General features: G+C 47.0%; 2 protein-coding genes across 2 annotated transcripts; both read right to left on the reverse strand.

Annotated features, from left to right (window-relative positions):
- Positions 1–23,678: 23,678 nt before the first annotated feature.
- On the reverse strand, positions 23,679–25,953 carry LOC139538944 (oligodendrocyte transcription factor 2-like). Its single transcript, XM_071341531.1, has 2 exons — positions 25,823–25,953; positions 23,679–25,513 (listed from the first exon to the last, which is right to left on the reverse strand). The coding sequence occupies exon 2, from the start codon at positions 25,472–25,474 to the stop codon at positions 24,674–24,676; it is 801 nt and encodes a 266-aa protein (XP_071197632.1). The 5' UTR covers positions 25,475–25,513; positions 25,823–25,953; the 3' UTR covers positions 23,679–24,673.
- Positions 25,954–32,432: 6,479 nt separating this feature from the next.
- On the reverse strand, positions 32,433–34,593 carry LOC139538252 (uncharacterized). The gene is made up of 3 exons (XM_071340102.1): positions 34,585–34,593; positions 33,152–34,028; positions 32,433–32,554 (listed from the first exon to the last, which is right to left on the reverse strand). Exons 1-3 carry the CDS (start codon positions 34,591–34,593, stop codon positions 32,433–32,435), a joined length of 1,008 nt encoding a protein of 335 aa, XP_071196203.1.
- Between the last annotated feature and the right edge of the window lie 37,496 nt (positions 34,594–72,089).

Below are 72,089 nucleotides of genomic sequence, written 5' to 3' on the forward strand. Positions count from 1 at the left end.
CTGCACCTGGGAGCTAAATGGCCCTTCTGTATCAAACCCATTTCCTGGTTCAACGAGAGCGAGAGGAAGACGCCTTGGCCAAATGATCCTGGGTCAAGCCAGCCGTTCAGGATGAAGAATAAGTCACCCAGAGATGACTGTAAAAAAAAAAAAAAAAAAAGGAGGGGGGAAGGGGGTTTGTCATGGGTGAATTCTAAAGAGGGGGCTCATGGGTAATGTTCTGCTTCCTTTGAAGCAAGTCAGCACATTCAAACATTGCTTTGAGAGACACAAGATACCAAATTGAAACAAAGCGCTACCATTTCCTTTTCTTTTTGCATTTACATACTGCAAACCAGACAAAATGAATCCCATTTGGGTATTAATAATGTATACATGGGTATCATTGTACTGCCGCCATGTAGATTAGTGCTACAGGGTAGCCTAGTGGTTAGAGCGTTGGTCTAGTAACCGGAAGGTTGCAAGTTCGTAATCCCTGAGCTGACAAGGTAAAAAAAATCTGTCGTTCTGCCCACCGAACAAGGCAGTTAACCCACTGTTCCTAGGCTGTCATTGAAAATAAGAATTTGTTCTTAACTAAATAAAGGCAAAACAAACTTCAACATGATGTGGAGTGCTCCGTTCTCTCCCACTCAACAGGATTAGCTACAATCATCTCAGATACTCTTGGAGATTAGTCTGAGATTAGTATCGTTAGCTAGAGGAATATGGACCTCACCTTGTCATAAATACCGAATCAACCTCATATCTGCAGGCAACAGAGATTGTGGAGTGTGTTGTCAGATGATTCACTACCATTGAGGAAGTCGACTAAACCATTCCAACGTTTCTGCAACCACCTCCCCCTAATAAGCAACGTTTGAAATATGTTCTACCGTCTTGTGGCTTTGAGTCTTCTCACGGAGTAATAATCGGTCTGTGCACAGTTTCTCTGCCAGAGAAGTATGTCCAGAAACACTGTACATTAACTCAGTAGTAAGTATGATTATAGGATCGAAAACCTGTGCTGTAAACCCTGGTCCATCTGTAACCAGATACATGAGGTCAAAACCTGTGCTGTAAACCCCTGGTCCATCTGTAACAAGATACATGAGGTCAAAACCTGTGCTGTAAACCCCTGGTCCATCTGTAACAAGATACATGAGGTCAAAACCTGTGCTGTAAACCCCTGGTCCATCTGTAACCAGATACATGAGGTCAAAACCTGTGCTGTAAACCCCTGGTCCATCTGTAACAAGATACATGAGGTCAAAACCTGTGCTGTAAACCCCTGGTCCATCTGTAACAAGATACATGAGGTCAAAACCTGTGCTGTAAACCCTGGTCCATCTGTAACAAGATACATGAGGTCAAAACCTGTGCTGTAAACCCCTGGTCCATCTGTAACCAGATACATGAGGTCAAAACCAAAATGAAGTATTTTCATATTCATCAACAGATCCTGCTAAGTACATAATGTCTCACATATGATGGTGGTCATAACATTGGAGACACTGGACCTTGAGCAAACACCTTGAGGCAATACGCCCTACAGCCCTACAGCCCTACAGCCCTACAGCCCAACACAAAACAAAAACCCCTAAAGGCCTGAACTGTATTTTGACTGTTTCAAATGTGCATGGGAAATCGAATGAGAAATTAACAGATGCCAATGACTTTTCTTTTGCATGTCTCCGTGATGGCAAACAGGTGCAGAGACAACAATTACAAGTCTAACAAGCCAGTCTTTTCAGAGGGAATGGTTGAAACGCGTCAAAGCGGAGGGATTGGGGAACTCTGTTGTTTGTCCCTCTGACTCCTGGTCCAGGGGCCCAGCCAACGATATGAGAAGATTACAAGCTGGTAATAAGGTGGAACCAATCGGATGAAGGCCTGCCATTGTCTTTCCCAGCATGCTTTGAGGAAGATCGGCTGGGATAGTAAGCATTTGATCCATATCGGAGGGTGGTAGAGGCGGGAGGGCGAGAGGATCTTTTGTGAAAGAAATCCCAAAATGCCCTCAATAGCTGCACACGCTCAGTTGGTCACGGCTGTTTAGAGATGGGGGACGTTGGCCACACTCATATTTTCTGTTACTAACTGCTCTCTGGCATGTCTCTCATTTGGCCTGGCAGTGTGACGGACCACTCGCTCAACCACTAACTTTAAAATACTGCAGATGACAGAGAATGAAAACATTTTGGCAAAAGAGCTTTGAACAAATCCTTAAGAATGGAAATGCTGTAAAAGAAATGTACAACCGAAGGTTCTTTTTCAGACCTTACAAAGTCCTTTTGTCATCTTTTAAGTGTGCCTTTAGAGGCCATGCAATTCAGTACTCATCTATAAAACAAAAGCAATTTCGATCAAAAGAGTCCATATTAACAAAGGAAATTGAAGGACTAACAGTACAGTTAGATAACAATAAAAACGGTACCATAGAGGCACAGAATAAGTTAGAGGAAAAACAAAAAGAAATGGAGGAACTTATTCAAGAAAGATCCAGTGTAATATATTACAAAAATAAAGCTAACTGGATGGAATATGGGGAAAAATGCACCAAATTCTTTTTCAATCTTCAATATAGAAATGCTACCAAAAAAAACGTATTAAAACTTGTTACAAATGATGGAGTCACGCATGATTCACCAAATGATATTTTGAAAGAGGAAGTAAAGTACTTTAAGAATATATTTTCGTTTCAGGCTCCTCCATCTCCACTAACTGAAACTAATTGTATGGATTTTTTCCCTAATAATAATGTAAAATTAACATCTGTACAGAAAGACTCATGTGAAGGCCTAATTACAGAGGAGGAACTACTTGATGCAATTGGGGCCTTTAAGGATGGGAAAACTCCAGGACTGGATGGCATACCAGTGGAAGTATACAAACATTTTTTTATATACTCAAAGGACCACTATTAGCTTGTTTTAACCACTCCTATATAAATGATAGATTATCAGACACGCAACAAGAAGGTGTGATATCATTATTACTGAAACAGGACCCAAGTGGTATATATAAAGATCCAGTCCATTTAAAAAATTGGAGACCTCTTACACTTCAGTGTTGTGATGCAAAAATCCTAGCAAAATGCTTGGCGCATAGAATAAAAAAAGTTTTGTCAGATATTATTCATCCTAATCAGACAGGTTTTTTACATGGACGATACATTGGAGATAATATAAGGCAAGTACTGGAAACAATAGAACACTATGAAATATCGGGGACACCAGGCCTGGTTTTCATAGCTGATTTTGAAAAGGCTTTTGATAAAGTACGACTGGAGTTTATATATAAATGCCTAGAATATTTCAATTTTGGGGAATCTCTTATAAAATGGGTAAAAATTATGTATAGTAACCCTAGGTGTAAAATAGTAAATAATGGCTACATCTCAGAAAGTTTTAAACTATCTAGAGGAGTAAAACAAGGTTGTCCACTATCGGCATATCTATTTATTATTGCCATCGAAATGTTAGCTGTTAAAATTAGATCAAACATTAATATTAAGGGATTAGAAATCCAGGGCCTAAAAACTAAGGTGTCATTGTACGCTGATGATTCATGTTTTCTTTTAAAACCACAACTAGAATCTCTCCACGGCCTCTTAGAGGATCTAGATACATTTGCTATCCTCTCTGGATTAAAACCAAATTATGATAAATGTACCATATTACGTATTGGATCACTAAAAAATACACATTTTACATTGCCATGTAGTTTACCAATTAAATGGTCTGACGGTGATGTGGACATACTCGGTATACAAATCCCAAAAGAAAGAAATTATCTCACTCCAATAAATTTTTATAGAAAGTTAGCAAAAATAGATAAGATCTTGCTACCATGGAAAGGAAAATACCTGTCTATTTGTGGGAAAATCACCCTGATTAACTCTTTAATCATATCACAGTTGACCTATTTGCTTATGGTTTTGCCTACACCTAGTGACCTGCTTTTTAAATTATATGAACAAAAAATATTCAATTTTATTTGGAACGGCAAGCCAGATAAAATTAAAAGGGCCTATTTATATAACGAATATGAATTCGGAGGGCAGAAATTATTAAATATTAAAGCATTAGACCTCTCACTAAAGGCATCAGTCATACAAAAGTTATACTTAAATCCAAACTGGTTCTCTAGTAGATTGGTACGAATGTCTCATCCTATGTTCAAGAAGGGTCTTTTTCCCTTTATTCAGATTACACCTGCTCACTTTCGGTTGCTTGAAAAGGAAATAATCTCCAAAATATCTTTATTTTTTAAACAAGCCTTAGAAAGTTGGTTGCAATTTCAATTTAATCCACCTGAAAGGACGGAACAAATAGTACAACAAATCTTGTGGTTAAATTCAAATATAGTAATTGATAAAAAAAACTGTATTTATCGAAGAAATGTTTAAAAAAGGTATAATTTTTGTGAATGATATCATAAATAGGACTGGTGGAGTAATGTCACACATGCAGCTAACACAGACATATGGAAATGTCTGCTCTACCCAAAATTACAACCAATTAATTGCAGCATTACCACAAAAATGGAAGAGGCAGGTGGAAGGGGATAAAAGTAAGGAACTTGTATGTCGGCCTTATATTAAAGAACATAAATGGTTAAAGAAAAGTGTGATAAATAAAAACATATACCAATTTCATTTAAGGACCAAAAAACTTACAGCTGTGCCATATAAATTGCAAAATAGTTGGGAAGAGATTTTCGATGTACCCATTCCATGGCACATGGTTTATGAATTGATACGCAAAACAACGCCGGATTCAAAACTTCGAATTTTTCAATTTAAATTATTGTACAAAATTCTTGCAACTAATAGAATGTTATATATATGGGGGATACAATCTTCTCAGCTCTGTAGATTCTGCTGTGAGGAGGCAGAGTCATTAGACCATTTATTTTGGTATTGTCCGCATGTAGCTCGTTTTTGGTCACAGGTCCAGGAATGGTTGAAGAATTGCAACATTTGCGTAGAACTAACGCTACAGATAGCAATACTGGGGGATTTGAAAAGCCATAGTCAATCAATCAATAATATAATAATTATTTTAGCAAAAATGTTTATTTTTAATTTACAATCCGTGGAAGCTATGAGAATAGGAAGATTCAAATCTTTTGTGAAGCATCACAGCACAGCTGAAAAATATATGGCAAATAAAAATCCGAAATGGATGATGTTGGAAGATAGATGGGAAAGGTTGAGTGGAGCTGAAGGGTGGGACTAATAACAAGATAAACAATGTAGGGCATACGGGATCTGTGAAATGTGTATAGGTGCGGAGCTATTGTGAAATAGCACAGTTACAAGTGGAAATCAAACTGGATGGACAACAGAAATAGAGGAAGGACTAAGAACAAACAAGAGAGAACTATTATAAAGTAGACTGTGTCTGTAAATGTGTATAAGATGTATAAATTGAAGGTAAAAACAGAAATGTTTATCAGTTTACTCCAATTGGGGGATCGGTGGTAGGGTTTGCAGGGAATAATAATAAAGGTATACTCTTTAAAAAAAAGTATGTATGTCTATGTAGGTATGTGTATGTATATATGTGTATATGTATGCATACGTGAATGGATATATATATTTACCCAAAAAAATATGGGGGATTGGAAATGATGCAGACAATTACATTGGAAGCAACATTCTTTCCGCAATATTAAGCTGATCCACCCCCCCCAGAAAAAAAAATAATAATAATAAAAATAAAAAAATAATAATAATTAAAAAAAAAAAAGTCCTTTTGTCAGACAAGAAAACGTGTAGAGGGATTTTTAAAAGTTCACATTTCACCTTGTATTGTGAGAAAATCAGTCTAACGCAGAGCACGTTATTTAATATACGTCATCTGAGCCGATTGAATCAATTCAACTCTACCCCCGGACTGGTTTATCATTGCAGCAGGTGTTTTATTCTGAAATGGCATGTGTGGGGTGAGTGAAAGTCTGTCAATGGGGGGAGGGGTTATCCTATCAAGTCCCTCAAAGCTTCCCCCTTTCTCAAGAGGTGACAGTGAATGATTTACTGGTACTAAAACATCTTCCCAAAAAAAACGTATCCAACGTAAGAAATAAAAAGACAACTTCTCACAACACAGCACAGACCAAGGCCACCAATAAGACCTATTACAGTCTTACAGACCAATAGAAAAAGGCCGTGGGAGTGGATTTAATTGCCCTTTTTTTTTTTACTCGCATTGACAATCACAAGTCCAGGGGTGTCTTTTTAGAGATTTCCTCTTTCTATGTGGAGGGTGATGACGGGGTACGCAGGACTTCTATGGGATATGATGGATGACAAACACACACCCCTAAAATGGAAGGAACGGAGTCAGGTCTGAACAGAGTCAGGTCTGAACGAAGTCAGGTCTGAACGAAGTCAGGTCTGAACGGAGTCAGGTCTGAACGGAGTCAGGTCTGAACGGAGTCAGGTCTGAAAGGAGTCAGGTCTGAACGGAATCAGGTCTGAACGAAGTCAGGTCTGAACGGAGTCAGGTCTGAACGGAGTCAGGTCTGAACAAAGTCAGGTCTGAACGGAGTCAGGTCTGAACGAAGTCAGGTCTGAACGGAATCAGTTCTGAACGGAGTCAGGTCTGAACGCAGTCAGGTCTGAACGGAGTCAGTTCTGAACGGATTCAGGTCTGAACAGAATCAGTTCTGAACTGAGTCAGGTCTGAACGGAATCAGGTCTGAACGGAGTCAGGTCTGAACGGAGTCAGGTCTGAACGGAATCAGGTCTGAACGGAGTCAGGTCTGAACGCAGTCAGGTCTGAACGCAGTCAGGTCTGAACGGAGTCAGGTCTGAACGGAGTCAGGTCTGAACGGAGTCAGGTCTGAACGGAGTCAGGTCTGAACGGAATCAGGTCTGAACGGAGTCAGGTCTGAACGGAGTCAAGCTCTGATCGTAAGCAGAAGAGAAAGAAAGAGTGGTTGTCCTAGAAAGAAATCGGAAACGCACCAACGCCCACTGCCAAAGTGATGGGGCTGTTCAGGCAAATATAGTATTCACTTGAGCTGGGAAATTAATTGTGTCCCTTGACTTTTAGATATGTGTATTCTGGTCTATATTTCTAGGGGAGTAGTGATGGGGGTTGAATGGGGGTAAAGACTTAGGGCGGTCTACTTGTTAACAAGTCCTCACTATTCACCCTAGACATGTCTTGAACGCGGTGGCTGGTGTGATCTAAAGACTTTTTTTTTCTGGAACTTGTTTGCGACGTCTCCAATAGGTGAAGATAAATGGCAAAACAATGGTGAGAGGAGCAGCTCCAACATCATCAACCTCTCATCCATCTTCTCTGAGCCTCTCCTATATCTATCCTGACAGACACTCCTCTGTCTGCCTGTCACTCTTCTGTCTGCCTGTCACTCCTCTGTCTGCCTGTCACTCCTCCGTCTGCCTGTCACTCCTCTGTCTGCCTGTCACTCCTCCGTCTGCCTGTCACTCCTCTATCCTGACAGACACTCCTCTGTCTGTCACTCCTCTGTCTGCCTGTCACTCCTCCATCTGCCTGTCACTCCTCCGTCTGCCTGTCACTCCTCCGTCTGCCTGTCACTCCTCCGTCTGCCTGTCACTCCTCCGTCTGCCTGTCACTCCTCCGTCTGCCTGTCACTCCTCCGTCTGCCTGTCACTCCTCTGTCTGCCTGTCACTCCTCCGTCTGCCTGTCACTCCTCTGTCTGCCTGTCACTCCTCTGTCTGCCTGTCACTCCTCCGACTGCCTGTCACTCCTCTGTCTGCCTGTCACCCCTCTGTCTGCCTGTCATTCCTCTGTCTGCCTGTCACCTCGCCCAGTTTGTGGGTGCGCGTGCATGTATTTGCCTCTCAATGTATATTTAAATGCAGCTACAGATTGCAGAAACTGGGGGTCTGCTACGCTATTCAATAGAGATGTCAAAATTTAGCCAACCCCAGGACTACTCCTCAGTCTACCAGGACTACTCCCCAGGACTACTCCCCAGGACTACTCCCCAGGACTACTCCTCAGTCTACCAGGACTACTCCCTAGGACTACTCCCCAGTCTACCAGGACAACTCCACAGGAAAACTCCCCAGGGCTACTCCCCAGTCTACCAGGCCTACTTACCAGTCTACCGAGCTCTACCAAGCCCAGCTCTACCAAGCCCAGCCCAGCTCTACCAAGCCCAGCCCAGCCCAGCTCTACCCAGCCCAGCCCAGCCCAACCCAGCCCAGCCCAGCCCAGCTCTACCTAGCCCAGCTCTACCCAGCCCAGCTCTACCCAGCCCAGCTCTACCAAGCCCAGCCCAGCCCAGCTCTACCCAGCCCAGCCCAGCCCAGCCCAACCCAGCCCAGCCCAGCCCAGCCCAGCTCTACCCAGCCCAGCTCTACCCAGCCCAGCCCAGCTGTAATGAGAATTTTTTTAGCAATGTTCATAAACTTCAATTAATCTACTCAGTCTGCAACCCAGAGTTTGTAAGATTCTGGTTGAATGATACAGACAAGAGTCCCAGTTTACAATAGTCAAAATGTTTATTCACAGGAACGTTCCAACAGCAAAACTGCAAACCCAGTCTTTATAACACACACAAACAAGTTAAAATCTTAATCTACGCCTTGCTCAGACAGTCACTGTTATTCCACTATACAGATACATTGTTTAATCTGCAACATGTTTCATAATGTTCTGCCAGCCTAACAGTTTCTCCCCTCCACGGGTGGGGACAGAATGTCCTGTAAGGAACACAGTGGTACAGCTTGTCTGTCGATAGCTCCTCTTATGATTTGTTTCACACTTGCACCCTGCTTACGTACTAAACAGGAACAAAAGGTCCTTGTTCTAATTCTGACTAAATCCACACACATCATCAAAAATTTCATACAATTATATGGTTTCAGAGTGGACTTATTTAATCATTATCTTTAAACATATAAATTATTTTATCACCAGCCCTACCAAGCCCAGCTCTACCAAGCCCAGCCCAGCCCAGCTCTACCCAGCCCAGCCCAGCTCTACCAAGCCCAGCCCAGCCCAGCTCTACCCAGCCCAGCCCAGCTCTACCAAGCCCAGCCCAGCTTTACCCAGCTTAGCCCAGCAAAGCTCTACCAAGCCCAGCCCAGCCCAGCTCTACCCAGCCCAGCCCAGCCCAGCTCTACCCAGCCCAGCCCAGCCCAGCTCTACCAAGCCCAGCCCAGCCCAGCTCTACCAAGCCCAGCCCAGCTCTACCCAGCCCAGCCCAGCTCTACCAAGCCCAGCCCAGCCCAGCTCTACCAAGCCCAGCCCAGCTCTACCCAGCCCAGCCCAGCTCTACCCAGCCCAGCCCAGCTCTACCCAGCTCTACCCAGCCCAGCTCTACCCAGCCCAGCCCAGCTCTACCAAGCCCAGCCCAGCTCGTTGACCTCCCACTGCGTTCTCCCCTTCACCCAGCGGCCCTTTCTGGGGATAATCCCTACTAAGACCTGGGAGGCTGAAGCTGCAAGAGCCCCTTTCTTTAATTCCTCCTCCCATCCTGCAGCGGGTCTCTCATAGATGCTGTCCCCAACCCTCCCAACCAGCCCCCACTGGGAGCATTTCAGCCATCCAATACTGGAAGGGTTATCAATCAATCACATTTATTTTATAAAGCCCTTTTTTTCATCAGCATTTGTCACAAATGCTTATACAGATACCCAGTCTAAAACCCCAAACAGCAGAGGCAGAAGCACAACGGCTAGGACAAACTCCCTAGAAAGGCACCTTCATATCATGTGTTATTTAAAGAAAAGTCAGCAAAAACTGTTGTGTTGACAGCCGTACAACCCGACGGGAAGAAGAAGAACGGTTATTAACCTGTGATAAGATATTTTCTAGTCAGTGAACATTAATTCTAATAAGTGATCATAGCCATACGGAGTGACTGCGAATTTGATCATAGCCATATGGAGTGACTGCGAATTTGATCATAGCCATATGGAGTGACTGCTAATTTGATCCTAGCCATATGGAGTGACTGCTAATTTGATCCTAGCCATATGGAGTGACTGCGAATTTGATCATAGCCATATGGAGCGACTGCTAATTTGATCATAACAATATGGAGTGACCGCTAATTTGATCCTAGCCATATGGAGTGACTGCTAATTTGATCATAGCCATATGGACTGACTGCTAATTTGATCCTAGCCATATGGAGTGACTGCTAATTTGATCCTAGCCATATGGAGTGACTGCTAATTTGATCCTAGCCATATGGAGTGACTGCTAATTTGATCATAGCCATATGGAGTGACTGCGAATTTGATCATAGCCATATGGAGTGACTGCTAATTTGATCATAACAATATGGAGTGACCACTAATTTGATCCTAGCCATATGGAGTGACTGCTAATTTGATCATAGCCATATGGAGTGACTGCTAATTTGATCATAGCCATATGGACTGACTGCTAATTTGATCCTAGCCATATGGAGTGACTGCTAATTTGATCCTAGCCATATGGAGTGACTGCTAATTTGATCCTAGCCATATGGAGTGACTGCTAATTTGATCCTAGCCATATGGAGTGACTGCTAATTTGATCCTAGCCATATGGAGTGACTGCTAATTTGATCCTAGCCATATGGAGTGACTGCTAATTTGATCCTAGCCATATGGAGTGACTGCTAATTTGATCCTAGCCATATGGAGTGACTGCTAATTTGATCCTAGCCATATGGAGTGAATGCTAATTTGATCCTAGCCATATGGAGTGACTGCTAATTTGATCCTAGCCATACGGAGTGACTGCTAATTTGATCCTAGCCATATGGAGTGACTGCTAATTTGATCCTAGCCATATGGAGTGACTGCTAATTTGATCCTAGCCATATGGAGTGACTGCTAATTTGATCATAGCCATATGGAGTGACTGCTATTTTGATCATAGCCATATGGAGTGACTGATAATTTGATCCTAGCCATATGGAGTGACAGCTAATTTTGATCATAGCCATATGGAGTGACTGCTAATTTGATCCTAGCCATATGGAGTGACTGCTAATTTGATCATAGCCATATAGAGTGACTGCTAATATGATCATAGCCATATGGAGTGACAGCTAATGTTATCACATCCTTATGGAGTGACTGCTAATATGATCATAGCCATATGGAGTGACTGCTAATTTTATCACAGCCATATGGAGTGACTGCTAATATGATCATAGCCATATGGAGTGACAGCTAATGTTATCACAGCCTTATAGAGTGACTGCTAATATGATCATAGCCATATGGAGTGACTGCTAATTTTATCACAGCCATATGGAGTGACTGCTAATATGATCATAGCCATATGGAGTGACAGCTAATTTTATCACAGCCATATGGAGTGACTGCTAATATGATCATAGCCATATGGAGTGACAGCTAATTTTATCACAGCCATATGGAGTGACTGATAATATGATCATAGCCATATGGAGTGACAGCTAATTTTATCACAGCCATATGGAGTGAGTGCTAATTTGATTTAACAAGCAGTTTAGAGATGGGACATATGTTGGAAGGTTAATAGATCGCAGGGCAACTGCTTTTCGTCTAGAGTCTATCAACAAGATAGGTGGGAAGGAAAATGGCCTCGTAGCAGCCTCCACAAACAATATAAAATTGGCATGCTGTATAATGAAGTGTCATTTCATAACCAATCTTTCTCTGGTGGACATTTGGCTCTCCACCGTCTCGTTGTCCTGTGGCCCTTTTGTCCAAATCTCCCAGCTGCCAGAGAACATTGACACCTCAGAATTGGCAACGCCAGCGAGAGGTGACATACGTGCATATGACATAGTCACCCAACCATATGGGACATCATCCCACATGGTGTCTGATAGCTGCCTACTGAAAGTCCCCGGCCACACACACACACACACACACACACACACACACACACACACACACACACACACACACACACACACACACACACACACACACACACACACACACACACACACACAAACATACATGCAGGCACACGCACACACTCATGCGCATGGTCTCACACACACACACACACACACACACACACACACACACACACACACACACACACACACACACACACACACACACACACGCACACGCACACGCACACGCACACGCGCACACACGCGCACACACACACACACACACACACACACACACACACACAGGGGCAGAGACCACAGCCCAAATCACAGGGGTGTTTAAGGAGTCTACAGTCCAGCCCAGTCCACAGTGTATGTTCCCTCCCTGGTCCTCCTGCCTGTCACCATGGACACCCCCCCGTCCCCCCCGTCCCTGTCCGCCTGCATGTCACCATAGACACCCCAACACCCCACAGTCCGCCACCAAGGACACCAAATCAAATCAAAATCAAATAAAATGTATTTATATAGCCCTTCGTACAACAGCTGATATCTCAAAGTGCTGTACAGAAACCCAGCCTAAAACACCAAACAGCAAGCAATGCAGGTGTAGAAGCACAACACCCCCTGTCCCCCTGCCTGTCACCATGGACACCCCAACACCCCCTGTCCCCCTGCCTGTCACCATGGACACACCAACACCCCCTGTCCCCCTGCCTGTCACCATGGACACCCCAACACCCCCTGTCCCCCTGCCTGTCACCATGGACACCCCAACACCCCCTGTCCCCCTGCCTGTCACCATGGACACCCCAACACCCCCTGTCCCCCTGCCTGTCACCATGGACACCCCAACACCCCCTGTCCCCCTGCCTGTCACCATGGACACACCCAACAGCCCCCTGTCCGCCACCATTGACACCCCAAACCCCTTTGGCCCCAGTGCGCCCCTCTGAGAGGTCTGTTGCAGTTTGGCCAATTCATGTCCAGGCTCTGTGTCTCCCTCCCAGGAGTCACTTTGATGTTAAATCCCATCCTGGCTGTGTCGTCTTTCGTTAAGCCAGCCCCGCTCCACTCTGTTCTACTCAGCCAGTCATGAATATCCAAAGGTCCCCTTACTTGACAGGATTATCCTCCTTTCAAAGACATGGGGACAATTCTTCAGCCACGAGAAAACACTCAAAGGAGATCCTCCACACTCTTTCTGTTCCCTCTCTCTCTCCTCTGTCTTTGTTCCTCTGTTCCTTTTAGTAAACACATTGATCCACACGATCTGTGAGTTCATCTGCTTCTGTTCATAGACTTCTGGGTACACATACACTTTCACCTCACACACACACACATTCACATCACACACACACACACAAACACACTTCTTATGCAGAGCCATTCATTCTGTTTTAACATTGAAAATGTTGTTTATTTGACACTATAAAAACAGATGAACTCTGGGACAGTGTTAGGTTTGGGTCCACCAATGTTTTCTCCTTCACAAGTTCTGTGGCACATGCATGACATGTTCCAACTGAGGATATGGAATCCTTAACCGAATCCTCTGGACCGGTATTCTCCCTCTAGACCGGTATTCTCCCTCTGGACCGGTATTCTCCCTCTAGACCGGTATTCTCCCACTGGACCGGTATTCTCCCACTGGACCGGTATTCTCCCACTGGACCGGTATTCTCCCTCTAAACCGGTATTCTCCCTCTGGACCGGTATTCTCCCACTGGACCGGTATTCTCCCACTGGACCGGTATTCTCCCGCTAGACCGGTATTCTCCCTCTAGACTGGTATTCTCCCACTGGACCGGTATTCTCCCTCTAGACTGGTATTCTCCCTGTAGACCGGTTTTCTCCCACTGGACCGATATTCTCCCTCTAGACCGGTATTCTCCCTCTAGACCAGTATTCTCCCTCTGGACCGGTATTCTCCCTGTAGACCGGTATTCTCCCACTGGACCGGTATTCTCCCGCTAGACCGGTATTCTCCCTCTAGACCGGTATTCTCCCTCTAGACCGGTATTCTCCCTCTGGACCGGTATTCTCCCTCTAGACCGGTATTCTCCCTCTAGACTGGTATTCTCCCTGTAGACCGGATTTTCTCCTACTGGACCGATATTCTCCCTCTAGACCGGTATTCTCCCTCTAGACTGGTATTCTCCCTGTAGACCGGTTTTCTCCCACTGGACCGGTATTCTCCCTCTAGACCGGTATTCTCCCTCTGGACCGGTATTCTCCCATAAAGTAATGCAACTTGGAAGGATTCAGGATAACTCTAACCAACGTTATTGAGGAGAATAGCTCACATTCTCTACTCAGTGTGTGTGTGTGTGTGTGTGTGTGTGTGTGTGTGTGTGTGTGTGTGTGTGTGTGTGTGTGTGTGTGTGTGTGTGTGTGTGTGTGTGTGTGTGTGTGTGTGTGTGTGCGTGCGTGCGTGCGTGCGTGCGTGCGTGCGTGTGCGTGCGTGCGTGCGTGCGTGCGTGCGTGCGTGCGTGCGTGCGTGCGTGCGTGCGTGCGTGCGTGCGTGTGTGTGTGTAGTTAATAATACTGTAACTGCAATCCTTATGTGCTGTTCTGCATTCCCTCTCTGTGTCTTCCATGTAGCCTAGTCTCTATGTATCAGTCCAGAGAGGTGTTCTGTGCTCCGTAAGGATGAACAGATGAACTGAAATAAACATTGGTCCCCAGGGAAGGAGTGGTCTCAGATGGTTCCCCTAACGACCTCCTTACACAGCTAAGGCCTGACTCATTGTGTGACTACTGATACACTTCTCTTCTCAATCTAGTTGTTTACTCTCTCTCTCTCTCTCTCTCTCTCCTCTCTCTCTCTACTCTGGCCCTCTGCTTCTGTTTCTCTTTCTGTTCCCCCAGCAGCAGCTTTGATGCGTCTCTTCAACCCGTTCAGTATAATCCTTTGGGCTAACAAAACACGATGTGCTCGTTTGAAAGGCTGTACATCTGTGCAGTGTTCTGGGAGGTTTAAGTCCAGTGTAAGGTGGATGTAAGACCGTCACACCCTCCTAACCCTCGCTGCAACAACTTATGAATATTCAAACTGTCAATCTGGGAATTTAGAATCAGGGGACCTGTCGTCGTGGTGCCAGCTATGTATAAGGAGCTATTCAATCAAATGCGTTAAGAAGCTTTCAGGGGTAAATCACTCTGGCTTAAACAAGCATCTTTATAACTTTAAATGGTCCATAGTTATTTAATGATGGTGCAACTCTTTATTGGTACTTAGCAATTTGAATTTGTATAAAAATAAATATAATATTTCCCTAAAAAATAAGATTGTAGAAATACATGCAAAGCACATAATTTGATGATTTCAACAGCCTACGCGTTAGTATGTAGGTATGGGGAGGCAGGGTAGGTTAGTGGTTAGAGCGTTGGACTAGTAACCGAAAGGTTGCAAGCTTGAATCCCCGAGCTGACAAGGTACAAATCTGTCGTTCTGCCCCTGAACACGGCACACTGTTCCTAGGCTGTCATTGAAAATAATAATTTTTTCTTGACTTGCCTAGTTAAATAAAGAATAAATCAATGTATGGCTGATTCCTTCCCTGCAAGTCCTTTCAATGATTTGCTAATTTCATTTTACCAAAAACATTTAAGTGATTTAAGTGATTTAACTTACCCCATTTGAATAATATTTCTCTCTACTTAATAATTTTAAATTCATGCAACAACTTGCCACATGGCTCTGTTTTTAGAGGATTGTGGGTAATTCAATTTGTTTTTGACTGTATTATTCTTTTACATATTGGTGTATGCATGTTTGAAGAAAGAAGAGCCCATTTCTATGTTTAGTGTTAAGCTGTTTGTTGTGCCATAAGGTGTAATGGATCATCATGAGGAAAATGTACATTCAATAATGAGAGCTTTCAGCTCTACCTCCTATTACTGCTGGTTGATGTTTTTGTTTTATTTAACGAGGCAAGTCAGTTAAGAACAAATTCTTATTCATAATGACGGCCTAGGAACAGTGGGTTAAACTGCCTTGTTCAGGGGCAGAATAACAGATTTTTTACCTTGTCAGCTCGGGGATTCGATCCTTTCGGTTAGTCGCCCAACAGCTCTAACCACTCGGCTACCTGCCGCCCCGAAATGGAGTTCTGTCCTTGAGCTGTTCCTGTCTATTAATGTTCTGTATTATGTCATGCTTCGTGTTTTGTGTAGAACCCAGAAAGAGTAGCTGCTGCTTTCGCAACAGATAATGTGGATCCTAATAAAATACAAAAAACATAGCTAATGGGGATCCTAATAAAATACAAAAACCAGCTAATGGGGATCCTAATAAAATACAAAAACCAGCTAATGGGGATCCTAATAAAATACAAAAAACAGCTAATGGGGATCCTAATAAAATACAAAAACCAGCTCATGTGGATCCTAATAAAACACCAAATACCAACAATGCCTGTCAAGGTGGGTTAAAATGACAAATGATCAAACACATAAAACATTTTTTTTAACATTAAATGTTTGTGAAACACTAATATTTTGGGTTGACTTAATAGTTGTGTTACATCAACTCATATTTAATCATTTTATCAAGTAAATACAACACATTTGTATTGCTATTATTAATTCCCCAGACTTAATTATTTGTGTAAATTCAAACAACTTATAAATTTTTTTTTAGTTAAGAACGTCAATACTCAATAATACGGTGTGTACATTTGTTGCCTTCATTTATTTAAAGTAGATTCAACACTTCATTTTCTACAGTGTATGTGTAGTGGTGTGTAGCTAACTGACTGACTGTAATATATATGTATGTATGTATGTATGTACAGTATGTACAGAAGTATTATGCGTGTGTGTGTGTGTGTGTGTGTACACAGTATGTATGCGTGTGTGTGTGTGTGTGTGTGTGTGTGTGTGTGTGTGTGTGTGTGTGTGTGTGTGTGTGTGTGTGTGTGTGTGTGTGTGTGTGTGTGTGTGTGTGTGTGTGTGTGTGTGTGTGTGTGTGTGTGTACAGTACAAGTCAGAGGTTTCACAACACCTACTCATTCAAGGGTTTTTCTTTATTTAAAAATACTAGTAAAAACATCAAAACTATGAAATTACACATATGGAATGATGTAGTAACCAAAAAAGTGTTAAACAAATCAAAATATATTTTATGTTTGAGATTCTACAAGCAGCAACCCTTTGCCTTGATGACAGCTTTGCACACTCGCTGACCAAGGCCCTTCTCCCCCGATTGCTCAGTTTGGCCGGGCGGCCAGCTCTAGGAACAGTCTTGGTGGTTCCAAACTTCTTCCATTTAAAAATGATGGAGACCACTGTGTTCTTGGGGACCTTCAATGCTGCAGAAATGTTTTACCCTTCCCCAGATCTGTAACTCAACCCAATCATGTCTCAGAGCTCTACGGACAATTCCTATGACATCATGGCTTGGTTTTTGCTCTGACATGCACTGTCAACTGTGGGACCTTATATAGACAGGTGTGTGCCTTTCCAAATCATGTCCAATCAATTGAATTTACCACAGGTGGACTCCAATTAAGCGGTAGAAACATCTGACGGATGATCAATGGAAACAGAATCCACCTGAACTCAATTTCGAGTCTCATAGAAAAGGGTCTGAATACTTACGTAAATTAGGTATTTCTGTTTTAGTATTTTTAGCAAAATACATTGGCAAAAAATTCTCAAAACTTGTTTTCGCTTTGTCATTATGGATTGTGTGTAGATTGATGAGGAAAACATATATTTCTTCCATTTTAGAATAAAGGAATGTAACAAAATGTGGGAAAAATTAAATTAATTAACACTTTCCGCACTGTATATGTATATATATATATATATATATTTATGTATGTATGTACGTATGTATGTATGTGTGCCCGTATGTATGTTCAGTTGAAGTCGGAAGTTTACATACACCTTAGCTTTTTTGTGATAGGGGGCAGCATTTTCACTTTTGGATGAATAGCGTGCCCATAGTGAACTGCCTCCTACTCTGTCCCAGATGCTAATATATGCATATTAGTATTACTATTGGATAGAAAACACTCTGAAGTTTCTAAAACTGTTTGAATGATGTCTGTGAGTATAACAGAACCAGGAAGTGGGATATCTGAGGTTGGTCGATTTTCAAATCAGCCCCTATTGAATGCACAGTAGGATATGGATCTGTTTGCGGCTTCCACTAGATGTCAACAGTCTGTAGAACCTTGAATGAGGCTTCTACTGTGATGTGGAGCCGGATGGGAGCTGTTTGAGTCAGTGGTCTGGCAGAGAGCCAGGTCCTGGTCACACGCATTTCATAGCTTCTCTACAGACAAAGGAATTCTCCGGTTGGAAGGTTATTGAATATTTATGATAACAACAGCCGAAAGATTGATTCTATACTTAGTTTGACAAGTTTCTCCGACCTGTAATATAACCTTTTGAGGTTTTCATCCGACGTTCGGCTGGACCTGCACGAGCGTTTGGATATGTGTACTAAACGTGCTAACAAAAGTAGCTACTTGGACATAAATAAATGGATATTATCGAACAAAACAACAATTTATTGTGGAACTAGGATTCTTGGGAGTGCATTCTGATGAAGATCATCAAAGGGAATATTTATAATGTACTTTCTGATTGCTGTTGACTCCAACATGGCGGATACATTCTTTTCTTTCTGAGCGCCGTCTCAGATTATTGCATGGTTTGCTTATTCCGTAAAGTTTTTTTTAAATCTGACACAGCGGTTGCATTAAGAACAAGTGTATCTTTAATTCTATGTAAAACATGTATCTTTCATCAAAGTTTATGATGAGTATTTATGTTATTTGACGTGGCTCTCTGCAATTTCTCCGGATATTTTGGAGGCATTTCTGAACATGGCGCCAATGTAAACTGAGGATATAAATATTAACTTTATCGAACAAAACATATATGTATTGTGTAACATGAAGTCCTATGAGTGTCATCTGATGAAGATCATCAAAGGTTAGTGATTAATTTTATCTCTATTTCTGATTTTTGTGACTCCTATCTTTGGCTGGAAAAATGGCTGTGTGTTTTTTTGACTTGGCGGTGATCTAACATAATCATATGTTGTGTTTTCGCTGTAAAGCATTTTTTTAAATAGGACACGATGGGTAGATTAATAACAAGATGTGGATCTTTCATTTCCTGTATTGGACTTGTTAATGTGTGAAAGTTACATATTTCTAAGAAATATTGTTGAATTTCCCGCGCTGCCTTTGCAGCAGAATGTTGTCGAGGGGTTCCGCTAGCGGAACGCCTGTCCTAGAAAGGTTTTAACCAAATACATTTAAACTCAGTTTTTCACAATTCCTGACATTTAATCCTAGTAAAAATTCCCTGTCTTAAATACACTACTTTATTTTAAGAATGTGAAATGTCAGAATAATAGTAGAGAGGACATATCTAAAAAAAAAAGTACGATCTTTGTCCCTATGTGCAGTTGCAAACCGTAGTCTGGCTTTTTGATAGTGGTTTTGGAGCAGAGGTTTCTTCCTTGCTGAGCAGCCTTTCAGTTTATGTCGATACTGTCACGCCCTGACCATAGAGAGCCCTTGGTTCTCTATGGTGTTGTAGGCCCAGGGCGTGACTAGGGGGTGTTCTAGTCGACGCATTTCTATGTTGGTGTTCTTAGTATGGTTCCCAACTAGAGGCAGCTGATATTCGTTGCCTCTAATTGGGGATCATATTTAAGGTGTCCCTGTTCCCACCTGCATTTGTGGGATATTGTTTTGTTGAGTGCTGATGTGCGCTCCGTTACTTCACGGTCGTTGTTTGTTTATTGTTTTGTTTAAGTTTCACTAATAAAAGATGTGGAATTCGAATCACACTGCGCCTTGGTCCGTCTATCATAACAATCGTGACAGAATATCCCACCAAGCAAGGACCAAGCAGCGTGTTCATGAGGTAAAGGAGTTTTGGACATGGGAGATCATGAGTGGATGCGAGACCCTTCCTTGGCGGGAGTCACAGAGGACACAGGAAGGAAAGCAACGACGCCGGGGGCCGCGGCCACAGAAATACCAACATTTTGGGGGTGGGCACATGGAGCTGTCGGCTGAGCAGTGGAGAGTGCAAGAGCCCAAATGGCAGACGGTGGAGGAATTCAATGGGGGATACCGGAGAGAGTTGGAGGCGAGGAGTAGGCTGCAGCGCAGGCATGCTGAAGAGCGTGTCATCAGTACGGTGACATCTGTGCCGGCTCCACACACCAGGCCACCGGTGCGCCTCCCCAGCCCGATATGTCCTGTGCCGGTTCCTCGCATTTGCCATGAGGAGTGTGTCTTCAGTCCGCTGCCACAGAGGGGGGGCACATGGAGCTGGCGGTTGAGCAGAGGGAAGAGCCAGAGACCGTCAGTCTCTGGCTCTGGCTCATTCTTCACTATGGCTGTGAACTACTTGCAAGCATGGGGAAAGCACACAGATAATCTAAAAGATTTACATGGTCTCCTTTTAAAAAGGCAACCTCTGCGTGAAGAGATCCAGAAGGTAGCAGCCACACTGCAGGAAAAATGTCCCAATGTGACCATCAATGAGGATGCATTGTTTGACGAGGTTACTGGCCTGCAAGATTTCCTAAAGGAGGGGATCGCTTGAAGAATGGAAAACATCTGAGACACCGCTTACCCACTTCAAAGAGAACGACATCCCACACACTAACCTGGCTAGATTAGCGTCTGTTTTCATGTGCATTACCTGGAAGTAATGCCCCAGTCGAGAGAGTGTTCTCCCAAATGACTTTTTTTCTGAGGTCTTGGCTGATTTCTTTTGATTTTCCCATGCTGTCAAGCAAAGAGGCACTGAGTAGGTAGGCCTTGAAATACATCCACAGGTACACCTCCAATTGAGTCAAAAGATGTCAATTAGCCTATCAGAATCTTCTAAAGCCATGACATCATTTTCTGTAATCTTCCAAGCTGTTTAAAGGCACAGTCAACTTAGTGTATGTAAACTTCTGACCCACTGGAATTGTGATACAGTGAATTATAAGTGAAATAATATGTCTGTAAACAATTGTTGGAAAAATGACTTGTGTCATGCACAAAGTAGATGTCCTAACCTACTTGCCAAAACTATAGTTTGTTAACAAGAAATTTGTGGAGTGGTTGAAAAACGAGTTTTAATGACTACAACCTAAGTGTATGTAAACTTCCGACTTAAACTGTATCTACGTATGTAAATATGTATGTCTGTATGTACGTGTGCACGTGTGTACGTGTGTGCGTGTGTGTGTGTAATGGTGTGTAGATAACTGACTGACTCGTAATGAAGTGAGAAAGGCTGCTCGTTAAGGTGGGAACGAAATAGATGGAATTGTGGGTAGTGAGTGGGGGGTTCTAATTAATTTTGAAATGTGATACCTCTAATCCCCATTAACTCTGTGAGTAATTGCATTTCGCAGGCAGCAAATGGGATCTCAATAGGGTGGCGGGCTAAGAGATGACCTGGACAAGCAGATGTTGGTAAAAAAAAAAATACATGTTAAACATTGTGTTATTTACACATTTGATTATTAAACTCGGTTTGGACTCAATTTGTTCTGTCAAACATGTCACGTTACCCCCTTTTAATAGGCTAGTAGATATATAAACATTATATTGGCTGGGATAGCTCAAGTGGCATCCTTTTACCTAGGTTGTTCAGGTGTGGCATGTGTGTGTGTGTGTGTGTGTGTGTGTGTGTGCGTGTGTGTGTGTGTGTGTGTGTGTGTGTGTGTGTGTGTGTGTGTGTGTGTGTGTGTGTGTGTGTGTGTGTGTGTGTGTGTGTGTGTGTGTGTGTGTGTGTGTGTGTGTGTGTGTGTGTGTGTGTGTGTGTGTGTGTGTGTGCGTGTGTGCGTGTGCGTGTCTGTGAACAACAGCAAAACTATTGAAACAAGCGGATATTTTTCAAGTGGTTAAAGTAAAATTAGGAGGAAATAGCAGTGAGTCAAACAAATGTTTTTCTTTGGGCCGAAACGCCCAACACATCTTGAAGGACTTTTTAGTTTTCTTACTCACATCATTTGAATAATTCAATTGTAAAAAAAATTAAAAAGAAGACAGAGGAATAAACAAACGCGAACATGAATATTCAAACAGCAAGTTCGTTCTATATCGTTCCAGCTTCAAAAGCCTTTTGAAAACATTGTAGCCGCATGGACATCCTGCTATGCAGCTGCCGCCGTTTACTAATGTACACCCTGCTATATTCATTTATTCCCGGATATTCCTCACAACAGAACTTGTATTGGGGATCGTTTTCCCTCATATGTTGCATATATAGCTCAAGAATCCAAGCACATTTAGCTTAGTTCTCGGTAAGTGGCCCCCTCTCATGTAGAGTCTCTGAATAAATATCCAAAAGACCTGATTTCATCAAGACAGTATTAGCTTTTCAGCTCATCAAAGTACAACAACAACAACAAAACTAGAAATATGGAAGTCCAATTGGATCCTTTACTAAACAATTCAAACAACGCTAGTTGTGACAGCAGCGGGGCGTGGACAAAATCAAACTGGTACCAAAAAAAAACAAAGAAAGTCACCTTTGTATGAGTGAGTCTGAAGGAGAAGCAAAGTCACGAACAAGTGTGTTGTGCTCTGAATATAATTAAGGCGAAAACAAGAATGATGATAATATATTCTATATGTATACTTTGAATATAAATTATATTTATTTGTTTTGTCTAATTAGTTAGGATAATTAGTTGACTCCATAAAACTAATCGGAGCTATACATGTTAATTATGGATTATTCTAAAAGATCTTGACATTTGTATCTTTTCATCAACACTTCTGATTCTTTTATTTAACTAGGCAAATCAGTTAAGAACCAATTCTTATTTTCAATGACGGTGGGTTAACTGCCTTGTTCAGGGGCAGAACGACAGATTTTTACCTTGTCAACTCGGGGATTCGATCTTGCAACTTTCCGGTTACTGGCCCAACGCTCTAACCACTAGGCTACCCTCCCCCCTCTACACTCTAACCACTAGGCTACCTTCCACCCCATTTAAAGGAATTTGGCTTCTCCAAATGTCGAGTTTGCAGTGAATCACATCTTATGTGGTTTATCCTTCTATAATTCTACTAAACGAAATATCTAAAACCTAATAATAATATATATTTTTTAATCATTTGCGAGGTCAAGCAGTTGAATAATAATTTCGGCGAAATTTGATTTCTGAATGGCAAGTTTAAATGTATTTGTCCCGAGAGAGAGTAATTGGTTTTCCAGCAGAGGAGCACATAGTACATATACTGTATAATCCACGTATAAAACATAGCAAATCCACATGGATTACAATATTACATACATGGATTACAATGATACTGAGATTATAGTAGACCTATAATGTAAAACATGATTTTGCTAACAACAGTGAGAGCCCAAAATGAAGCAGTCTGGACTCACTGTGAATAGAATCTGAATGGTGTGGATTTCTTTGTCCTCAGTTGAATTGAACAGAGGGGGGGGGGCAGTTAGTCATTGTTAGTCAATCATAATTCTGATCCCCCCCCCCCCCCCCACACTCCCCTAAAAAACAGGTTACAAAAGTATTGCCTATGTTTATTAAAGTGTATTGTGGCTCTAATTTGTTTTTGTATGCAAAATAATTTTCTAAAAAGGCATCTGCCTATTGTTTAAACATAGCCTTTAGGTTTTTATAAAATGTTGACGGTTTTAAATGTAAAATGTCGATATTTTACGCACAGCTTTGACATAAAAGTATGTCTGCCTATATCTCTAAATGCCATAGACATTTCTTAGAGAGAACCAACTGTTGAGCTATTGCTTACGTCATCGATTCGACGATTAGATCATATCTACATTTGGCCTCTGTATGTTTTTCATACACTTTCTGTGGAACATCAGTAAGAAAAGAACGATGTCAATTAAACTTGTTTTTATTTAACATGTAAAAATCCCAACATAATCATCGTCATTGATTCATTTGAAATCCCATCCAAAATAAGTAAATAAATATAATTTATCACTTTTTTATTTTAAAAAAAATAAAGAAGTGATCATTCTTTGCGTCGGGCTGTGACTTGGCAACAACAACAAAACATGGAAAGAGGAAACGTACATAAGAAAACAGCCATCTGTAGGATCGGCAGTGACGTTGGAGAGAAAACACTGAAAGGACATATTGTACAAGAGGCAGAGGAAGAAGCAGGAGCAACATGGTACCAGAGGAAGAAGATGGAGCAACATGGTACCAGAGGAAGAAGCAGGAGCAACATGGTACCAGAGGAAGAAGATGGAGCAACATGGTACCAGAGGAAGAAGCAGGAGCAACATGGTACCAGAGGAAGAAGATGGAGCAACATGGTACCAGAGCTACATGGCTGAAAGCAGACACAAGCTAAACGGGTCAATCCAAACATTAGCCAAGGGCCTGATATAAAAACTCTCGTACAAACAGAAATCTGAATCTACATATTTACAATCTACATTACCGTTGTGTTCTCATGCCGTATGCTATACCCACATAGTGAACTTTCGTTTAATCTGTCTCGGGAATGCGCTAGTCTAAAGTTAAATAATGATCGAGAACAGGTCATTAAAAGCCATCAGTAACGCCCTTCCTATAATGTGTATTCCTGTCATAGGTTTGCATACAGTGAACTGATGGGCTTTTACTGAATATGAAAAGCACCTTTTATACATTTATCTAAATAATGTTACGACATGGTATGTAAGTAGCGCTTCTCCAATGTTCTAAAGCAATGCATTTCTGCTGGCTCAATCCAAAGTTTATTTCAGCAACAGATAAATAAAACAAAAAACAAAAACGTGTTGGACTGATATACACTGTGACGTCTTCAAGCCAAAGTTAATTTCCCTTTTTTCCCCTCTCTCGTTTTATGATAAGAGTTCAAGTCATTTGGATTCACTCGTCAGCCTGGACATGGTGACAGCGCTCATGCCGGAAACATGTGGTGGCACCTGGCACATGCTGCATGGACAGGGCATTCCCGCGCCCCAGTGATGGAAACTGCTACCCAGGGGGCCCGGGACGGCCGAGGGCGCCTTCAGGAGTCCATGGTGGGGTCTGATCGAGGTGAGACCCGTTGTAGAGAGAGAGGCAACCGTGGAGACTGCCGGGGGAAGAAGTGGATGGTGCACCGGGTGGGAGGCGTGGGAAACGGCCGGATGACCAGGCAGGGGCCCAGTGTGCGCCATAGTACCACATGCGGAAGGGTGGAAGCTGCTGTGGTGGCCGCTGCCGTAGAACTCACTGACAAGCCTCTTCATCTCCTCCAGCGAGTTGCTCAGCATCAAGATGTAGTTTCTCGCCAGGAGGAGAGTAGCGATTTTGGAGAGTTTGCGCACCGAGGGCCCGTGCGCGTAAGGCATGACCTCCCGGAGACCGTCCATGGCGATGTTAAGGTCGTGCATCCTCTTCCGCTCACGGCTGTTGATTTTCAGCCGCATCCCCTGCAGCTCGTTCTCTGAGAGCAGTTTACGGTCCTTCTTTGACAGCATTCTCAGGGTAATGTCATCATCATCGTCATCCGAAAGGCTCCGCATGTCCGCGGGTATCTCTGGCGGTGAGTCGCTCTGTGTGGACGAGACAGTACCGGAGAAGCCCACCATATGCTTCTTCATCGCATGCAGGAACATATCGTGCACCTCGGGAGAGGAAGGTCGGCTAGACATTCGGTTGGTACCGGAGTCCATGATGATCCTCAGGTTTATTCAGACAGACAGCGCAATAGTCTACGGAAAGAAAAGCAAACGAACCATTTAGCATCAGATTTTTTCACTACCACTAGGATTAAAATGTAAAACCATGTCACTAGATTATAAAAATATGCTACATGGTCAACCAATTCAATGTGCAATGGATTAACATGAGAAGGTAAACAAAAACATCCACGAAAGGACACGAGAAGGTTCTTGAAAGTTATTCTACACATGAAGTTAAAAAAACAAAGATTCTCAGATGAGGCTATTTTTGTGACAAAAAAATCACAGCTGCCTAAATGACATATCAATATTATCCCGAAAAGCAGACAAGAAACCTACCGAGAGAGAGAGAGATGCAGAGCGCAGCTCGGTGAGAGAAAGTGTCGCTGTTCAATCCACTTGTTACTCCCAATCACAACTAACAGCCCATTTGGCACGCACGGGCATAACGACAGGGTTTTATAGCGGACTTAACGATCTGGGGGCAAATCACCGGGACAATGCCATGGCTTTTCCGACTGTCTGTCATCCATTCGCCAATTGGCATCTTGCGAACGGAGAGAGGGGAGGAGGCTTGGAGGAGTTAGGGGTCTTCAAATCTGATGTCATTACAAAGAAATTCGAGCTTCGTTTTAAATGAATGAATTAGACACACTCGGCATATGACATTGTTTTGTGAGGGAAAGAAGTTGTTTAGGCATGTAGATTGTTCAGCAACGATAAGGAAGAAATAGCCTAAAGAAATCGTATTGACCACCACGACATAATATCAATACATGATCTTATTTTAGTAAACATCAACATTATATAACAATCCTTGCAGAAAATTCTGAAATTGATGACACTTTTTTTGTTGTTGTTGATAGATTCTCGACTTTTCGGTGGGAAAAGAACGAGCTGTTTTCTCTGTTTTAGAATTCTACAGCAGAAGTGTTCTGCTGAGTGTTTATATACGAATATTATTGTATTATTTCTACCACATCAATAACCAATAGCATAATCAATATGATGGGGGGGGGGGGGGGGGCAATGCATGTTTTGGATATTCAAAGACAGTATTCGAAATCTGTAAATTAAATTTAAACTGTAAATCAATTAACTTGTCATTATGAATATCGTATTTATGATGAAAATCTTCCCGTTTGATAAGCCTACATTTGAGGTTATTTATTATTTCAGTTTGTTTTTCTAAACGAAGTCATTCTTCAGAAAATATCATAATAAACACGATCATAATTTGACAGTATACTTCGGTAATATTTTGTTTCCTGCTGTAAAATTGAAAGCAATATTACTAACTCGATCAGGCCCTTGGAAATAACCAACGAATAATGATTAAGCTTTGTGCCGCAATATGTTAACTGTGAGTTTTCTGTCGTTGCGCGCACAGCACACACACACACACACACACACACACACACACACACACACACACACACACACACACACACACACACACACACACACACACACACACACACACACACACACACACACACACACACACACACACACACACACACACACACACTGTCTCCGCCCATGCCCATTTGAAGGCGCTGATTACGGTTGGAGAACATAGCGCGTATTATTTCAACCCGACGACCCCAAGAGCGCCCAACAGCTGACGGCGTGAGCCACGACTCAAACCGTTAAAGGGCATTTATTTTTTTTAACGTTAATAAACGAAGCCTGCGAAATTGTTTTTAACGGTTATGATCAGTAACATTTCAATTAGTCCAATATGGACTAACAGCAGCGCGAGCCTCTTTAGGGGATGATAGAAGGGACAAAACAAGTGACTCTCTGGCGCTCTGATATAACTGAAGTTGACAAGGTCATTGTCCGAGAAACAAGTGGCACCAATCACAAACTACAGGCAAAGAAAGTAAACATGATGTATAACTACACAGCATAATAATAATAATATTTGAATGTATTTATTTAGGTCAACTTTTTTTTTTTTTCATAACTCCTCAACCACCATTTTTTTAGCAATAAGACCATTGTGCATTGTATGCAAATGTACCTTGATGATAATTTTTTACACAGCTATTCTATAGCGTAAAATATGGTTATGATAATAAACTGGCCATATTATATTATACAGAGGCATCAGAAAGTTTTCACACCTCTTGACTTTTTTTTCACATTTTGTTGTGTTTCAAATTGGAATTCAAAATTAATGTAATTGTCTCTTTCTTTCAATGATCTACACAAAATACTCTGTAATATCAAAGTGGAATAAAAATAAAAATATTTAAAAGATGAATGAAAAATAAAGCACTAATATATCTTGATTAGATTAGTATTTAACTCCTTTGAGTCAATACATATTAGAATGATTTAATGAATAACTTCCTCGTGCTCAAAGGGATATTCAATGTCTGCTATTATTTTTACCCGTCTACCAATAGGTGCCCTTCTTTGAGATGCATTGGAAAAACCTCCCTGGTCTTTGTGGTTGTATCTGTGTTTGAAATTCAAGACTCGACTGAGGGACGTTATAGATAATTCTATGTGTGGGGTACAGATATGGGATATTCTTTAAAAAAATATATGTTAGCCTACTATTATTGCTCTCTGTGAGTCCATGCAACTTATTATGTAACTCCTTTAAGCACCGTTTTACTCCTGAACGTATTTAGCCTTGCCATAACAAAGGGCTTGAATACTTATTGACTCAAGACATAAATAAAAAAATTCCTGAATTGTTTTTAAAATCAGGAATTTGTAAGTTAGACTGATATTGTGTGTAGATCAGTGGCACAACATCTCAAGGGGGTGTGAATACTTTCGGAAATGCACGGTAGGTAATTGCATGAAGAAAGTAGGCCTTTGTAACTGTGGTATTTTGTGCAATTGTTTTTGTACTGTGTGACCCATTTTAAATGCATTTAATGTGCATGTTTAGGCCTATTATAATTCAATGAACCATCTGTAACACGAGATTACTTCTGCGTTCTCTACACTGTATTTTTCTATTCGGAGTAGGCTATAACTAATCGCGTTTACGTCCAATCATTTCGGATGAATTACCTGACGCGTGATTACAAGTCATGACGCGACTAATAGAAACATGAAATGCCGGTACAATTGTATAAATGCCGACCGACAATATGTTCGTTCTACATGGTGGGATCTTTTTGTGTCTGTAAAATGTATTAGTATAATAATTTATATAATAACCATCATATGGAAGTGAACTTCCCACTACGATTTGGGTAAGCGTGCAGTTTATTAGACTACAGAGGAAATAAATGATGATGAACTTCACCGGATGGCGATAAGCTTGATGCCCCTTTCCAATAAATATCGAGGGTTCTTATTCCGGTGACATGACGATCGATGTTTGGCTGCAGTTTGACAAATACAAATAATCTGACTCTTTTGTCCATAATAATCTCATAATGTTGGTAGCCTACAGATCTGCGAGCTGTTGGCTAGAGCGCATGTGCCAGAGTGGGTCAATTTGCTCAAAAACACTGATTGTTTTTGTGTGAAAACCAGCCATCAGTAGAGTTGAAAATGCGATGGAAACCCATTTAACTTCTATTTTTCATTCGGTACATGGGAATTTAACGGCAAAAAGTAATTTTAATGTGCACTAGGTCAAAATGTGCATATTGTTTCATGCAGATTGTAGAATATTGGCATGAAAATCTGTCCCAAATTGAATGGAAACCTAGCTACTGACGCAAAAAAAAAGAATCCATACCTAACACGGATTTTGTTTCTCTTTGCAAAACCATTATAAAGCATTTACAGACAGAGTTCACTATAAGCAGATTGTTGCATACAGAACTCTGATGTATAGCATCTCTGTTACCATATGTTGAGTTAGAACTTGGTCAGGGGAGGCCGTCATTGTATATAACATTCTGTTCTTAACTGACTTGCCTACTTAAATAAAGGTTAAATTAAATAAAAATAAATCGTTAGCTGAGATTTAGCCTAGCCAAGTTTGTTTAATGTGTTTGTAGTAGGGCTACAAATATTGGCAAACAAATATAAATTCACCGTATTTAGGCTAGAAGGTCATATCATGAATAGGACTACATTTGTCCTGTGAGCAGTATTATAGCAGCAATAACTAGTGGATCATGTGCACAGCCCGAAGGATTAACAACCCAGGAGTCATTGCGAGTGAACCCAAGCAGAAGACACCGTGGTGAATAGGATGCGTCTGTTTGCCTGTTTTACTGGCTCTAAATAAGACGGTGCTAATGAGAGCGGACAAAGGGGGCGTGTTTGTGAGAAGTGGCATTTTTTTAAACATCAGGTAGGTTCAGCTATGTTGCTGATATCCTCATTAGACAATCCAATAATATCACGTGTTAGAAATCACAGGGACAACAAAGAAATATTTGGGCATTTCTCCCACCCCGTATCATTATTTAAAATGTCAGCTAGGGATGAGTGCAAAGTGTATCACAAGCCACCATCAGAGATACTGATTGACGACTGTCTAGGGAGTAAAACCGTGGGTAAAGAGAACGGAAGAGAAGGGTCTGAAATATCACTCCATCCTCTATTTAGTGCACTACTTTTAACCAGAGTCCTATGAGACTTGGTCTATACTAGTGCACTACTTTTGACCAGAGTCCTATGAGACTTGGTCTATAGTAGTGCACTACTTTTGACCAGAGTCCTATGAGACTTGGTCTATACTAGTGCACTACTTTTGACCAGAGTCCTATGAGACTTGGTCTATAGTAGTGCACTACTTTTGACCAGAGCCCTATGAGACTTGGTCTATAGTAGTGCACTACTTTTGACCAGAGTCCTATGAGACTTGGTCTATAGTAGCGCACTACTTTTGACCAGAGTCCTATGAGACTTGGTCTATAGTAGCGCACTACTTTTGACCAGAGCCCTATGAGACTTGGTCTATACTAGTGCACTACTTTTGACCAGAGCCCTATGAGACTTGGTCTATAGTAGTGCACTACTTTTGACCAGAGTCCTATGAGACGTGGTCTACAGTAGTGCACTACTTTTGACCAGAGTCCTATGAGACTTGGTCTATACTAGTGCACTACTTTTGACCAGAGTCCTATGAGACTTGGTCTATAGTAGTGCACTACTTTTGACCAGAGTCCTATGAGACTTGGTCTATAGTAGCGCACTACTTTTGACCAGAGTCCTATGAGACTTGGTCTATAGTAGCGCACTACTTTTGACCAGAGTCCTATGAGACTTGGTCTATAGTAGCGCACTACTTTTGACCAGAGCCCTATGAGACTTGGTCTATAGTAGCGCACTACTTTTGACCAGAGCCCTATGAGACTTGGTCTATAGTAGCGCACTACTTTTGACCAGAGCCCTATGAGACTTGGTCTATAGTAGCGCACTACTTTTGACCAGAGTCCTATGAGACTTGGTCTATAGTAGCGCACTACTTTTGACCAGAGCCCTATGAGACTTGGTCTATAGTAGTGCACTACTTTTGACCAGAGCCCTATGAGACTTGGTCTATACTAGTGCACTACTTTTGACCAGAGCCCTATGAGACTTGGTCTATAGTAGTGCACTACTTTTGACCAGAGCCCTATAAGGGTGCCATTTCAGATATGACCATGGTCTCAACTCTTTGAACAGAAGGTTCCAGAACAACCTCAAGGGCTTTTAGGCTTTAACGTCAGGCTTCACTCTGCATCTTATATGATTGATGACAAGTCATCGATATCGAACATTATAAGGGGAAATCCTAATGGTAGTCATAGCAGGGGGAATGTCATGTGATAGAGGATGCCCTCATTGCAACAATAAACACACACACACACACACCTGAATAGTGGTGTCAAAACACCATGCAGGTTTACAGCCCTCTGCTGTTCACAGCCAGAGAACATTTTCACCTTTTTTTAAATTTCAAAGTCTAAGAGCATAAAAATAGAACGACTTTAATGTAGGAGGAATTAGCACCGTCAACAGGTGGCTAGGCGTACAACTACACCTCTCATTATCAGAGTGACGACGTTGCTCTAGTCTACTGCAGCTCTCTGTGCCAAGGGACTGATTGGAAAGCTTTCGACACGTTGAGGTAAACTGTCTGACCTAGCTGCGCTGAGTGTCTTCCATTGCATGGAGAGTAAAACTCTAATTTCCATGTACTTGCTCTGTTGGCCCTCTGTTCCCATTACAGTTATGAGATAATGATGTTTATCTTCACTTCGGAGGACCATAGAGAGAGAGAGAGAGAGAGAGAGAGAGAGAGAGAGAGAGAGAGAGAGAGAGAGAGAGAGAGAGAGAGAGAGAGAGAGAGAGAGAGAGAGAGAGAGAGAGAGAGAGAGAGAGAGAGAGAGAGAGAGAGAGAGAGAGAGAGAGAGAGAGAGAGAGAGAGAGAGAGAGAGAGAGAGAGAGAGAGAGAGAGAGAGAGAGAGAGAGAGAGAGAGAGAGAGAGAGAGAGAGAGAGAGAGAGAGAGTCAGAGAGAGAGTCAGAGAGAGAGTCAGAGAGAGAGTCAGAGACAGAGAGGATAGGAGAGGGGAGTTGGAGAGTTGTTGGAGCTGTTGGAGAGTTGTTGTGGAATATTCTGGAAATTCTGTCAACTCTGTACCTTCTTTGCAACGTAACCTCCAAAGCAAATGGAGACATTTGACATAACTGCAGACAACACAGATTATGGAGTATGTTTCCCTTAGTTTGTTCATCAGGCTGACCCCTGACCCCTGACTGCTCTGTTACTTCGTATATATTTTAGCATTTTCTTCCCTGCAATTTTTTAGAACTCTCTGAGGCCCCCTTTGGGTCCCAGTTTGAGACGTGCCTGCTGTGAGTGTATGTGTCTGTCCCTGTGGTGTCTCTGCTTGTCTGTCTGTCTGTCTGTCTCAGGGTTTAGGCCATGCCGGAGAGCCATCTGCGAATGTGTGGCCAAACTTTACAATGCTAATGACAGCGCCTGGAGGCTACGGAGAAGACCTTACAAGATGCTTCATCATCTCTTATTTATTCATCTGCTAATCCTGCCTGGTGTTCCAAGGTAAACATGTATATCCCACGCCGGCCAAGGGGCTGTGGGGCTGTGGGGCTGGGGGGCTGTGGGGCTGTGGGGCTGGGGGGCTGGGGGGCTGTGGGGGCTGGGGGGCTGTGGGGCTGTGGGGCTGTGGGGGCTGTGGGGCTGGGGGGCTGTGGGGCTGTGGGGGCTGGGGGGCTGTGGGGCTGTGGGGCTGTGGGGCTGTGGGGGCTGGGGGGCTGTGGGGCTGTGGGGGCTGGGGGGCTGTGGGGCTGTGGGGGCTGTGGGGGCTGGGGGGCTGTGGGGCTGTGGGACTGGGGGGCTGTGGGGGCTGGGGGGCTGTGGGGCTGGGGGGCTGGGGGGCTGTGGGGGCTGGGGGGCTGTGGGGCTGTGGGGGCTGTGGGGCTGGGGGGCTGTGGGGCTGTGGGGGCTGGGGGGCTGTGGGGCTGTGGGGGCTGGGGGGCTGTGGGGCTGTGGGGGCTGTGGGGCTGTGGGGCTGTGGGGCTGTGGGGGCTGGGGGGCTGTGGGGCTGTGGGGGCTGTGGGGGCTGGGGGGCTGTGGGGCTGTGGGACTGGGGGGCTGTGGGGGCTGGGGGGCTGTGGGGGCTGGGGGGCTGTGGGGCTGTGGGGGCTGTGGGGCTGGGGGGCTGTGGGGCTGTGGGGCTGTGGGGGCTGGGGGGCTGTGGGGCTGGGGGGCTGGGGGGATGTGGGGCTGGGGGGCTGTGGGGCTGGGGGGCTGTGGGGGCTGTGGGGGCTGTGGGGCTGGGGGGCTGTGGGGCTGTGGGGGCTGTGGGGGCTGGGGGGCTGTGGGGGCTGTGGGGCTGGGGGGCTGTGGGGGCTGTGGGGGCTGGGGGTCTGTGGGGGCTGGGTGGGCTGGGGGGCTGTGGGGGCTGGGTGGGCTGGGGGTCTGTGGGGGCTGTGGGGCTGGGGGGCTGTGGGGGCTGGGGGTCTGTGGGGGCTGTGGGGCTGTGGGGCTGGGGCGCTGTGGGGGCTGTGGGGCTGTGGGGGCTGGGGGGCTGTGGGGGCTGTGGGGCTGTGGGGCTGGGGGGCTGGGGGGCTGTGGGGGCTGTGGGGCTGTGTGGCCTGTGTGGGCTGGGGGGCTGTGTGGGCTGTGGGGATGTGGGGGCTGGGGGGGCTGGGGGGGCTGTGGGGGCTGTGGGGCTGTGGGGGCTGGGGGGCTGTGGGGGCTGGGGGGGCTGGGGGGGCTGTGGGGCTGGGGGGGCTGTGGGGGCTGGGGGGCTGGGGGGTCTGGGGGGGCTGGGTGGGCTGGGGGGCTGTGGGGGCTGTGGGGGCTGTGGGGGCTGGGTGGGCTGGGGGGCTGTGGGGCTGTGTGGGCTGGGGGGCTGTGGGGCTGTGGGGGCTGTGGGGGCTGTGGGGCTGTGGGGTCTGTGGGGCTTTGGGGCTGGGGGTCTGTGGGGCTGTGGGGGCTGTGGGGCTGGGGGGCTGTGGCGCTGTGGGGGCTGTGGCGCTGTGGGGCTGTGGGGGCTGTGGGGGCTGTGGGGCTGTGGGGGCTGTGTGGGCTGTGGGGGCTGTGTGGGCTGTGGGGTTGTGGGGGCTGTGGGGACTGTGGGGGCTGTGGGGCTGTGGGGTCTGTGGGGAGTTCAGTTAGAAACACAGGTGAGGATGGAAACCAAGGGATTGACTTAATAATTATTGTGGTGGCAATAGCCCCCACAATAGAATGGCATTGGTTGAAGCTCAATGTTAAATTCTAATATCCCTACCATCATATCTAAGCCAATATGACACCAATGTCAATGACAATTTGCTAATCAACTTGATTGGAGGTACACAACACACTCCCCGCCTCTTGTCATGAGCAATATGGCCGTCACCAAGAACCACATGCCAGATATTATAACAGGGTCGTTAGTATTAGGACAAAAAGTCAATTTCTTGCCCCGACCTAATCTAGGCGTCAGAGAAAAATGAGACTACAGCCTCCATTAAGTGACTATTAGACTTGCCACGTTTCGGACTGAATACGTTTGTAGGGGAAACATTTTTTGATGACGTTTATAATTTATCGCTCTCACATGCTAATTTCTGTCCATTAAAAACCAACAACGTGTTTTTAATTGGGAAGAAGGAATTGGTCTGAAGCCGAAAAAAGGAAAATAAAATTAATGCGCACCTCAATGCTTACTCCACCCATGCTATACCAAGGTTCTGCAGCACACAACTTTGACCCCGGTAGCTATTTTGGTCCTTCTCAAATAGCCTAATTCATACTCTTCAGTGGAATAATGGACTTTACAGCGTCCTGCTATTAAAATAATATATACTGGTATATTGCTACAATTTAAGGCCATGTGGAAAACAATAATGCAGGCTGGTGGTGTGAGAACCCGGGTCTGGGCGGAGGAGATGGAGTCGTTGTTTGTGTACATCAGTAAGTTGTTGTATGTAATTTACATGTCCTTTGGGTGGTGGACCATTCTTGATAAAAACAAGACACTGTTTTGAGCGTGAATAACCCAGCAGCATTGCCGTTCTTGACACACTCAAAGTCTCAAACCGGTGCGCCTGGTACCCACTACCATACCCAGTTTTTCCGCTCAACCCTTTTACTTGATTGTTGAATTAAGGCCAATACTTGTTACTTACAACATCATGCTAATCACATTAGCGCACGTTAGATCAACAGTCCTGGTGGGACCAATCCCATAGAGGTTAAAATAAAAAAATGAAATATACATATCCATCAGTATTCAGACCCTTCACTCAGTACTTTGTTGAAGCACCTTTGGCAGCGATTAAAGCCTCAAGTCTACTTGGGTATGACGCTACAAGCTTGGCACAGCTGTATTTGGGGAGTTTCTCCCATTCTTCTCTGCAGATCCTCTCAAGCTCTGTCAGGTTGGATGGGGAACGATGCTGCACAGCTATTTTCAGGTCTCTCCAAAGGTGTTCGATCGGGTTCAAGTCTGGGGTCTGGCTGGGCCACTCAAAGACATTCAGAGACTTGTCCTGAAGCCACCCCTGCATTGTCTTGGCTGTGTGCTTAGGGTCATTGTCCTGTTGGAAGGTGAACCTTCGCCCCAGTCTGAGGTCCTGAAAACTCTGGAGCAGGTTTTCATCAAGGATCTCTCTGTACGTTCATCTTTCCCTCAATCCTGACTAGTCTCCCAGTCCCTGCCTCTAAAAAACAGCCACACAGCATGACACTGCCACCACCATGCTTCACCGTAGGGATTGTGCCAGGTTTCCTCCAGACGTGACACTTGGCATTTAGGCAGAAGTGTTTAATCTTGGTTTCATCAGACCAGAGAATCTTGTCTCATGGTCTGAGTGTCCTTTAGGTGCCTGTTGGCAAACTCCAAGCGGGCTGTTATGTGCCTTTTACTGAGGAGTGGCTTCCGTCTGGCCACTCTACAATAAAGGCCTGATTGTTGGAGTGCTACAAAGATGGTTGTCCTTCTGGAAGGTTCTCCCATCTCCACAGAGGAACTCTGGAGCTCTGCCAGAGTGACCCTCGGGTTCTTGGTCACCTCCCTGACCGAGGCCCTTCTCCCCCGATTGCTCAGTTTGGCGGGGCGGCCAGCTCTAGGAAGAGTCTTGGTGGTTCCAACTGTCTTCCATTTAAGAATGATGGAGGCCACTGTGTTCTTGAGGAACTTCAATGCTTTGTTGGTATCCTTCACCAGATCTGTGCCTTGACACAATCCTGTCTCGGAGCTCTATAGACAATTCCTTCGACCTCATGGCTTGGTTTTTGCTCTGACATGCACTGTCAACTGTGGGACCTCATATAGACAGGTGTGTGCCTTTCCCAATCATGTCCAATCAATTGAATTTACCACAGGTGGACTCCAAACAAGTTGTAGAAACATCTCAAGAATGATCAATGGAAACAGAATGCACCTGAGCTCAAATTCGAGTCTCATAGCAAAGTTTCTGAATACTGATGTAAATAATGTATTTATGTATTTTATTCAATCGATTTTAGAATAAGGCGGTAACATAACAAAATGTGAAAAAAGTCTAATAGTTTCCGAACGCACTATATATCAAAATCAAATCAAATGTTATTTGTCACATGCGCCGAATACAACAGGTGACATTGTGTCACCTTACTGACAAGCCCTTATTAACCACCAATGCAGTTTTAAGAAAAAGTAAAAAATAGATACTTAAAAATAAAAAATAAAAGTAACACATAATTAGAGCAGCAGAAAAATAACAATAGCGAGTCTATATACAGATGGTACCGGTACAGAGTCAATGTGCGGGGGCTCCAGGTTAGTTGAGGTAATTTAGGAAATATGTACATGGACACTAACGGTCAAAAGTTTTAGAACACCTACTCAGAGTTTTTCTTTATTTTTACAATTTTCTACATTGTAGAATAATAGTGAAGACATCAAAACTATGAAATAACACATATGGAATCATGTCATTAGTGGGGCCTGGGGAGTGAGAGTGGGGTGTTGGGGTGTAATGACTGGGGAGAGAGAGGGGGGTGTTGGGGTGTAATGACTGGGGAGTGAGAGTGGGGTGTTGGGGTGTAATGACTGGGGAGAGAGAGGGGGGTGTTGGGGTGTAATGACTGGGGACTGAGAGTGGGGTGTTGGGGTGTAATGACTGGGGACTGAGAGGGGGGTGTTGGGGTGTAATGACTGGGGAGAGAGAGTGGGCTGTTGGGGTGTAATGACTGGGGAGAGAGAGTGGGGTATTGGGGTGTAATGACTGGGGACTGAGAGTGGGGTGTTGGGGTGTAATGACTGGGGACTGAGAGGGGGGTGTTGGGGTGTAATGACTGGGGAGAGAGAGGGGGGTGTTGGGGTGTAATGACTGGGTACTGAGAGGGGGGTGTTGGAGTGTAATGACTGGGGACTGAGAGTGGGGTGTACGGACTGGGGACTGAGAGGGGGGTGTTGGGGTGTAATGACTGGGGACTGAGAGGGGCTGTTGGGGTGTAATGACTGGGGACTGAGAGTGGGGTGTACGGACTGGGGACTGAGAGGGGGGTGTTGGGGTGTAATGACTGGGGACTGAGAGGGGGCTGTTGGGGTGTACGGACTGGGCTGGGGGGGCTTTATCCCTACAGCTATTAGGAGGTAATTAAGTCCTAACACCACAGAGCCTCCCATGGCTACTATAACACAACTGCAAATGGAAAGCTTACAAGCTCCTTTAGACGGCAGGACAAATTGAATGGAACTCATTGGGCTTTAGCCATTATTCCAGCGGACCCATCTGGCTGGGGAAAGAGAAAGGGGGATTTACTGGAGGTTGTGAGGGGTTGTGGTTGGTTCGCTGCGAGGTGTGTGTGTGTGTGTGTGTGTGTGTGTGTGTGTGTGTGTGTGTGTGTGTGTGTGTGTGTGTGTGTGTGTGTGTGTGTGTGTGTGTGTGTGTGTGTGTGTGTGTGTGTGTGTGTGTGTGTGTGTGTCAGCTCCTCTTCAACAGGCAGCTTGAAGTTTGCTTTTGCCAACCTGTTCTCTGATCCTCGGGGGTCAGGCAGGGGGGGCGTGTGTGGGGGGGAAGGGGTCAGGCAGGGGGGCGTGGGGGGGTACAAGGGCATTACACCCACAGATTTAAACAACAGCACAGGGATGAATATATTTCTGCCGAGATTCACACGCTATAGGAGCTCCAGATGCTTAGCTAAAGAAAGAAAGTATCCTATCCATACTGTTCTGAGACCTGCTGCTATCTATCCATACTGTTCTGAGACCTGCTGCTATCTATCCATACTGTTCTGAGACCTGCTGCTATCTATCCATACTGTACTGAGACCTGCTGCTATCTATCCATACTGTACTGAGACCTGCTGCTATCTATCCATACTGTTCTGAGACCTGCTGCTATCTATCCATACTGTTCTGAGACCTGCTGCTATCTATCCATACTGTTCTGAGACCTGCTGCTATCTATCCATACTGTTCTGAGACCTGCTGCTATCTATCCATACTGTTCTGAGACCTGCTGCTATCTATCCATACTGTACTGAGACCTGCTGCTATCTATCCATACTGTTCTGAGACCTGCTGCTATCTATCCATACTGTTCTGAGACCTGCTGCTATCTATCCATACTGTACTGAGACCTGCTGCTATCTATCCATACTGTTCTGAGACCTGCTGCTATCTATCCATACTGTTCTGAGACCTGCTGCTATCTATCCATACTGTTCTGAGACCTGCTGCTATCTATCCATACTGTACTGAGACCTGCTGCTATCTATCCATACTGTTCTGAGACCTGCTGCTATCTATCCATACTGTTCTGAGACCTGCTGCTATCTATCCATACTGTACTGAGACCTGCTGCTATCTATCCATACTGTTCTGAGACCTGCTGCTATCTATCCATACTGTACTGAGACCTGCTGCTATCTATCCATACTGTTCTGAGACCTGCTGCTATCTATCCATACTGTTCTGAGACCTGCTGCTATCTATCCATACTGTACTGAGACCTGCTGCTATCTATCCATACTGTTCTGAGACCTGCTGCTATCTATCCATACTGTTCTGAGACCTGCTGCTATCTATCCATACTGTACTGAGACCTGCTGCTATCTATCCATACTGTTCTGAGACCTGCTGCTATCTATCCATACTGTTCTGAGACCTGCTGCTATCTATCCATACTGTACTGAGACCTGCTGCTATCTATCCATACGGTACTGAGACCTGCTGCTATCTATCCATACTGTACTGAGACCTGCTGCTATCTATCCATACTGTTCTGAGACCTGCTGCTATCTATCCATACTGTTCTGAGACCTGCTGCTATCTATCCATACTGTACTGAGACCTGCTGCTATCTATCCATACTGTACTGAGACCTGCTGCTATCTATCCATACTGTTCTGAGACCTGCTGCTATCTATCCATACTGTTCTGAGACCTGCTGCTATCTATCCATACTGTACTGAGACCTGCTGCTATCTATCCATACGGTACTGAGACCTGCTGCTATCTATCCATACTGTACTGAGACCTGCTGCTATCTATCCATACTGTTCTGAGACCTGCTGCTATCTATCCATACTGTTCTGAGACCTGCTGCTATCTATCCATACTGTACTGAGACCTGCTGCTATCTATCCATACTGTACTGAGACCTGCTGCTATCTATCCATACTGTTCTGAGACCTGCTGCTATCTATCCATACTGTTCTGAGACCAGACCTGCTATCTAGCCATACTGTTCTGAGACCTGCTGCTATCTATCCATACTGTTCTGAGACCTGCTGCTATCTATCCATACTGTTCTGAGACCTGCTGCTATCTATCCATACTGTTCTGAGACCAGACCTGCTATCTATCCATACTGTTCTGAGACCAGACCTGCTATCTAGCCATACTGTTCTGAGACCTGCTGCTATCTATCCATACTGTTCTGAGACCTGCTGCTATCTATCCATACTGTTCTGAGACCTGCTGCTATCTATCCATACTGTTCTGAGACCTGCTGCTATCTATCCATACTGTTCTGAGACCTGCTGCTATCTATCCATACTGTTCTGAGACCAGCTGCTATCTATCCATACTGTACTGAGACCTGCTGCTATCTATCCATACTGTACTGAGACCTGCTGCTATCTATCCATACTGTTCTGAGACCTGCTACTATCTATCCATACTGTTCTGAGACCTGCTGCTATCTATCCATACTGTTCTGAGACCTGCTGCTATCTATCCATACTGTTCTGAGACCTGCTACTATCTATCCATACTGTTCTGAGACCTGCTGCTATCTATCCATACTGTACTGAGACCTGCTGCTATCTATCCATACTGTTCTGAGACCTGCTACTATCTATCCATACTGTTCTGAGACCTGCTGCTATCTATCCATACTGTACTGAGACCTGCTGCTATCTATCCATACTGTTCTGAGACCAGCTGCTATCTATCCATACTGTACTGAGACCTGCTATCTATCCATACTGTTCTGAGACCTGCTGCTATCTATCCATACTGTTCTGAGACCTGCTGCTATCTATCCATACTGTACTGAGACCTGCTGCTATCTATCCATACTGTTCTGAGACCTGCTGCTATCTATCCATACTGTTCTGAGACCTGCTGCTATCTATCCATACTGTTCTGAGACCAGACCTGCTATCTATCCATACTGTTCTGAGACCAGACCTGCTATCTATCCATACTGTTCTGAGACCTGCTGCTATCTATCCATACTGTTCTGAGACCAGACCTGCTATCTATCCATACTGTTCTGAGACCTGCTGCTATCTATCCATTCTGTACTGAGACCTGCTGCTATCTATCCATACTGTTCTGAGACCAGACCTGCTATCTATCCATACTGTTCTGAGACCTGCTACTATCTATCCATACTGTTCTGAGCCCAGCTGCTATCTATCCATTCTGTTCTGAGACCAGCTGCTATCTATCCATACTGTTCTGAGACCTACTGCTATCTATCCATACTGTACTGAGACCTGCTACTATCTATCCATACTGTACTGAGACCTGCTGCTATCTATCCATACTGTTCTGAGACCTGCTGCTATCTATCCATACTGTTCTGAGACCTGCTGCTATCTATCCATACGGTACTGAGACCTGCTGCTATCTATCCATACTGAACTGAGACCTGCTACTATCTATCCATACTGTTCTGAGACCTGCTGCTATCTATCCATACTGTACTGAGACCTGCTGCTATCTATCCATACTGTACTGAGACCTGCTGCTATCCATCCATACTGTACTGAGACCTGCTGCTATCTATCCATACTGTACTGAGACCTGCTACTATCTATACATACTGTTCTGAGACCTGCTGCTATCTATCCATACTGTACTGAGACCTGCTACTATCTATCCAAACTGTTCTGAGACCTGCTGCTATCTATCTATCTATCTATCTATCTATCTATCTATCTATCTATCTATCTATCTATCTATCTATCTATCTATCTATCTATCTATCTATCTATCTATCTATCTATCTATCTATCTATCTATTATCTATCCTTAAGGTTCAGTGTCATGTCAGACTAGCTATTCATTGTTACATAAAAATGCAACATTTAAATTGACAAATAAATGAATTGTTAAACCATCCCATCTGGCTGAAGATTGCACAGCTTTACCCACCGTGGGTTAATTTGCTAAATCTTTGAAATCGAAAAAGTATTTTGCAAGTACTACTGTATGTAACAATGTGTTTACCCACAGAGGTACACTATAGTCAACAATGTTACTAAAGTTTTAGTTCCAGATTGAATGTAAAATAAAACGTGAAATAATATCCAATGTTCTTATTTTCAAAGTTTTATTGCTAACGTGTGGATCGATCACAGTAAAACACTTGCTATTCCGAGAGTAACAAGGAAATCCTCCCTGGCTCTGTTGAATGACAGCGATATAACCATAGAGATCCTATCACATTCCTAATTCTATGGATATAACTCTCTCCTTACTGTTGTTTCGTGGTCCTGCGATACAATAGGTTAAAGGAGCCTAATGACCAATAATCTCCCATCCTTAATGGGGCGCCATTGACTCAACAACAGGTAGAACAAGGAGAAACAATAACAGGCAGTACAACAATGGAGTTCACGAACAGCAGCTCCACCATGGGAAGAGCCCAGCCTGTCCCCATTCTGGGGTTATTAACATCATATGGAGAGAGAGAGAGAGAGACCAGCCTGTCCCTGTTCTGGGGTTATTAACATCATATGGGGAGAGAGAGAGCCCAGCCTGTCCCTGTTCTGGGGTTATTAACATCATATGGAGAGAGAGAGAGAGTCCAGCCTGTCCCTGTTCTGGGGTTATTAACATCATATGGAGAGAGAGAGAGCCCAGCCTGTCCCTGTTCTGGGGTTATTAACATCATATGGAGAGAGAGAGAGAGCCCAGCCTGTCCCTGTTCTGGGGTTATTAACATCATATGGAGAGAGAGAGAGTCCAGCCTGTCCCTGTTCTGGGGTTATTAACATCATATGGAGAGAGAGAGAGAGCCCAGCCAGTCCCTGTTCTGGGGTTATTACCATCATATGGAGAGAGAGAGAGTCCAGCCTGTCCCTGTTCTGGGGTTATTAACATCATATGGAGAGAGAGAGAGCCCAGCCTGTCCCTGTTCTGGGGTTATTAACATCATATGGAGAGAGAGAGAGAGTCCAGCCTGTCCCTGTTATGGGGTTATTAACATCATATGGGGAGAGAGAGAGCCCAGCCTGTCCCTGTTCTGGGGTTATTAACATCATATGGAGAGAGAGAGAGCCCAGCCTGTCCCTGTTCTGGGGTTATTAACATCATATGGAGAGAGAGAGAGAGCCCAGCCTGTCCCTGTTCTGGGGTTATTAACATCATATGGAGAGAGAGAGAGAGTCCAGCCTGTCCCTGTTCTGGGGTTATTAACATCATATGGAGAGAGAGAGAGAGCCCAGCCTGTCCCTGTTCTGGGGTTATTAACATCATATGGAGAGAGAGAGAGAGCCCAGCCTGTCCCTGTTCTGGGGTTATTAACATCATATGGAGAGAGAGAGAGTCCAGCCTGTCCCTGTTCTGGGGTTATTAACATCACATGGAGAGAGAGAGAGTCCAGCCTGTCCCTGTTCTGGGGTTATTAACATCATATGGAGAGAGAGAGAGCCCAGCCTGTCCCTGTTCTGGGGTTATTAACATCATATGGAGCGAGAGAGAGTCCAGCCTGTCCCTGTTCTGGGGTTATTAACATCATATGGAGAGAGAGAGAGAGCCCAGCCTGTCCCTGTTCTGGGGTTATTAACATCAGATGGAGAGAGAGAGTCCAGCCTGTCCCTGTTCTGGGGTTATTAACATCATATGGAGAGAGAGAGAGTCCAGCCTGTCCCTGTTCTGGGGTTATTAACATCATATGGAGAGAGAGAGAGAGTCCAGCCTGTCCCTGTTCTGGGGTTATTAACATCATATGGAGAGAGAGAGAGCCCAGCCTGTCCCTGTTCTGGGGTTATTAACATCATATGGAGAGAGAGAGAGAGTCCAGCCTGTCCCTGTTCTGGGGTTATTAACATCATATGGAGAGAGAGAGAGAGTCCAGCCTGTCCCTGTTCTGGGGTTATTAACATCATATGGAGAGAGAGAGCCCAGCCTGTCCCTGTTCTGGGGTTATTAACATCATATGGAGAGAGAGAGAGCCCAGCCTGTCCCTGTTCTGGGGTTATTAACATCACATGGAGAGAGAGAGAGAGTCCAGCCTGTCCCTGTTATGGGGTTATTAACATCATATGGAGAGAGAGAGAGAGCCCAGCCTGTCCCTGTTCTGGGGTTATTAACATCAGATGGAGAGAGAGAGTCCAGCCTGTCCCTGTTCTGGGGTTATTAACATCATATGGAGAGAGAGAGAGTCCAGCCTGTCCCTGTTCTGGGGTTATTAACATCACATGGAGAGAGAGAGAGAGCCCAGCCTGTCCCTGTTATGGGGTTATTAACATCAAATGGAGAGAGAGAGCCCAGCCTGTCCCTGTTCTGGGGTTATTAACATCATATGGAGAGAGAGAGAGCCCAGCCTGTCCCTGTTCTGGGGTTATTAACATCACATGGAGAGAGAGAGAGAGTCCAGCCTGTCCCTGTTATGGGGTTATTAACATCATATGGAGAGAGAGAGAGAGCCCAGCCTGTCCCTGTTCTGGGGTTATTAACATCATATGGAGAGAGAGAGAGAGTCCAGCCTGTCCCTGTTCTGGGGTTATTAACATCATATGGGGAGAGAGAGAGCCCAGCCTGTCCCTGTTCTGGGGTTATTAACATCAGATGGAGAGAGAGAGAGCCCAGCCTGTCCCTGTTCTGGGGTTATTAACATCAGATGGAGAGAGAGAGAGCCCAGCCTGTCCCTGTTCTGGGGTTATTAATATCATATGGGGAGCGAGGGTGTGTGTGAAATTCCTTCACTTTCATTCCCCTCCTCCACTCCCCTCTGGCCCCTCCACCCCTCCCCCCACCGCTCCCCATACCACACATACACACACACACAGACACAGACCTCTGCCCCACTCCAGTCGCAGCGACAGGTTGGAGTTTGATTGTCAGCTTGGCGTGCCCTCTCCGTCACCTTCTTGGCCTTCAGTAGGTATAGAGCACCATGCTATTGTCCAGCTCTCTGCTCTCAAAGAAAAACACATCTCTTTCTCTGTCTCAAAGAATGACACCTCTCTGTCTCTGCTCTTAAAAAATAACATCTCTCTGTCTCTGTCTTAAAGAATGACACCTCTCTGTCTCTGCTCTTAAAAAATAACATCTCTCTGTCTCTGCTCTTAAAAAATAACATCTCTCTGTCTCTGTCTTAAAGAATGACACCTCTCTGTCTCTGCTTTCAATGTTTTTCCCTCTGTCTACTTGCACACACAGACACACACACACACACACACACACACACACACACACACACACACACACACACACACACACACACACACACACACACACACACACACACACACACACACACACACACACACACACACACACACACACACACACACACACACACACACACACACACACACACACACACACACACACACACACACACTCCTCCTCTTAGCCTCCCTAACCTGACAGATGGGTTGCAGTACAATCCTCGTTATCGTCAAACAGTTCAGAGGTCTAACCCAATACTGAAGGTCAACAGATACACAGCGGTTTAATGTGTCTAACTACGCTAAGCCCTCATGCCTCTCTTTCGTCACCTCTATTTCTCCCTCGTGTTGTTTACCTCTTCAATCACCTGTTTTCTAATGACTCAGAAAACAGTAACTTGCAGATTAAAATGTGTATTTCACTTCACTATAGTTTGTGGATTCTAGTGAATTTGTGAATATTTTATTAGGATCCCTAATAACTAACGCGATAACGTCAGCTAATCTTCCTAGTGCCATTTCCTAATGCACAAAAGAGTTGTGCCAAGTGCTATTTAAAATGTGTCCCATTGTCTTTTTGTCTAGAACCCGTGCAGAGAGTGATTTCACTGGGTACTGTTGTGTTTCAGAGGTTTTGGCTGTATCAGATTTGCATCATGCCTTGTGGATAGCGGAGGATGTTCAGCTGGGCATCGGGTTGAGCTCAGAGGAAGGTATAGCAGCCCTCCAGCTGACTAACAGAGGAGAAACAGCAAGGGAAGAACAGGACACTAAAGGGACTGCTCACTGTCAGTCAACAAGTGGCTAGGCATGGTGTGAGCAGACGCCTGGGGACATATTACTGATGTTGAGAGTAGAAGAGGTAGGGAGGTAGAACCGGAGGAAGAGGTGGGAGAGGAAGAAGAGGTAGGAGAGGTAGAAGAGGAAGAAGGGGTAGAAGAGGTAGGAGAGGTAGAAGAGGTAGGAGAGGTAGAAGAGGAAGAAGGGGTAGGAGAGGTAGAAGAGGTAGGAGAGGTAGAAGAGGAAGAAGGGGTAGAAGAGGTAGGAGAGGTAGAAGAGGAGGAAGGGGTAGAAGAGGTAGGAGAGGTAGAAGGGTTGGAGGAGAGGTAGAAGGAGAGGTAGAATGAGAGGTAGAAGAGGTAGAAGAGGTAGACGGAGAGGTAGAAGGGGTAGAAGGAGAGGTAGAAGAGGTAGAAGAGGTAGGAGAGAGAGGAGAGGTAGAAGGGTTGGAGGAGAGGTAGAAGGAGAGGTAGAAGAGGTAGAAGAGGTAAAAGAGGTAGAAGAGGTAGAAGGAGAGGTAGAAGAGGTAGAAGAGGTAGGAGAGAGAGGAGAGGTAGAAGAGGAGGGAAGGGGTAGAAGGGTTGGAGGAGAGGTCGAAGAGGAGGAAGGGGTAGAAGGGTTGGAGGAGAGGTAGAAGAGGAGGAAGGGGTAGAAGGGTTGGAGAGGTAGAAGAGGAGGAAGGGGTAGAAGAGGTAAAAGAGGTAGAAGAGGTAGAAGAGGTAGAAGGAGAGGTAGAAGAGGTAGAAGAGGTAGGAGAGAGAGGAGAGGTAGAAGAGGAGGAAGGGGTAGAAGGGTTGGAGGAGAGGTAGAAGAGGAGGAAGGGGTAGAAGAGGTAGGTAAGGTAGAAGAGGTAGAAAAAGAGGTAGTAGAGACAGAGCAGAATCTCTAACGGGACATGCTGGGTGTGCTGCGGGGATTTTTGCCCCCCTAGCAACTCGGGGGAAGCCCTCATTCAATTCTTTGTCAATTACGTTGTCATCAAGCCATTTGGGGTTTTAAGGCTCAGAAGAGGAAGACAAGAAAAGGACAGGCTGATGTAATTAAAGTCATACACATTGAGCTCCTGTTGAGGAGATGGGGGGCTTCATTAGGAGGAGAATGAAAGGCTGTCAACGAGGTTGTGTGAGTGTGTGTGTGTGTGTGTGTGTGTGTGTGTGTGTGTGTGTGTGTGTGTGTGTGTGTGTGTGTGTGTGTGTGTGTGTGTGTGTGTGTGTGTGTGTGTGTGTGTGTGTGTGTGTGTGTGTGTGTGTGTGTGTGTGTGTGTGTGTGTGTGTGTGTGTGTGAGAGAGAGAGAGAGAATGTAAGTGTGTTATTTGAGGGGGGTTGAACAAGTGCAACAGTTTATCTCCTGCATGTGTCTTCTCACCAGCCATTCCTTTATGATTTTGTTTTTGTCCCTCTCCTGCTCTGTCCCACAGTGTTGGGTCAAGAAGGGGGGAGAGTTGCGAGAGAGGGATGGGGGATGAGGAGGAGGAGGAGGCTGGTTAGAGGGGCTGTTTGTCACTGTGAATGGGCTCAGGGTGGTTCACATCATCGGGGCATTGATGGCATCCCCTCCCCTGTTGTAAAACAAGGTCCTGTGTGCCTGCCTGAACACTGGGGCATTGTGTCCACCCCTCACATGCACCATACCACCCAGAGTGTCCACATACACTACCCCATCCCTCCCCCTCTCTCTCTCTCTCTCCCTCTCTCGCTCCTCCACCCCTCTGTCTCTCATCCACCCCTCTCTCTCTCTCCTCCACCTCTATCTCTCTCCTCCACGCCTCATCCCTCCTCTCTCTCTCTCCTCCACCGCTCTGTCTCTCATCCACCCCTCTCTCTCTCTCCTCCACCTCTATCTCTCTCCTCCACGCCTCACCCCTCCTCTCTCTCTCCTCTACCTCTCTCTCTCTCATCCACCCCTCTCTCTCTCTCCTCCACCTCTATCTCTCTCCTCCACGCCTCACCCCTCCTCTCTCCTCCACCTATCTCTCTCTCCTCCACCCCTCTCTCTCTCTCCTCCACCTCTATCTCTCTCCTCCACGCCTCATCCCTCCCCTCTCTATCTCCTCCACGCCTCTCTCTCTCTTCCTCGCCTCTCCCATCCCCCCTCTCTCTCTCATCCAATACTCTATCTCTCTCCTCCACGCCTCATCCTTCCCCTCTCTCTCTCCTCCACCCCTCTGTCTCTCTCTCTCATCCACCCCTCCCCTCTCGATCTCCTCCACGCCTCTCTCTCTCTTCCTCGCCTCACCCTCCACCTCGCTCTCTCCCCCCTCAGCAGAGTGTGACCCAACAGGCTAGCCTAGGCTGACCAGAGCTGTATGGGGATCCAGGGAGGGGTCAACATGGGGAACTAAACTGCTGGGTGTAACCCTAGATAGCAAGCTTTCATGGTCAAAACATATAGGCTCAGTGGTTGGTAAAATGGGAAGAGGTCTGTCCCATGATATACAGTGGGGAGAACAAGTATTTGATACACTGCCGATTTTGAAGGTTTTCCTACTTACAAAGCATGTAGAGGTCTGTAATTTTTATCATAGGTACACTTCAACTGTGAGAGACGGAATCTAAAACAAAAATCCAGAAAATCACATTGTATGATTTTTAAGTAATTAAATTGCATTTTATTGCGTGACATAAGTATTTGATCACCTACCAACCAGTAAGAATTCCGGCTCTCACAGACCTGTTAGTTTTTCTTTTAGAAGCCCTCCTGTTCTCCACTCATTACCTGTATTAACTGCACCTGTTTGAACTTGTTACCTGTATAAAAGACACCTGTACACACACTCAATCAAACAGACTCCAATCTCTCCACAATGGCCAAGACCAGAGAGCTGTGTAAGGACATCAGGGATAAAATTGTAGACCTGCACAAGGCTGGGATGGGCTACAGGACAATAGGCAAGCAGCTTGGTGAGAAGGCAACAACTGTTGGCGCAATTATTAGAAAATGGAAGATGTTCAAGATGACGGTCAATCACCCTCGGTCTGGGGCTCCATGCAAGATCTCACCTCGTGGGGCATCAATGATCATAAGGAAGGTGAGGGATCAGCCCAGAACTACACGGCAGGACCTGGTCAATGACCTGAAGAGAGCTGGGACCACAGTCTCAAAGAAAACCATTAGTAACACACTACGCTGTCATGGATTGAAATCCTGCAGCGCACGCAAGGTCCCCCTGCTCAAGCCAGCGCATGTCCAGGCCCGTCTGAAGTTTGCCAATGACCATCTGGATGATCCAGAGGAGGAATGGGAGAAGGTCATGTGGTCTGATGAGACAAAAATAGAGCTTTTTGGTCTAAACTCCACTCGCCGTGTTTGGAGGAAGAAGAAGGTTGAGTACAACCCCAAGAACACCCTCCCAACCGTGAAGCATGGAGGTGGAAACATAATTCTTTGGGGATGCTTTTCTGCAAAGGGGACAGGACGACTGCACCGTATTGAGGGGAGGATGGATGGGGCCATGTATCGCGAGATCTTGGCCAAAAACCTCCTTCCCTCAGTAAGAGCATTGAAGATGGGTCGTGGCTGGATCTTCCAGCATGACAACGACCCGAAACACACAGCCAGGGCAACTAAGGAGTGGCTCCGTAGAGAGAGAGAGACAGCCTGGTACGGGGGGCTGCCACCGGAGGACTGGTACATGGAGGTGGCACCGGGTATACCGGACCGTGAAGGAGGACACGTGCTCTTGAGCACCGAGCCTGCCCAACCTTACCAGGCTGAATGGTGCCCGTAGCCCTGCCAGTGCGGCGAGGTGGAATAGCCCGCACTGGGCTATGCAGGCGAACCGGGGACACCACCTGTAAGGCTGGTGCCATGTACGCCGGCCCGAGGAGACGTACTGGAGACCAGATACGTTGGGCCGGCTTCATGGCACTCGGCTCGATGCCCAACCTAGCCCTCCCAGTGCGGCAAGGTGGAATAGCCCGCACTGGGCTAAGCACGCGTACTGGGGACATCGTGCGCTTTACCGCATAACACGGTGTCTTACCAGTACGATGCCTTCTTCCTCCACGGTAAGCACGGGGAGTTGGCTCAGGTATCCTACCCGGCTTTGCCACACTCCTCGTGTGCCCCCCCCCAAGAAATTTTTGGGTCTGACTCTCGGGCTCCCAACCGCGTCGCCGCGCTGCCTCCTCATACCAGCGCCTCTCTGCCTTCGCATGCTTCCAACTCCGCCTTGGGACGGCGATATTCCCCTGGCTGAGCCCAGGGTCCTCTACCGTCCAGGATCTCCTCCCAAGTCCAGAAGTCCTGGTTGCTCTGTTGAGCATTCCCTTGCCGCTTGGTCCTAGGTTGGTGGGTGATTCTGTAACGGATGATCCTTCTCTCCTCTCCTCGTCCGAGGATGAGGAGAGAGACAGCCCTTACACATGCAATAAAAACAGTTGAAAAAACAGATAAAAAAACACCTTATTACACTTTGAAGAGACACAGATATATATATATCTTGTATTGTAAATTGCACTGTATTATGTATTAGACCTAGATAGTGTGTGTATGTACTGATATGTAGACTATGTGAGACATTTTACTTTATAATGTTCTGTACTATGGTACCAGCCAAAAGTCTGGACAAACCTAACTCATTCCAGAGTTTTTCTATATTTTAACTATTTTCTACATTGTAGAATAATAGTGAAGACATCAGCTATGAAATAACACATATGGAGTCATGTAGTAACCAAAAAAGTGTTGAACAAATCAAAATATATTTTATATTTCAGATTCTTCAAAGTAGCCAACCTTTGCCTTGATGACAGTTTTGCACACTCTTGGCATTCTCTCAACCAGCTTCATGAGGTAGTCACCTGGAATGCATTTCAATTAACAGGTGTGCCTTGTTAAAAGTTAATTTGGTGGAATTTCTTTCCTTGTTAATAAGTTTGAGCCAATCAGTTGTGTTGTGAAAAGGTAGGGGTTGAATACAGAAGATAGCCCTATTTGGTAAAACACCAAGTCCATATTATGGCAATAACAGCTCAAGTAAGCAAAGAGAAATGACAGTCCATCATTACTTTAAGACATGAAGGTCAGTCAATCTGGAACATTTCAACAACTTCAACTTCTTCAAGTGGAGTCGCAAAAACCATCAAAGCGTTATGATGAAACTGGCTCTCATGAGGACCCCCATGGGACCTGGGGGAAGGAGAGGGGTCAACAGGGAGGAACTATACCCAGGCAGAGGTGAGGGAACTGGGGGAAGGAGAGGGGTCAACAAGGAGGAACTATACCCAGGCAGAGGTGAGGGAACTGGGGGAAGGAGAGGGGTCAACAGGGAGAAACTATACCCAGGCAGAGGTGAGGGAACTGGGGGAAGGAGAGGGGTCAACAGGGAGGAAAGGTGAGGAAGAGGTGAGGGAACTGGGGGAAGGAGAGTGGTCAACAAGGAGGAACTATACCCTGGCAGAGGTGAGGGAACTGGGGGAAGGAGAGTGGTCAACAAGGAGGAACTATACCCAGGCAGAGGTGAGGGAACTGGGGGAAGGAGAGGGGTCAACAAGGAGGAACTATACCCAGGCAGAGGTGAGGGAACTGGTGGAAGGAGAGGGGGTTATGGTGGGCAGGTAGACCGACGAAGGGATTTGATGAAAGAGAACAGGTAGGGAGGGAGGGAAGGAAGGAGAGAAGGAGGGAAGGAGGGAGGTAGGGAAGGAGGGAGGGAGGGATGAAGAAGGGAGTGAAGGAGGGAGGGAGGTAGGTAGGGGAGGAGGGAGGGAGGGAGGGAGAAAGGCAGGTAGGGAGGTAGGGAATGATTGGAGGGAGGTAGGGAAGGAGGGAGGGAGGGAGATAGGGAGGGAGGTAGGGAGGTAGGGGTAGAAGAGACGACAGAGGCAGCGTGGGACAGGCTCAGGGAGGCGGCGGGAGGGGCGTAGGGATTTAGAGGCTGGTGTTTTGGGGGCGTTCCCCCGGTTTCCCTTAACATGCTAGGTTAATGGGAAGATTGATGGATATAGACGGCGAAACAAAACAGAGGGTGGCAAGAAAAAGAATGGGAGAAAGGTTGGACGGTGGCTTATAGCTTGTATCTCAGGGAGGGAGGGAGGGAGGGAGGGAGGGAGGGAGGGAGGGAGGGAGGGAGGGAGGGATGAGTCTTTGTGAGCGCGGGCAGGGAACAGTATGGATTTTTACTGCCCTAAGGGGGACGAGAGGAGGGTTGACTCATGCCTAATTACCAGGGAGGCCTGGAGAGCCGGGGTACAAGACAAGTGTGAGGGGCGGGAGAAAGAGACAGGAAACAAGGGGGTAGCGGAGGTCAACGCTGACCACCTAAGATGTCCCCCCTAAAACCCAGCAACCCTCCCCCCATTCCTCCCCTATTCTCCCCCATCCTCCCTCCCTCCCTCCCTTGCCTCCCTCGCAAAACACAATGATGTAAATAAAAACATGTCCTGTCCTAAATCTGATAATTTACTGCCTGTCCACTAATGTCCATATCTCAGCCTGGTTACCAGGGGTTGAATGGGATGGGGGCCTTTGAGTTTGGAGGGCCAGGCCTGTGTCTCTGGATGAGGGGGTCCTTGACTACTGGAGCACCTTGAAGAGGATCCCACCACAGCTATCATAATTGTGTAGTTATTGAGGTTCGCTAGCAAGCTATTTTCGTCCTAACGTATCGCAACGTAGCCAACACTGCTAGCTAGCCAGCTTGCCACCGAATAGCAGCATTGTAGAAACGAGTGCATTACAACGGAACGACTTGATTACGACTTGATTAGTGTAGTGTTGGCTGGCTACACAGTTGTCTTTGCTATCTTTGATTTGTTTGATCTTAGCTAGCTACTTAGCTGGCTACGTAGCCGTCTTTGTATCAAGGATAATTGTGTAGTTATCGAGGTTCGCTGAGGTTCGCTAGCCAGGTATTCTCGTCCTAACGTAACGTAACGTAGTCAACCCTGCTAGCTAGCCAGCTAGCCACCGATTAGCAGCACTGTAGAAACGATTACATTACAACGGAACGACTTGATTTGTGTAGTGTTAGCTAGCTACATAGTTTTCTTTGCTATCTTTGTATCTAAGATAATTGTGTAGCTTTGAGTAATTATCGGTTAGCTAGCCAGCTATTTTCGCCTGCCGCGCTGCCGTCCTCCTACCTAGCCAACACTGCTAGCTAACACTGCTAGCTAGCCAACTTCTACCGAATAGCAGCACTGTAGAAACTTACATTACAACGGAACGACTTGATTAGCGTAGTGTTAGCTAGTTGTCTTTGCTGTCCTTGTATCCATGATAATTGTGTAGTTTAGAGAAATTTAGAGAAATTGTCGAGGTCACCTAGCCAGCTTCACTTTCAACAACGCAGCCACTGCTAGCCAGGCTACCTCACCAGCCAGCAGTACTATATCATTTTAGTCAATTAGATCTATTATAATATTTTTTTTATTTTAATATTTTTTTTTTTTTTTTATTTTTCTTTTCTTATTATTATTTTTTATATTTTGTTTTTTTTTGTTTTAATTTTTTTTTTTTTTTTTATTATTTTTAATTTTTTTTTTTTTTTTTTTTGCAACGTAAGCTTAACTTTCTGAACACTCGAGTCGTGTAGCCCACTTGTCATTCTAATCTCCTTTGCTTTAGCGTAGCCTCTTCTGTAGCCTGTCAACTATGTGTCTGTCTATCCCTGTTCTCTCCTCTCTGCACAGACCATACAAACGCTTCACACCGCGTGGCCGCGCCCACCCTAACCTGGTGGTCCCAGCCCGCACGACCCACGTGGAGTTCCAGGTCTCCGGTAGCCTCTGGAACTGCCGATCCGCGGCCAACAAGGCAGAGCTCATCTCAGCCTATGCGTCCCTCCAGTCCCTCGACTTCTTGGCACTGACGGAAACATGGCTCACCACAGATAACACTGCTACTCCTACTGCTCTCTCTTCGTCTGCCCACGTGTTCTCGCACACCCCGAGAGCTTCTGGTCAGCGGGGTGGTGGCACCGGGATCCTCATCTCTCCCAAGTGGTCATTCTCTCTTTCTCCCCTTACCCATCTGTCTATCGCCTCCTTTGAATTCCATGCTGTCACAGTTACCAGCCCTTTCAAGCTTAACATCCTTATCATTTATCGCCCTCCAGGTTCCCTTGGAGAGTTCATCAATGATGAACACCCTCTCACCTTCCCCCCCTACTCACAAGGCAGGCAATACGCTTGACCTCATCTTTACTAGATGCTGTTCTTCCACTAACCTCATTGCAACTCCCCTCCAAGTCTCCGACCACTACCTTGTATCCTTTTCCCTCTCGCTCTCATCCAACACTTCCCACACTGCCCCTACTCGGATGGTATCGCGCCGTCCCAACCTTCGCTCTCTCTCCCCCGCTACTCTCTCCTCTTCCATCCTATCATCTCTTCCCTCTGCCCAAACCTTCTCCAACCTATCTCCTGATTCTGCCTCCTCAACCCTCCTCTCCTCCCTTTCTGCATCCTTTGACTCTCTATGTCCCCTATCCTCCAGGCCGGCTCGGTCCTCCCCTCCCGCTCCGTGGCTCGACGACTCATTGCGAGCTCACAGAACAGGGCTCCGGGCAGCCGAGCGGAAATGGAGGAAAACTCGCCTCCCTGCGGACCTGGCATCCTTTCACTCCCTCCTCTCTACATTTTCCTCTTCTGTCTCTGCTGCTAAAGCCACTTTCTACCACTCTAAATTCCAAGCATCTGCCTCTAACCCTAGGAAGCTCTTTGCCACCTTCTCCTCCCTCCTGAATCCTCCTCCCCCTCCCCCCCTCCTCCCTCTCTGCAGACGACTTCGTCAACCATTTTGAAAAGAAGGTCGACGACATCCGATCCTCGTTTGCTAAGTCAAACGACACCGCTGGTTCTGCTCACACTGCCCTACCCTGTGCTTTGACCTCTTTCTCCCCTCTCTCTCCAGATGAAATCTCGCGTCTTGTGACGGCCGGCCGCCCAACAACCTGCCCGCTTGACCCTATCCCCTCCTCTCTTCTCCAGACCATTTCCGGAGACCTTCTCCCTTACCTCACCTCGCTCATCAACTCATCCTTGACCGCTGGCTACGTCCCTTCCGTCTTCAAGAGAGCGAGAGTTGCACCCCTTCTGAAAAAACCTACACTCGATCCCTCCGATGTCAACAACTACAGACCAGTATCCCTTCTTTCTTTTCTCTCCAAAACTCTTGAACGTGCCGTCCTTGGCCAGCTCTCCTGCTATCTCTCTCAGAATGACCTTCTTGATCCAAATCAGTCAGGTTTCAAGACTAGTCACTCAACTGAGACTGCTCTTCTCTGTATCACGGAGGCGCTCCGCACTGCTAAAGCTAACTCTCTCTCCTCTGCTCTCATCCTTCTAGACCTATCGGCTGCCTTCGATACTGTGAACCATCAGATCCTCCTCTCCACCCTCTCCGAGTTGGGCATCTCCGGCGCGGCCCACGCTTGGATTGCGTCCTACCTGACAGGTCGCTCCTACCAGGTGGCGTGGCGAGAATCTGTCTCCTCACCACGCGCTCTCACCACTGGTGTCCCCCAGGGCTCTGTTCTAGGCCCTCTCCTATTCTCGCTATACACCAAGTCACTTGGCTCTGTCATAACCTCACATGGTCTCTCCTATCACTGCTATGCAGACGACACACAATTAATCTTCTCCTTTCCCCCTTCTGATGACCAGGTGGCGAATCGCATCTCTGCATGTCTGGCAGACATATCAGTGTGGATGACGGATCACCACCTCAAGCTGAACCTCGGCAAGACGGAGCTGCTCTTCCTCCCGGGGAAGGACTGCCCGTTCCATGATCTCGCCATCACGGTTGACAACTCCATTGTGTCCTCCTCCCAGAGCGCTAAGAACCTTGGCGTGATCCTGGACAACACCCTGTCGTTCTCAACTAACATCAAGGCGGTGGCCCGTTCCTGTAGGTTCATGCTCTACAACATCCGCAGAGTACGACCCTGCCTCACACAGGAAGCGGCGCAGGTCCTAATCCAGGCACTTGTCATCTCCCGTCTGGATTACTGCAACTCGCTGTTGGCTGGGCTCCCTGCCTGTGCCATCAAACCCCTACAACTCATCCAGAACGCCGCAGCCCGTCTGGTGTTCAACCTTCCCAAGTTCTCTCACGTCACCCCGCTCCTCCGCTCTCTCCACTGGCTTCCAGTTGAAGCTCGCATCCGCTACAAGACCATGGTGCTTGCCTACGGAGCTGTGAGGGGAACGGCACCTCAGTACCTTCAGGCTCTGATCAGGCCCTACACCCAAACAAGGGCTCTGCGTTCATCCACCTCTGGCCTGCTCGCCTCCCTACCACTGAGGAAGTACAGTTCCCGCTCAGCCCAGTCAAAACTGTTCGCTGCTCTGGCACCCCAATGGTGGAACAAACTCCCTCACGACGCCAGGACAGCGGAGTCAATCACCACCTTCCGGAGACACCTGAAACCCCACCTCTTCAAGGAATACCTAGGATAAAGCAATCCTTCTGCCCCCCCCCCCCCCCCCCCCTTAAAAGATTTAGATGCACTATTGTAAAGTGGCTGTTCCACTGGATGTCATTAGGTGAATGCACCAATTTGTAAGTCGCTCTGGATAAGAGCGTCTGCTAAATGACTTAAATGTAAATGTAAATGTAGCTACACAAACGCATTCACACATACACACGCACACACACACACACACACAGAAGCACGCACAGAAGCACGCACACACACACACACACACACACACACACACACACACACACACACACACACACACACACACACACACACACACACACACACACACACACACACACACACACACACACACACACACACACACACACACACACACGGAACAGCAGGTAGCCTAGCAGTCAGAGAGTTGTGGCAGTAACCGAAAGGTTGCTAGTTTGAATCCCGAACCGGCAAAAAGAAACATCTGTTGATGTGCCCTTGAGGAAGGCATTGATAATGGTAGACGCTGGCCGTGACGCCGCTCTCCGAGCATGTCTCAGGGGGAGTTGGGATGAGCAAACAATTCATTCTATTTCACACACATGTAATAATACGCAGATGTGTATGTGTGAAATAGGACAAATATAAGCACCCACTTAATTATTACTACCAACATCACCAGGTATTACCATCATCCCCTTACCAACTGTACCCATATCACCAGGTATTACCATCATCCCCTTACCAACTGTACCCATATCACCAGGTATTACCATCATCCCCTTACCAACTGTACCCATATCACCAGGTATTACCATCATCCCCTTACCAACTGTACCCATATCACCAGTTATTACCATCATCCCCTTACCAACTGTACCCATATCACCAGGTAATACCATCATCCCCTTACCAACTGTACCCATATCACCAGGTATTACCATCATCCCCTTACCAACTGTACCCATATCACCAGGTATTACCATCATCCCCTTACCAACTGTACCCTTATCACCTGGTAATACCATCATCCCCTTACCAACTGTACCCATATCACCAGGTATTACCATCATCCCCTTACCAACTGTACCCATATCACCAGGTATTACCATCATCCCCTTACCAACTGTACCCATATCACCAGGTAATACCATCATCCCCTTACCAACTGTACCCATATCACCAGGTATTACCATCATCCCCTTACCAACTGTACCCATATCACCAGGTATTACCATCATCCCCTTACCAACTGTACCCATATCACCAGGTATTACCATCATCCCCTTACCAACTGTACCCATATCACCAGGTAATACCATCATCCCCTTACCAACTGTACCCATATCACCAGGTATTACCATCATCCCCTTACCAACTGTACCCATATCACCAGGTAATACCATCATCCCCTTACCAACTGTACCCATATCACCAGGTATTACCATCATCCCCTTACCAACTGTACCCATATCACCAGGTATTATCATCATCCCCTTACCAACTGTACCCATATCACCAGGTAATACCATCATCCCCTTACCAACTGTACCCATATCACCAGGTATTACCATCATCCCCTTACCAACTGTACCCATATCACCTGGTAATACCATCATCCCCTTACCAACTGTACCCATATCACCAGGTATTACCATCATCCCCTTACCAACTGTACCCATATCACCAGGTAATACCATCATCCCCTTACCAGCTGTACCCATATCACCAGGTAATACCATCATCCCCTTACCAACTGTACCCATATCACCAGGTAATACCATCATCCCCTTACCAACTGTACCCATATCACCAGGTAATACCATCATCCCCTTACCAACTGTACCAACATCACCAGTTATTACCATCATCCCCTTACCAACTGTACCCATATCACCAGGTAATACCATCATCCCCTTACCAACTGTACCCATATCACCAGGTATTACCATCATCCCCTTACCAACTGTACCCATATCACCAGGTATTATCATCATCCCCTTACCAACTGTACCAACATCACCAGTTATTACCATCATCCCCTTACCAACTGTACCCATATCACCAGGTAATACCATCATCCCCTTACCAACTGTACCCATATCACCAGGTATTACCATCATCCCCTTACCAACTGTACCCATATCACCAGGTATTACCATCATCCCCTTACCAACTGTACCCATATCACCAGGTAATACCATCATCCCCTTACCAGCTGTACCCATATCACCAGGTAATACCATCATCCCCTTACCAACTGTACCCATATCACCAGGTATTACCATCATCCCCTTACCAACTGTACCCATATCACCAGGTAATACCATCATCCCCTTACCAGCTGTACCCATATCACCAGGTATTACCATCATCCCCTTACCAACTGTACCCATATCACCAGGTATTACCATCATCCCCTTACCAACTGTACCCATATCACCAGGTATTACCATCATCCCCTTACCAACTGTACCCATATCGTAGAGAGGAATGTTGATAGTCAGCCTTGAATCAACCACACACACACACACACACACACACACACACACACACACACACACACACACACACACACACACACACACACACACACACACACACACACACACACACACAGAGAGAGAGAGAGGGGATCCCGTTGAGGGGTCCTGAGTGCTTCTTGCCTCTTCAGAGCTTGGAGTCCCTAAACCATGACATCTACCCACCGGGTCACCATCCCACCTGACCTCAACACCTCAACACCTCAACACCTCAACACCTCAACACCTCAACACCTCCACACCTCCCTCCTTTTCTTCAACACCCTCCATCGGCCTGCATCAAACCGCCCTCGTCTCCACAGTTTAGTATTCTCCACAGGTCGGCCTGGGTCAAACCATCATCACGCCTACAGTTTAGTATTCTCCACAGGTCGGCCTGGGTCAAACCGCCCTCGTCTCCACAGTTTAGTATTCTCCACAGGTCGGCCTGGGTCAAACCATCATCACGCCTACAGTTTAGTATTCTCCACAGGTCGGCCTGGGTCAAACCATCATCATGCTCACAGTTTAGTATTCTCCACAGGTCGGCCTGGGTCAAACCATTATCACGCCCACAGTTTAGTATTCTCCACAGGTCGGCCTGGGTCAAACCATTATCACGCCCACAGTTTAGTATTTTCCACAGGTCGGCCTGGGTCAAACCATTATCACGCCCACAGTTTAGTATTCTCCAAAGGTCGGCCTGGGTCAAACCATCATCACGCCTACAGTTTAGTATTCTCCACAGGTCGGCCTGGGTCAAACCATCATCACGCCCACAGTTTAGTATTCTCCACAGGTCATTCTGGGTCAAACCATCATCACGCCCACAGTTTAGTATTCTCCACAGGTCGGCCTGGGTCAAACCATCATCAGGCCCACAGTTTAGTATTCTCCACAGGTCGGCCTGGGTCAAACCATCATCACGCCCACAGTTTAGTATTCTCCACAGGTCGGCCTGGGTCAAACCATTATCACGCCCACAGTTTAGTATTCTCCACAGGTCGGCCTGGATCAAACCATCATCACGCCCACAGTTTAGTACTCTCCACAGGTCGGCCTGGGTCAAACCATCATCACGCCCACAGTTTAGTATTCTCCACAGGTCGGCCTGGGTCAAACCATCATCACGCCTACAGTTTAGTATTCTCCACAGGTCGGCCTGGGTCAAACCATCATCACGCCTACAGTTTAGTATTCTCCACAGGTCGGCCTGGGTCAAACCATCATCACGCCCACAGTTTAGTATTCTCCACAGGTCCTCGCCACAATGCTACTTTACTTTCATTCTCTACATCCCATCTGCTGTGTGTGTGTGTGTGTGTGTGTGTGTATGTGTGTGTGTGTGTGTGTGTGTGTGTGTGTGTGTGTGTGTGTGTGTGTGTGTGTGTGTGTGTGTGTGTGTGTGTGTGTGTGTGTGTGTGTGTGTGTGTGTGTGTGTGTGTGTGCATGTTTGTGTGTGTCCTTTCTTTGGCACACACCTCTGACATTCACCTTGACAGAAAGAGAGAGAGAGAGAGAGAGGGAGAGAAGGGGAGGGAGAGAAGGAGAGAAGGGGAGAGGGAGAGAAGGAGAAGGAGGAGAGGGAGAGAAGGAGAGAAGGAGAAGGGGGAGAGGGGGAGAGGGAGAGAGGGAGAGAAGGAGAGAGGGAGAGAGGGAGAGAAGGAGAGAGGGAGAGAGGGAGAGAAGGAGAAGACGGAGAGGGGGAGAGGGAGATAGGGAGAGAAGGGGAGAGGGAGAGAGGGAGAGAAGGAGAAGGGGGAGAGGGGAAGAGGGAGAGAAGGAGAAGGGGGAGAGGGGAAGAGGGAGAGAAGGGGAGAGGGAGAGAGGGAGAGAAGGAGAAGGGGGAGAGGGGGAGAGGGAGAGAGGGAGAGAAGGAGAGAAGGAGAGAGGGAGAGGAGGGGGAGAGGGAGAGAAGGAGAGAGGGCGAGAAGGAGAAGGGGGAGAGGGGGAGAGGGAGAGAGGGAGAGAAGGAGAGCGTGCCACCAGTCTCATCTGCCAGTGCTAACATGGCAGAGAAAAACAGACTCAGCTAAGAAATCTAAACTGCAGCATTGTGCTTAACAAGGGATGAAGGGGATTGGGAGGGAGGGAGAGGGTCTTGTTAAGGTAGAAAATACTCTCTCTATTCCCTGTGTAAATCAGCGTGCTTGTTGAAGACAGACAGGTCTAAGAAGCTCCAGTCCTGCCAGTAAAGAGCCTCCCGCCCGGCTGCCCAGGCAGCTGCACCCTGCTCTGTGCCTACTGCAGCGAGGGAGAGCGTGCGAGAGAGAGAGGGAGCGCGTGCGAGAGAGAGAGCGAGCGAGAGAGAGAGATAGAGGGTGAAAGAGAGAGAGAGAGAGAGAGAGAGAGAGAGAGAGAGAGAGAGAGCGAGAGAGAGAGAGAGAGAGAGAGAGAGAGAGAGAATGAGAGGAGGGAGAGAGAGAAAGAGAAAGAGAGTGGGGAAGAGAGAGACAGAGAGAGAGAGAGGGGGGGGAGAAAGAGAGTGCGGGGGGAGAAAGAGAGAGCTTTGTGTGAGGGCATGGGGTGGCATGGCCTGGAATGTGAAACCGTTGGGCTTCATTGAGACTAAGGGGAGTTGGGAGAAGACAGGGACCCATGCTGGCGTCCTAGTGTTGTGTTGCTGGGGGGAATGTGGCGTGGTGTGGAAGACATAGCCAGCACTATTCATTATGTTACCGTTGAGATCAGGACCACTGACCCACTGTAGAGAAGACTGACCCACTGTAGTGAATACTGACCCACTGTAGTGAATACTGACCCACTGTAGTGAATACTGACCCACTGTAGTGAATACTGACCCACTGTAGAGAAGACTGACCCACTGTAGTGAATACTGACCCACTGTAGTGAATACTGACCCACTGTAGTGAATACTTACCCACTGTAGTGAATACTGACCCACTGTAGAGAAGACAGACCCACTGTAGTGAATACTGACCCACTGTAGACAATACTGACCCACTGTAGAGAATACTGACCCACTGTAGTGAATACTGACCCACTGTAGTGAATACTGACCCACTGTAGTAAATACTGACCCACTGTAGAGAATACTGACCCACTGTAGTAAATACTGACCCACTGTAGAGAAGACTGACCCACTGTAGAGAATACTGACCCACTGTAGTGAATACTGACCCACTGTAGAGAAGCTTGACCCACTGTAGTGAATACTGACCCACTGTAGAGAATACTGACCCACTGTAGTGAATACCTACCCACTGTAGTGAATACTGACCCACTGTAGTGAATACTGACCCACTGTAGAGAATACAGACCCACTGTAGAGAAGACTGCCCCACTGTAGTGAATACTGACCCACTGTAGAAAATACTGACCCACTGTAGAGAAGACTGACCCACTGTAGTAAATACTGACTCACTGTAGAGAAGACTGACCCACTGTAGTGAATACTGACCCACTGTAGTATATACTGACCCACTGTAGAGAAGACTGACCCACTGTAGTAAATACTGACCCACTGTAGTAAATACTAACCCACTGTAGTAAATACTGACCCACTGTAGTAAATACTGACCCACTGTAGAGAAGACTGACCCACTGTAGAGAAGACTGACCCACTGTAGTGAATACTGACCCACTGTAGAGAATACTGACCCACTGTAGTGAATACTGACCCACTGTAGTAAATACTGACCCACTGTAGTAAATACTGACCCACTGTAGTAAATACTGACCCACTGTAGTAAATACTGACCCACTGTAGAGAAGACTGACCCACTGTAGTGAATACTGACCCACTGTAGTGAATACTGACCCACTGTAGTGAATACTGACCCACTGTAGAGAATACTGAACCACTGTGGGGTGGGGTGTACTCTTCCTTTTCCTCTCATCTTAACTCAACATAAAGCAATAGCTTCCCTTATTAGTCGTGTCCATCAATGTTCTGTCATTTTACAGACTGGTGTTTCCACTGCCAACTCTTTTCACTGCCCTCTCTACCACACGCACGCACGCACGCACGCACGCACGCACGCACGCACGCACGCACGCACGCACGCACGCACGCACGCACGCACGCACACACACACACACACACAGACAACCTTTTCACTGCAACCTTTTTCCTCCTATGCAGTCAGTTAACAAGTTAACATCTCACTCTGTGAAGGCACCTGCGGTGTTGTGCGTGATTGCACACATGATCTGCGTTCATTCAAGCGCATGTGTGTGTGTGTTTAGCAGGCAGATGGTAAAGAACGGACTGGGCTGTGCTGAGAGAGAGACAGAGAGAGGCTGTGCTGAGAAAGAGAGAGAGAGAGAGAGACAGAGAGAGAGAGAGAGAGAGAGGCTGTGCTGAGAGAGAGAGGCTGTGCTGAGGGAGAGAGGCTGTTCTGAGAAAGAGAGAGAGAGACAGAGAGAGAGAAAGAGGCTGTGCTGAGGGAGAGAGGCTGTTCTGAGAAAGAGAGAGAGAGACAGAGAGAGAGAGAGAGGCTGTGCTGAGAGAGAGAGGCTGTGCTGAGGGAGAGAGGATGTGCTGAGAGAGAGAGAGAGAGAGAGAGCGAGAGAGAGAGAGAGAGAGAGAGAGAGAGAGAGAGAGAGAGAGAGAGAGAGAGAGAGAGAGGGGGAGAGAGAGAGAGAGAGAGAGAGAGAGAGAGAGAGAGGCTGTGCTGAGAGGGAGAGGCTGTGCTGAGGGAGAGAGGATGTGCTGAGAGAGAGAGAGAGGCTGTGCTGAGGGAGAAAGGCTGTTCTGAGAGAGAGAGGCTGTTCTGAGAGAGAGAGGCTGTGCTGAGAGAGAGAGGCTGTTCTGAGAGAGAGAGGCTGTGCTGAGAGAGAGAGGCTGTGCTGAGAGAGAGAGACTGTGCTGAGAGAGAGAGGCTGTGCTGAGAGAGAGAGGCTGTGCTGAGAGAGAGAGGCTGTGCTGAGAGAGAGAGGATGTGCTGCATGGAGTCTGTAATGAGGTGTCTGGCAGAGGAGCACTAATGGGCTCCTTAATAATTATACAGAGTGAGTCTTTGTGTTTACAGGGACTCACTCACACTGTTACCATCACACCTACCAACTCCACTCAACACCCTCTCACCACACCACACACACACCAGCCACACACCAGCCACCCACACACCAGCCACACACACACACACACACCAGCTACACACACACACACACCAGCCACACACACAACACACACACACCAGCCACATACACACACAACACACACACACCAGCCACATACACACACAACACACACACACCAGCCACACACACACACACACCAGCTACACACACACACACACACACACACACACACACACACACACACACACACACACACACACACACACACACACACACACACACACACACACACACAGACAACCTTTTCACTGCAACCTTTTTCCTCCTATGCAGTCAGTTAACAAGTTAACATCTCACTCTGTGAAGGCACCTGCGGTGTTGTGCGTGATTGCACACATGATCTGCGTTCATTCAAGCGCATGTGTGTGTGTGTTTAGCAGGCAGATGGTAAAGAACGGACTGGGCTGTGCTGAGAGAGAGACAGAGAGAGGCTGTGCTGAGAAAGAGAGAGAGAGAGAGAGACAGAGAGAGAGAGAGAGAGAGAGGCTGTGCTGAGAGAGAGAGGCTGTGCTGAGGGAGAGAGGCTGTTCTGAGAAAGAGAGAGAGAGACAGAGAGAGAGAGAGAGGCTGTGCTGAGGGAGAGAGGCTGTTCTGAGAAAGAGAGAGAGAGACAGAGAGAGAGAGAGAGGCTGTGCTGAGAGAGAGAGGCTGTGCTGAGGGAGAGAGGATGTGCTGAGAGAGAGAGAGAGAGAGAGAGAGAGAGAGAGAGAGAGAGAGAGAGAGAGAGAGAGAGAGAGAGAGAGAGAGAGAGAGAGAGAGAGAGAGAGAGAGAGAGAGAGAGAGAGAGAGGCTGTGCTGAGAGGGAGAGGCTGTGCTGAGGGAGAGAGGATGTGCTGAGAGAGAGAGAGAGGCTGTGCTGAGGGAGAAAGGCTGTTCTGAGAGAGAGAGGCTGTTCTGAGAGAGAGAGGCTGTGCTGAGAGAGAGAGGCTGTTCTGAGAGAGAGAGGCTGTGCTGAGAGAGAGAGGCTGTGCTGAGAGAGAGAGACTGTGCTGAGAGAGAGAGGCTGTGCTGAGAGAGAGAGGCTGTGCTGAGAGAGAGAGGCTGTGCTGAGAGAGAGAGGATGTGCTGCATGGAGTCTGTAATGAGGTGTCTGGCAGAGGAGCACTAATGGGCTCCTTAATAATTATACAGAGTGAGTCTTTGTGTTTACACGGACTCACTCACACTGTTACCATCACACCTACCAACTCCACTCAACACCCTCTCACCACACCACACACACACCAGCCACACACCAGCCACCCACACACCAGCCACACACACACACACACACCAGCTACACACACACACACATCAGCCACACACACAACACACACACACCAGCCACATACACACACAACACACACACACCAGCCACATACACACACAACACACACACACCAGCCACACACACACACACACCAGCTACACACACACACACACAACACACACACACCAGCCACACACACACACACACAACAAACACACACCAGCCGCATACACACATCACCACACCAAACACACACAAACACACACACAAACACCCTCCCCCCCTTTCCTCCACTCCACACACACACTCCAGCCTTTAGTCCTACTCCACACCCCAGCCTGTAGTCCTACTCCACACCCCAGCACAGACTTTAGTCCTACTCCACACCCCAGCCTGTAGTCCTACTCCACACCCCAGCACAGCCTTTAGTCCTAATCCACACCCCAGCCTTTAGTCCTACTCCACACCCACCCCAGCCTTTAGTCCTACTCCACACCCCAGCCTGTAGTCCTACTCCACATCGCAGCCTTTAGTCCTACTCCACACCCCACCCCAGCCTTTAGTCCTACTCCACACCCCAGCCTGTAGTCCTACTCCACACCCCAGCACAGCCTTTAGTCCTACTCCACACCCCAGCCTTTAGTCCTACTCCACACCCCACCACAGCCTTTAGTCCTACCCCACACCCCAGCCTTTAGTCCTACTCCACACCCCACCACAGCCTTTAGTCCTACTCCACACCCCAGCCTTTAGTCCTACTCCACACCCCACCACAGCCTTTAGTCCTACTCCACACCCCAGCCTTTAGTCCTACTCCACACCCCACCCCAGCCTGTAGTCCTACTCCACACCCCAGCACAGCCTTTAGTCCTAATCCACACCCCAGCCTTTAGTCCTACTCCACACCCACCCCAGCCTTTAGTCCTACTCCACACCCCAGCCTGTAGTCCTACTCCACATCGCAGCCTTTAGTCCTACTCCACACCCCACCCCAGCCTTTAGTCCTACTCCACACCCCAGCCTGTAGTCCTACTCCACACCCCACCACAGCCTTTAGTCCTACTCCACACCCCACCCCAGCCTTTAGTCCTACTCCACACCCCACTACAGCCTTTAGTCCTACTCCACACCCCAGCCTTTGGTCCTACTCCACACCCCACTCTTTAGTCCTACTCCACACCCCAGCACAGCCTTTAGTCCTACTCCACACCCCAGCCTGTAGTCCTACTCCACACCACAGCACAGCCTTTAGTCCTACTCCACACCCCACCCCAGCCTTTAGTCCTACTCCACACCACAGCACAGCCTTTAGTCCTACTCCACACCCCAGCCTTTAGTCCTACTCCACACCCCAGCACAGCCTTTAGTCCTACTCCACTCCCCAGCACAGCCTTTAGTCCTACTCCACACCCCACCCCAGCCTTTAGTCCCACTCCACACCCCAGCCTTTAGTCCTACTCCACACCCAGCCTTTAGTCCTACTCCACACACCAGCCTTTAGTCCTACTCCACACCCCAGCCTTTAGTCCTACTCCACACCCCAGCACAGCCTTTAGTCCTACTCCACACCCCACCACAGCCTTTAGTCCTATCCCACACCCCAGCCTTTAGTCCCACTCCACACCCCAGCCTTTAGTCCTACTCCACACCCCAGCCTTTAGTCCTACTCCACACCCCAGCAGACTTTAGTCCTACTCCACACCCCAGCCTTTAGTCCTACTCCACACCCCAGCCTTTAGTCCTACTCCACACCCCAGCCTTTAGTCCTACTCCTACTCCACACCCCAGCCTTTAGTCCTACTCCACACCCCACCACAACCTTTAGTCCTACTCCACACCCCACTCTTTAGTCCTACTCCACACTCCAGCCTTTAGTCCTACTCCACACCCCAGCCTTTAGTCCTACTCCACACCCCAGCCTTTAGTCCTACTCCACACCCCAGCCTTTAGTCCTACTCCACACCCCAGTATTTAGTCCTACTCCACACCCCACCACAGCCTTTAGTCCTACTCCACACCCCAGCCTGTAGTCCTACTCCACACCCCAGCCTTTAGTCCTACTCCACACCCCACCACAGCCTTTAGTTCTACTCCACACTCCAGCCTTTAGTCCTACTCCACACCCCAGCCTCCCTGTAGTCCTACTCCACACCCCAGCCTTTAGTCCTACTCCACACCCCAGTATTTAGTCCTACTCCACACCCCACCACAGCCTTTAGTCCTACTCCACACCCCAGCCTGTAGTCCTACTCCACACCCCAGCCTTTAGTCCTACTCCACACCCCACCACAGCCTTTAGTCCTACTCCACACCCCACTCTTTAGTCCTACTCCACACTCCAGCCTTTAGTCCTACTCCACACCCCAGCCTTTAGTCCTACTCCACACCCCACTCTTTAGTCCTACTCCACACCCCAGCCTTTAGTCCTACCCCACACTCCAGCCTTTAGTCCTACTCCACACCCCAGCCTGTAGTCCTACTCCACACCCCAGCCTGTAGTCCTACTCCACACCCCAGCCTTTAGTCCTACTCCACCACCCATACTTTAGTCCTACTCCACACCCCAGCCTTTAGTCCTACTCCACACCCCAGCCTTTAGTCCTACTCCACACCCCAGCCTGTAGTCCTACTCCACACCCCAGCCTTTAGTCCTACCCCACACTCCAGCCTTTAGTCCTACTCCACACCCCAGCCTGTAGTCCTACTCCACACCCCAGCCTTTAGTCCTACTCCACACCCCACACTTTAGTCCTACCCCACACTCCAGCCTTTAGTCCTACTCCACACCCCAGCCTGTAGTCCTACTCCACACCCCAGCCTTTAGTCCTACTCCACACCCCAGCCTGTAGTCCTACTCCACACCCCAGCCTTTAGTCCTACCCCACACTCCAGCCTTTAGTCCTACTCCACACCCCAGCCTGTAGTCCTACTCCACACCCCAGCCTTTAGTCCTACTCCACACCCCAGCCTGTAGTCCTACTCCACACCCCAGCACAGCCTTTAGTCCAACTCCACACCCCAGCCTTTAGTCCTACTCCACACCCCAGCCTGTAGTCCTACTCCACACCCCAGCCTTTAGTCCTACTCCACACCCCAGCCTTTAGTCCTACTCCACACCCCAGCCTTTAGTCCTACTCCACACCCCAGCCTGTAGTCCTACTCCACACCCCAGCCTTTAGTCCTACTCCACACCCCACCCCAGCCTTTAGTCCTACTCCACACCCCAGCCTGTAGTCCTACTCCACACCCCAGCACAGCCTTTAGTCCAACTCCACACCCCAGCCTTTAGTCCTACTCCACACCCCACCACAGCCTTTAGTCCTACCCCACACCCCAGCCTTTAGTCCTACTCCACACCCCACCACAGCCTTTAGTCCTACTCCACACCCCAGCCTTTAGTCCTACTCCACACCCCACCACAGCCTTTAGTCCTACCCCACACCCCAGCCTTTAGTCCTACTCCACACCCCACCACAGCCTTTAGTCCTACTCCACACCCCACCCCAGCCTTTAGTCCTACTCCACACCCCACTACAGCCTTTAGTCCTACTCCACACCCCAGCCTTTGGTCCTACTCCACACCCCACTCTTTAGTCCTACTCCACACCCCAGCACAGCCTTTAGTCCTACTCCACACCCCAGCCTGTAGTCCTACTCCACACCACAGCACAGCCTTTAGTCCTACTCCACACCCCACCCCAGCCTTTAGTCCTACTCCACACCACAGCACAGCCTTTAGTCCTACTCCACACCCCACCCCAGCCTTTAGTCCTACTCCACACCCCAGCCTTTAGTCCTACTCCACACCCCAGCACAGCCTTTAGTCCTACTCCACTCCCCAGCACAGCCTTTAGTCCTACTCCACACCCCACCCCAGCCTTTAGTCCCACTCCACACCCCAGCCTTTAGTCCTACTCCACACCCAGCCTTTAGTCCTACTCCACACACCAGCCTTTAGTCCTACTCCACACCCCAGCCTTTAGTCCTACTCCACACCCCAGCACAGCCTTTAGTCCTACTCCACACCCCACCACAGCCTTTAGTCCTATCCCACACCCCAGCCTTTAGTCCCACTCCACACCCCAGCCTTTAGTCCTACTCCACACCCCAGCCTTTAGTCCTACTCCACACCCCAGCAGACTTTAGTCCTACTCCACACCCCAGCCTTTAGTCCTACTCCACACCCCAGCCTTTAGTCCTACTCCACACCCCAGCCTTTAGTCCTACTCCTACTCCACACCCCAGCCTTTAGTCCTACTCCACACCCCACCACAACCTTTAGTCCTACTCCACACCCCACTCTTTAGTCCTACTCCACACTCCAGCCTTTAGTCCTACTCCACACCCCAGCCTTTAGTCCTACTCCACACCCCAGCCTTTAGTCCTACTCCACACCCCAGCCTTTAGTCCTACTCCACACCCCAGTATTTAGTCCTACTCCACACCCCACCACAGCCTTTAGTCCTACTCCACACCCCAGCCTGTAGTCCTACTCCACACCCCAGCCTTTAGTCCTACTCCACACCCCACCACAGCCTTTAGTTCTACTCCACACTCCAGCCTTTAGTCCTACTCCACACCCCAGCCTGCCTGTAGTCCTACTCCACACCCCAGCCTTTAGTCCTACTCCACACCCCAGCCTGTAGTCCTACTCCTACTCCACACCCCAGCCTTTAGTCCTACTCCACACCCCACCACAGCCTTTAGTCCTACTCCACACCCCACTCTTTAGTCCTACTCCACACTCCAGACTTTAGTCCTACTCCACACCCCAGCCTTTAGTCCTACTCCACACCCCACTCTTTAGTCCTACTCCACACCCCAGCCTTTAGTCCTACCCCACACTCCAGCCTTTAGTCCTACTCCACACCCCAGCCTGTAGTCCTACTCCACACCCCAGCCTTTAGTCCTACTCCACACCCCAGCCTTTAGTTCTACTCCACACCCCATACTTTAGTCCTACTCCACACCCCATACTTTAGTCATACTCCACACCCCAGCCTTTAGTCCTACTCCACACCCCATACTTTAGTCCTACTCCACACCCCATACTTTAGTCATACTCCACACCCCAGCCTTTAGTCCTACTCCACACCCCATACTTTAGTCCTACTCCACACCCCAGCCTTTAGTCCTACTCCACACCCCAGCCTTTAGTCCTACTCCACACCCCATACTTTAGTCCTACTCCACACCCCAGCCTTTAGTCCTACTCCACACCCCAGCCTTTAGTCCTACTCCACACCCCAGCCTTTAGTCCTACTCCACACCCCAGCCTTTAGTCCTACTCCACACCCCAGCCTTTAGTCCTACTCCACACCCCAGCCTTTAGTCCTACTCCACACCCCAGCCTTTAGTCCTACTCCACACCCCAGCCTTTAGTCCTACTCCACACCCCAGCCTTTAGTCCTACTCCACACCCCAGCCTTTAGTCCTACTCCACACCCCATACTTTAGTCCTACTCCACACCCCAGCCTTTAGTCCTACTCCACACCCCAGCCTTTAGTCCTACTCCACACCCCAGCCTTTAGTCCTACTCCACACCCCATACTTTAGTCCTACTCCACACCCCAGCCTTTAGTCCTACTCCACACCCCAGCCTTTAGTCCTACTCCACACCCCAGCCTTTAGTCATACTCCACACCCCAGCCTTTAGTCCTACTCCACACCCCATACTTTAGTCCTACTCCACACCCCAGCCTTTAGTCCTACTCCACACCCCAGCCTTTAGTCCTACTCCACACCCCATACTTTAGTCCTACTCCACACCCCAGCCTTTAGTCCTACTCCACACCCCAGCCTTTAGTCCTACTCCACACCCCAGCCTTTAGTCCTACTCCACACCCCAGCCTTTAGTCCTACTCCACACCCCAGCCTTTAGTCCTACTCCACACCCCATACTTTAGTCCTACTCCACACCCCAGCCTTTAGTCCTACTCCACACCCCAGCCTTTAGTCCTACTCCACACCCCATACTTTAGTCCTACTCCACACCCCAGCCTGTAGTCCTACTCCACACCCCAGCCTTTAGTCCTACTCCACACCCCAGCCTTTAGTTCTACTCCACACCCCATACTTTAGTCCTACTCCACACCCCATACTTTAGTCATACTCCACACCCCAGCCTTTAGTCCTACTCCACACCCCAGCCTGTAGTCCTACTCCACACCCCAGCCTTTAGTCCTACTCCACACCCCAGCCTTTAGTTCTACTCCACACCCCATACTTTAGTCCTACTCCACACCCCATACTTTAGTCATACTCCACACCCCAGCCTTTAGTCCTACTCCACACCCCATACTTTAGTCCTACTCCACACCCCAGCCTGTAGTCCTACTCCACACCCCATACTTTAGTCCTACTCCACACCCCAGCACAGCCTTTAGTCCTACTCCACACCCCAGCACAGGCCTGTGCCTGACTGACAGCACTGGCTGAGGGTTGATCAGTTCAGCTATCCACAGAGATACAGGGCGCAGTAGATGTAACGGAATGTGTTCTTGTGTTTGTCAAGTGACAGAAACGTCTGTTTACCATTTTATACACACTGTACTTACACTTTGGTTACATCCAACTTTTTAAATGTTTTTATTACATTTTGGACTCAAGTTAAATGCAAAAACACCAACAGTGTCAGCTGTGATTCGTTACTCGATCGTTAATCGTTACCATCAATTCCAAATCATGATTCATGACACATAGACAGGATACGGATGATGATGATGATGATGATGCAATCTGTCCTCTCCCCTCCATGTGCACTCTGACCCCCTCACAACCTCCTAGTGACCTCACAGGGATTTGGGGGAAGCACTCTATATGACCTCATCAATTAAAACTCAGAGAGAGGAAGAGATGGGGAGAGAGAGAGGGAGAGAGAGTGTCACGATCGTCATTGGAAGCATACTTGGACCAAAGTGGAGCGTGATCTGGGTTCCACATATTTATTGAAGTGAAACGCACAAAAAAACAATAAAGAGCAAACCACACGTGAAGCTATGGAGTGCTCACAGGCAACTACACATAAACAAGATCCCACAAAACACAGTGGGGAAATGGCTGCCTAAAGATGATTCCCAATCAGTCACGCAGATGAACAGGGACCCTGGGCATCTTTCTTTTAGTGTTTTTCACAGTCAGTAGAAAGGCCTCTTTAGTGTCCTAAGTTTTCATAACTATGACCTTAATTGCCTACCGTCTGTAAGCTGTTAGTGTCTTAACGACCGTTTCACAGGTGCATGTCCAGTAATTGTTTATGGTTCACTGAACAAGCATGGGAAACAGTTTTTAAACCCTTTACA

This window comes from Salvelinus alpinus, chromosome 14, assembly GCF_045679555.1.
Source record: "Salvelinus alpinus chromosome 14, SLU_Salpinus.1, whole genome shotgun sequence".
Classification (NCBI taxonomy): domain Eukaryota; kingdom Metazoa; phylum Chordata; class Actinopteri; order Salmoniformes; family Salmonidae; genus Salvelinus; species Salvelinus alpinus.

Coding starts and splice junctions, on each gene's coding strand:
- LOC139538252 (XM_071340102.1), bottom strand. Junction 32,555..33,151: donor CCCAGCCCCACAGCCCCCCA/GCCCCACATCCC, acceptor CAGCCCCCACAG/CCCCCCAGCCCCCCAGCCCC.
- LOC139538944 (XM_071341531.1), bottom strand. CDS start 25,474: ATGGACTCCGGTACCAACCGAATGTCTAGCCGACCTTCCTCTCCCGAG.